We start from the raw sequence: 72,089 nt of genomic DNA, 5'->3' as shown, positions 1-72,089 counted from the left end.
GACGATAGATGAAAAAGAAAATCTTATTTTGTAAATTGAAAGATGTAATAATTTTATCCAATTAATGCATTGTCCTCAGTCCTAGATAAATCTATATTATTATATAAATCTATACCTATTTATTGATAGGTAAAGAAGCTCATAGCTATAGATATAACATTAACGTTAATTTATGTTTTATTTAACATGGGCCAAACAGCAAACGCCCATTGACATCCGAACACGAGGGGTCAAGAAATCCGATGCCGTCGTTTAAGATTATGATTATGCTCAAAGCTTGAAGGATTGATTTACTAAAAAGCCTAATGCGCCAAGAAGCTTCCACGTAAATAAATTAGATCGGATGCTTTTTACACAATATCCATACACACATATACATATCGCTTTTTCGTTTTAAAAGTAATCAATAACTTTTTAATATTATGTAAATTTAAATTGTGTCTTTATTCTTTTATTTTATTTATGTATTTGTATATAATTACGGGCCAACGGGGAAATATTTATTTCCTACTTTTTATTGCGGTTATTTTAGCAGAGCCATAGGATATCCTATATTTATTCCTCCTCTTCTGTGACTATCTCTAACAGTATAAATGTAAGTTGTATGTATATACATAATACATATGTGTGGGTATGTGTGTTTATGTGTGTGTATATTTATCCTATATTATGTTTATTTATAGCTTTATGTCGAGCTATAAATAAATATCCTACACCTTAGGTTACCTGGAAGATATCACTGTAGTGATAAGGTCGCCTAATTGTGCTACCATAACTATAATTACAAAAAATCATTGATTTATTTCATTCATATCGATTTACAGCTAAACCTATCTATGTTTTCAATATTTAAATGATTTCATGCTTTATTTCTTTACCCTTGACCGATCTGAAACATTATTACAATAATAAATCAAAATTAGAAATATGATTCAAATCTATTTCGACACTAGACCTAGGTTCCATTCGGGTGTCGCAACGGATAATCATTTGTCAACATAAATTAACTGTGAAACTAATTATTTAAATTGTAAAACGGATTATGGACGGATTCGAAGATTAGTGCAACTGACCGTTGCTCGATAAATCGATTTTGTTTTATTTGTGAGTGGCGAAAATTTTGTTGCAGACCTTACTTCACTATAAACCCGTACACATATAGTTATGTAATGTAGTTTTATTCAGTATTTTTTTATTGGAAACACGCTGAAATAGTCCCTATAATTAGGAATGTAAATAAACTTACTGCGGTACTTAGTCTGTGGTACTAAAACTAGTGATGACAACCTCAGCAAACATCGATAGATGGTGGGAAAGTATTTACAAAAAAAAAATTGTGTACTTTGGTACGTTGATTCTTGAAGTAGAAATAACACGGAAAACGAACGAAATTAATTCAAAATGCAAAAATACTTCAGAGTATTATACGTTCCTTCGCAGCCATTTGTATTATACGTCTAAATTAGTTCTCTGGACGCTCGCGAGTGGCGCTTCAAATAGGCACAAAAAATTTGCTGTCATATGGAATGGCCTGTCCAGTGGTATTTATAAAGGTCTCAAGCCATTTGAGATGACATTTTTTTTCTTTATTCGATATGCCGACTTTGAACGTCACGGACTCTTTATTGTGATGGTATATACCTCAACTGTATGTTGTTTTTTCTATGTTTGCTACCTGATATATCCACCTCCCTTGATTTTTTTTCCGTTGAAATGGGTATACCATGGGTGGATAGGTAGACTCTCTATGAAAATTTTATTGATGTTAATTGTTATGAATAGGTTTTAGGTTTTGTTTGACGTAGTGTAATACTTAAGAGGTCAGATTAATTATGTTTTTTTCCTGCCTTCAGATAGACAGATACTTTTCAATGTTTTTTTTTTTCAATTAAACTTAATTCTTTTGAACTTAATTGAGTTTTATTAAATGTCGTTATTATTACTTCGTATTTGTTCCATAATAATTATTTTAAGTTGTATTATTTTCATTTCACATTTTTCTTTAGTTTTGTCTTTTGGTAATAGATAAATACTAACTTTACTAATTGACGCACAAAGATTTTTTTGTACCTAATTAGAAAGAGTGTACTTTTGTCATTAATATTTATAACAGGTTTTTTATCTTTAATTTTTGGGGTAAATACTTATTACCTAGCTATCAGTAGTGTGAAATAATTTGTGTTTAATTTAAACCTAATCCATATTATAATTTATGCAACACGTTGATATCTTATATCTTTAAACGAGCAATTCTTGTATATATATATATATATATATATAATCTGAATCTAAGAAACGGCTCCAACGATTTTCATAAAATTAAGTATGCAGGGGATTTCGGGGGTGATAAATCGATCGATCCATTTTTGAATGAGAAACAGCTACAATAACATTAGAATACAAAGGTAAATTTCGCCACTATATACAAGACTATTATAGCTCAGATGGGACATTGGGTGATCCGGAAAGCAGAAGACCCCGGTTCGAATCCAGATGTCATATTAGTTTTTTTTTGTTCAAGTTTTGTACATTCTTAAAGATCCGAGCAAGGCTTGGTCGTCCGGATATTATATATAATATATACTTCAGTTCTACTGACCGCGTGTGATGTATAAAGGTATCTATTATATAGTAGTATATACTATATTCATTTTAAGTCTGTCTGTCTGTATTCGGATTGCACTATATTATTGGAAATTGGTGTGTAGTTTCATCCTATGATTGGCTAATAGATGTGGATATGATGATTGTATTCTATTATATATTTGTTATCTTTATAATACTTGTAATCGCGGATCTTCCAAAAATCTATTTTTTCTCTATTTCTACGAATAACAACCAGTCTACGGTAATTTTAAATTTTTCTTCGTTTCTCCCGATTGCGTTGGTAGCTTTTTCTATTAGTGATTTGTTTTAATTGGTTAGTAAAGCAAAATTAAGGTTAGTTGGTAGATTTTCCCCGCCCGAAAGCTATCACAAAATCTGTTGATATTTCTTAAAAATTTTAATTTCATAAAATAACTGATGTTCTTTAAATAAAATATGACTGAAAACTGAGTAAGGGACACTTTTTGTCATCATAATATGATTTCTTTAAATAAAATATTTACCACTACTTGTATCTTTTCGATTAAGAGATGGGTACCTTCAAAAAAAGCGCGTACACCTTCCTTAAAGGCCGGCAACGCTCTTGTGATTCCTCTGGTGTTGCAAGAGAATGTGGGCGGCGGTGATCACTTAACACCAGGTGACCCGTACGCTCGTTTGTCCCCCTATTCCATAAAAAAACAAAAAGAGACTTTCGTTTATACATAGTTTACCTGCTATCAACACAGCTTCTTACACTTAAACTTAACATCTTTAACTTATAGCATAATACATTTAACGCAATTAAATTGAAAGTCAAGAGTGACAGAGTTCGTGACAGGTCGTGGTACGGTCATTTATCTCATTCCTAAGAATTCATTATTTATTATTATTTAATTTTCTTTATAGTCCAAAGTTCCAAACTCCCCATGATGCGTTCAAGAATCGCACATAAAGACCACCATAAAAATAAGACTGTTTTGTTAGAACAAATTTCATTTTTATAAAAATGTTATTATTTCTAAATAAATATTCTTTCGAACATCTCTAAAAAACAAATTAATTTGTATTGACCTCTATTCTAATGTTAAAATGAAATGGCTCTATCTACTGCATCATTCTGTCATTACATCAACATTCTGTTAATGGATCGATTAAAAAAAATCTATTAAATGATGCAACCCGAGGTGTTATTCTCTGGGGAAACAGCACAAATGCCCAGGATCTCTTTATACTACAAAAAAAGTGCATACGAATACTGGCAAACATAAAAATAACAGACCCATGTGTACCCCATTTCAAAAAATTAAATTTTCTCACCCTACCTATATATTATATCATCGAAATATGCAAATTTGTGAAAAGAAATCTACACAATTATACAAAAAAAAAAGAAAATAAGCCCCGTCGATTTCCCGTAAAATATATAAATAAATTAAACCTCCCACAATCAAATTTCGTACTACATACATCGAGTCCTTACGTAATGTCTATAAAAATATATAATAATCTGCCAACCAAAATTCGAAGCATAGATAACGAAAATGATTTATTAAATTTTATTGAATTTATTAAAATACTAGAAAAACTTTTTATTAGAAAAGTGCTACTATGCCATAAATGATTTCTAAAACGACTCAAACTAAATAAAAATATGGGTCTACCTACTACGGTCTGCTGTTCAAACCAAATTGCGATACCCAAACTGAAATACTGGCATTTCCGCGTTGGGCTATATAGGGATAGCAAGGCTGATCCGTTGACCGAGATAGCTGCCAGCCCTTGGGTTTCCAGTAGCCTTATTGAGGCATGAAGTATTTTGAACATTCTCCGCGCCTCTGGGCCCCACGGGCCAAGTGGCTTGATACCAAAGGGCACAGAGATGTATGACTCACTGAGACCAATATATTTGCGACGCTTGGCGTCTTCGGCAGTCGAAGCGGTTGCCCTAGCACCAACTGACGTAACTTGGACATGAGAAGGAGCCAGAGTGTCGACGCAAGTCGCGTCCCACACCAGCGCCCTTCCTCGTGCCCAAGCCACCAGCGTCATTCCATCAGGACGCTTGCCATCGCGGCGGATAATACCATTTGGCTCTAAAACAGCTGGTATATTAAGAGCGGCAAATGCCCTGCGGATGACTTCATTAATGCTGGCGTGACGACTGATACGTGATACTGATTGCAATAAATTGAAATTGAAACTTAAAATACATTTTTTATATATACCTTTATTAGACAATATGTGCGCGGAATGAAAAGAGCTGCTGCTCCTCTTTTGGATGTTTCTCCAAATTCGTGGCAATGGATTCTAAATCGTAGCCCACAAGTCCGTTGCACCGACCTAATATGTTTAATGAAGACTAAGGGAAATTTGCCCTTATTATTTATTTGGTTACTTATGGTTTACAAGTTATGAAAGAAAGGGGGTTTAAAATGTTGTTTTTTTTTATGGAATAGGAGGACAAACGAGCGTACGGGTCACCTGGTGCTAAGCGATCACCGCTGCCCACATTCTCTTGCAACACCAGAGGAATCACAAGAGCGTTGCCGACCTTTAAGGAAGGTGTACGCGCTTTTTTTGAAGGTACCCATGTCGTATCGTCCCGGAAACACCACACAATGAAGCTCATTCCACAGCGTTGTAGTTCGCGGAAGAAAGCTCCTTGAAAACCGCACTGTGGAGGACCGCCACACATCCAGATGGTGGGGATGATATGGGAATTCGGCGGCAGGGATCAGGTTAAACAGCTCTTCGGAACACTCCCCGTGATAGATGCGGTAGAAGACACACTATGAAGCGACGTCTCTACGCAACGCCAAGTGATCCAGCCGTTCGCAGAGCACTGGGTCCCCGACAATTCGAGCTGCTCTGCGTTGCACGCGGTCAAATGGATCGAGCTGATACTGGGGTGCGCCAGACCAGAGATGACAGCAATACTCCATGTGTGGCCGGATCTGCGCTTTGTAGAGCGCAAGAATGTGGGCCGGCTTGAAGTATTGCCGTACTCTATTGATGACGCCCAGCTTCTTCGAAGCCAATTTGGCTTTGCCCTCCAGATGGCCACGAAATTGGTTTTAATTTATTGAGGTTTTGGCTGGGATATTAGAAATAAGCATTTATTTTACGAGAGATGCAGGTTCAGTTGATGAGACTACTAATCCTATAATATAATGAAAAAGAATGTAAATACTACAGAATAAGAGACGAGACTGCCTAAGCAAAAATAGAAATTTATTTTAGTAAGATACGTGCTGTAAGATTTGGCGTAAGTTTGAAATTGTAATTACAATATGGCAACGAAGTATAATCCGACTTAGTTTAAAAGCGAACAGTAGCTTAAAACGTAGTGAATTTCGACTATCTACCATTTTTTACAAGATTATAGCCGTCATCTGTCAATCTATCAATGACTGCACGTTTCATACAATCCCCTTTTTTTTAGAGAGTTTCGCTAGGCTGTATCATTTCGTCAACAAGAAATATGTAGATATATTATGTTTTAGTTCTTATTCCTTTCATTAGAATTTAGATTTTAGATTTACATGATGGCAAATTAATAAAAATATTTTTATTGTGAACAGATTAAGATTGACTGTCTGGTCAGCTAGTATTTTATTATACTATGAAGTAACAAGATATGACCTACTAATTTGACAACAATACTCAACCTAATCAAAATGTGATAATAGAAATTTCACATAATGACAACTAATAGAGTTTCATAAGAATTAACAACATTTTGACCACAAACGTCTTTTATTTTTATAGATATCTCGATGGGTATTCAATCAATCGATCTGTTGGCGATTAGTGATGCGAAAAAATCGATTCAGTTCAGATTTTGCAATGGCATTGTAGGCATTATTTCGTTAAAATTAATGGATTTCAGTTAAAATAAAAAGACTTCGTTTTGCTATTTGCACAATAACTTAATTATTTCTGGGTATCTCATATTAGGGGGGTATCTCGTATCTCAAATTAGTTAATATCTGTATTTATACTAGGAATCTTCATCCAGGTTATGGAGGGCAGAGGCAAGGAGAATAATCTGTCTATATGAAAAAGTGTCCACCAAAATGCTTTAAATTAGGGTGGCGCTACAGTAGCATCAGGGTAAATCTTAAAAGAAGCCCCACATATATAATAATACTAATCACACTAAATGCATTTTTCCCTGTAATAATTCTGTAAGGTTATATTTATTATATTATTTTCTACAACGTAAGTTGTTGAAATTTCAATAAAACACTACTTTAGTCGACAATTATATTAAAATCTTAACTCCGCACACTTCAGTTCATCTACAATAGCTACATTTATATCATACTCAAGCCATACCCTGTGCTTACACCAGCGCCATTATGGATGGCTTATGAAATGTTATTTACAGCATAAGCTGGACTCTTTTCCAACTTTTCTTCTACATAATATGTATATCTCCTGGCTTCTATCCTCCATAATCCAGATGAATCTTAAGTCCACAATCTATCTATATTTATCTAGGGGAATTCTCTTGTACGTAGGACCAATTAATGAATTTCTTTGGATACTCCGAGGCAACATGACATAATATGTAGTAGTAGACGACCTGTATAGCCGAGTGGTTAGCGATTCTTCCTACTAAGCTAGAGGTCCCGGGTTCGAATCCCGGTAGGTGCAAGTATTTATATGATGAATATGGATGTTTGTTTCTGAGTCATGGATGTTTAAATGTATTTATGTATGTTTATATGAATTTATGTATGTTTAAGTATACTTACTTAACTTTACTTGCGCCCATTTTAATACAATATACGTATTGTATTAAATATATCGTGGTCTTGTAACCCATAACACAGGCTATATATGCTTAACTTGGGGCAAGATAATTTTTGTAAAAAGTTTGTGTCAATAAAAAAAAAAGTGTGTCAATAAAAGTGTGTCAGTATACAGGGTATCAGGTGTTAAGCGAATTTGCTAGAAACTGTCTTAACCATAATGTTAACACTAGGAACTGACATAAACTTATAATGGCTACTAATCAGCTTAGTCGAGTTAGCAAGTCTTTTGTGGGGCGATGTATATGCTTTTACAACAAGATCCCAGAAAAATATTCAAAACAAATGTATTATGAAATTCAAAAGAATTTTTAGCTTTTCATTCAGAAGATTAGAGCGACCGCCGTCAGGCTATTATGTAACCATATTTTTATGAAAAAAAAGGACACTGAGTTTGTTGCGCCCATTCTTCTCTCAGGTCTGAGGCATACCATTTGGAATGAGTGGTAGTTTTTGACTTTCAATAAAAGATATCACATCCTATTTTGGATAAAAATATTTGTATTTGAATACCATGAAAAAAGCTTGTAAATGGCTAATTCTATGAGACTGTAAAATATATACTCCTTATCAAGCTACCTTTAAATAATGAGTTCAAGCTCTAAGGGTTGATGCATCCAATATACGATAATATATATTTATACATTTAATTGTTTATTACTTTTCATGAAATAATTAATATTATTTAAACACGACTCATGTCATGTCATTGGATGTAGCACCTTACAAACTAATTTGTTAGGTAAATTAAAAAATAAACATTTGGAAATACTCTACTTGATTGAAAAGAGTGGCCGTTCTTATATGTTCTTCTCATGAGCTCAACTTTTTACAAACATATGTTAGATTCAGTAATTTAAAAGAAATATTTGTAGTGATGGTTCAAAAGCGCTTAGTTTAAGGCTATTTGAATAAAGTTTATTAATTACTTTGACTTTAAATCATTATTTTTTGTAAGATTAGTTAACTGTTGCACAATTTAAACTACTTACTTAATTATTAAACTTTTTCCACATTGAGTTGATATAACTTGATATTCAGTTCAAGGGTATGTGGACCTACTTAATTGTTTTTGTTTTAAATATTTTTTTTTGTGAAACTGTATGTTAAGGACTCAAGCTAAGTTCTATAGAGCGTACTTAGACTTTGCTCAGTCTTTACTTACGTAAAACTTAGCTGAGTATAAGTTTAGTACAATCTTTGATTTGGTATTTATATTCACAAACAATTTGTTATGCTTTTAAAGTGATAACCATCACTTCTAGGATTAATACACAAATAAAAGTTGATAACAAAATTAGATGAACGATGCGGGACTCGAATCCACGACCTCTCGCGTTCCTTGCGAGCTAACCTAACTCTTCCAACTGAGCTAACCGTTCGACGTATCGTCATAAAATCTTGTATGCTTTGTTCAACTGGTTGTGGTTTCAGTAATTCAATAATATAATATAAATAATTATGATTGTGTATAATTTACTGACCAAAATTAATTTTACTCTGACTGATCATGTGATTCGACTAATGTAAAGTCTACACTTTACATGAACGAGAGTTACAGATCTCATTTTTAAACAATAGCTAACAGTAATATCTACGTTATAGACATAACTATAGCATAGTGTACATATATACCTTTACAGAGTGCTAAGTCGTTGGTACAATTAAAAAACATATCAAGGTAGTAAAGGTCATGGTATGGGAACAATAAAATATTTCAAAACATATTATTATATTCAAAACGGTGTAACTTTTCACTCCAATTAAGCATTGTGCTTTATGTACGTTTGTTGCTATTGTGTTCACGGATGGTTATTTCAAAAGAATTATAAGATCTTGTTAATGACCGTTATTTCCACTTCGAATGAAACGAGACACAAATTAAGTATTATTAGATCTGTGAGTGTGGATTGAGTCTCTAAGGACGCGTACTCAAAACAGAGAGGACTCGAATCGCACCACTACACTGACACCGCTCAAACACATACACGTACTTAAAGATAATTGCAGGAATCAAATGAACTTGATACTTTAGCAAGTTTGAATTTTGTTTTTTTTAATACCTATGTATTTTTTGATAATTGGTTGATGTATTCGTTTAGTAGTTAAATATTAGAACTTTATATGTCAATTCTGTCGCATAACGTGGTGTGCAGTAAACGTAGTTTTTTTTTAAAATCCAAGATGGCTGCCGCGGAAAATTATGATTTCAGCAATATGGGTATCGTATCCGAGGTTATCGAGGGTGCAGAGAGAACTATTTTGGGATCATTTTTTTAATCCAAGATGGCCGCCCCGCAAAATTATGTTTTCGGCAATATGGTATCGTATCCGAGGTTCTCCAGGGTGCAGAGAACGATTTTGGGATCATTTTTGAAATCCAAGATGGCCGCCCCGCAAAATTATGATTTCGGCAATATGGTATCGTATCCGAGGCTCTCCAGAGTGCAGAGAACGATTTTGGGATCATTTTTGAAATCCAAGATGGCCGCCCCGCAAAATTATGATTTCGGCAATATGGTATCGTATCCGAAGTTCTCCAGGGTGCAGAGAACGAATTTGTGATCATTTATGAAATCCAAGATGGCCGCCACGCAAAATTATGATTTCAACAATATGGGTATCGTATCCGAGGTTCTCGAGGGTGCCGAGAACGATTTTGGGATCATTTCTGAAATCCAAGATGGCCGCCGCGCAAAATTGTGATTTCAACAATATGGGTATCGTATCCGAGGTTCTTGAGGGTGCAGAGAACGAATTTGTGATCATTTATGTAATCCAAGATGGCCGCCGCGCAAAATTATGATTTCAACAATATGGGTATCGTATCCGAGGTTCTTGAGGGTGCAGAGAACGATTTTGGGATCATTTTTTAAATCCAAGATGGCCGCCGCGCAAAATTATGATTTCAACAATATGGATACCGAATCCGAGGTTCTCGAGGGTACCGAGAACGAATTTTGAGTCATTTTTTTAAATCCAAGATGGCCGCCGCGTAATATTATGATTTCAACATTATGAAAATCGAATCCGAGGTTCTCGAGGGCGCAGAGAACGAATTTAGGATCACTTTTGAAATACAAGATGGCCGCCGCGCAAAATTATGATTTCAACAATATGGATATCGTATTCTAGGATCTCGAGGGTGCGGAGAACGAATTTGGGATCATTTTTGAAGTGAAACTTCTTTGCCCGCATGAGGGTAAAATTTTTATGGATGAAATGGAATAAAGTGTCACGAAAATGAAGTACGTTTTTATCCAAGAAGAGGGAGGGAGATTGAGTCTGATTGAGATAGAGTGAAAAAATTCGAATGTAGCATGAAGCAGACGGTACCGCTATGAAGTAAAACAACTTCACTACTAGCGTTGTTGATTAGAGAACAGATTAGGATAATTATTAATATAAACGAGATTTAAAAATTGGTTTTCACAAATAAGTTTCACTTCTGACATGTGTACTTTGTACGCACGCCATTTTTTGTGTTGTCTGGTGCTTTGGACGTAGCTTCCCCCCTGAGGAGACCTCCCCTAAAAGTGGAGTTGAAAAAAATACTGGAGACTTACCTTGTGGGGTATCGTTGGATAGGTCTTTGAAAGTTAGATTCAGGTTTGATGCATGACATTTCCTTTGGTCTTTTGAAAATAATGCGGGATTAAGGAAGATATACGTTACATTTATGTAATAGCTTATACCTTATGATTACAATATCTATTGAAATAACTCTTCTTGACATAATATGGTGGTAATAATTGATAAGAAGGGTAGAGCTTCTTGTGGTTAAAAAGGGGATGAAATTTTTTTTTGCGTGTAGGGTATCATTAGATAGGTCTTTCAAAATAAAATTTTGAGATTTCTTAATTAGATTGGTAACGGAAGGTGTTTTGTAAATATTGTGAGTGAAAAGTCGAAACGTAAACTTTTCTATATTTAGGGAATGAAGAATTATTAAGCATGTGGGATATTGTTACACAGGCCTTTTATAATATAAGTTTATGTATGAATTCTAATTTTGACGATGTCAATGACACCCATGAAGAAAATTTTGTAGATTTCATAGGCGCTATCATGGATTTAGATTTTGACCCGATAATCGTTATTGTTGACCCCAAAAACATGAAAATGACACCCATGATGTTGGGTGGTAGGTAGTTTTAATAGGCGCCATCTTGAAAATTGATTTTGACCCGATATTCGTTATTGTTGACCCCGATAACCATGAAAATGACAACCATGAACAGAGGTTGGTAAATTTCATAGGCACCATCTTGGATTTCGATTTTGACCCGATATTCGTTATTGTTGACCCCGAAAACCATGAAAATGACACCCATGAAGAGAAGTTGGTAAATTTCATAGACGCCATCTTGGATTTCGATTTTGACCGGATATTCGTTATTGTTGACCCCGAAAACCATGAAAATGACACCCATGAAGAGAAGTTGGTAGTTTTCATAGACGCCATCTTGGATTTTGATTTTGACCCGATATTCGTTATTGTTGACCCCGAAAACCATGAAACTGACACCCATGAAGAGAAGTTGGTAAAATTCATAGGCACCATCTTGGATTTCGATTTTGACCCGATATTCGTTATTCTTGACCCCGAAAACCATGAAAATGACACCCATGAAGAGAAGTTGGTAAATTTCATAGGCGCCATCTTGGATTTCGATTGAATATAGACCTTATATGTAGAGATGAACTTATAAATCACTAATTCTTCAATAAAATACAGAAACATAATTTTTTGATAATCTGACTGCGTATAAAATATGTAAAGTATCAAAGACAGTATTGTAGAGCTTATAAAAAATATTCATATTCGTACAGCGATCTTTCCGAGTACTGGCTGCTACTTACAACCGAGACAGTATCTACCCACGACGGCGGCCGAGGGCGGACTGACGTTGTTTCGATAGATCTCTCTGTGCAATGCGTACGGAGGGACAAAATAAAATAACCCTTAATACCACACTTTTTTTTAATACCACACGAATTTTAGACGATTCATTTTTATTTTTTTCTGAGATTAGTTATAACATATTCATTAATTATTTCCCGTTTTTTTGAAAATATTATATCTGCTTTCCTTACGTAATTTTTAAGAGACAAAATTATGTAAGTAGTAGCAGAAAACTGATCCTGAATGAAGCCCCATTTCGTCATTTTTGTGTGAAGAGGTAACGGATAATCGTTTTTACGACATAAAATATCAAAATTTCAAAGCAAATATTTTCCGCTATTTGGAGATAAAGAAGTAATCTATTTGAGGTAATTTTAAGTAATTTTAGATTTAGTTTCATTTCATCATAAAGTCTACCGAAAAACATCTTATTTTTGTCGGATTCGTAAACGCGTCCTTAAACATAATTTAAAAATAACGATAATATTATTGTATATCAAATGCAGGAGAGGTGTGAAAAACTATCGCAAACAAATGAAGGCTAGGATCCCTTAATTATATGAGATTTTGACGAGATTTCACAACTAAACGAAATATCCTATGAAAGAGAAATTTTAATATATGAATTTTCAAACCTTTTTCTTTCCGTTGCCTAAACTGAAAACATGATTGGAAGATAGTTTTTTGAATCAAAAACGATGCTTACTTTTAAGAATTTGGTAATTTGCTTGAGAATTCCATGAAAGTGAAAATAATACTATCATATAGAAAATATGTTTAGTAATTAATTCGAGCTCAAAATTAACACGTACAATATAGTTATCATCATCATGTGCCTGAAGACGTCCACCACGGAACATACCCCTCTCCCACCTCCTTTATTTGATTCAAGTTTAGGCACACTTAATTATAATATGATTAATACAGTTTACTGTCTATGTACATATCTTTTGTGGTTAAACAATAGAGTGCTTAGTATGTTGTACACAAACAACAGTACTATGAATTAAAACGAATCTTAATAATAATTATCTGTAAAATATTTTTTAACCCAATACTTTTATTTTGCAAAACTATGACATTGGAATGCGTCCTTAGTGCTCTCTTGTTATGAAAAGCCTAAAAATTAGTCTTTGAATAAAATAAAGCGTTTGTAGGAGTCCTCCAAAGTTAGAATCTAGCTCTTTTTATTAAAAGGCCGGCAACGCCCTTTTGGGATTTCGTTGGTTTTGCAATAGATAGCAGTGGTCTAACCTAAGACTCCATTCTCTGGTCGAAAGCGATTAAATTATTGATTAAAGAGTCTTCATAAATTCCTTACAATTTTCTAATCTATGCTAACTCAAAGGGTAGCTAGTAAAGAGTACTAGGTAACTCAATATACGAGTAGGTATGTTGTAGGAACTAAATATAACAGCTGACAGTTAGACCACTTGGTATGTCGTAAGATTGGCAATGAGTTTCATGTTCCTTTTTTATTTCTTCTCATTAAAACTCGTGTTCAAAAACATGTACATTCACATGTGCCATTTGTTTGTCATACATAAATAAATAACTTTTAAATTTTAATTAAAATGAATGCAGTCATAAAGTTATACCAAACATTTACAATACTTTTGTAACCATTGTTTATTTACTTATTTAATTACTTTGGCAATTTGGAGCTGACTTTACTCGATGGTTTGTTGCACAGCCGAGCGTAACAGAGAAAAAAAGGAGCTGAACGCGCCTAGAGACGTTTTTATTTCAAATACTTGTCTCTCGACATGAATTTGCGTATAATATTATTTTGAGCCTTTATTGTTCAGACTTTTGACAGGAAGTAGGAATATATCATCATTCGCAGCGGTTCATGGAATTTGAGCTCTTTTTGTTATTGCCCCCAAAATGATTATCACTCTAATTAAAAAATCGCTTATTTATTCTTAATAAAAATATAATTTGATTTTATAATTTCCTCTCCCCCTCCCAAATTTAATTTTCACTCATAAGCAATTACTTTTAATATAACTAAAATAAAACAATTTGTCGAAAATTTGCCTTAATTGCATGGATTCTAGTAACAGAAACACGAAACTTTTTCTTAAACTTCGTCTATAACTGACATAACAGATGTCTGTAACACATAAATTTTATCTCAATAATAGCATCATACCATAATATTTCTATCAGTCAGAACTCTAATAACTCTCGCTAATTGTTTTGTGCAACAGTCAGTTAACATCGCACAACGTACAGTAATGTTCAGTGTTTGAAACGATTCTCGTTTGACAATCCTTTCGAAATAAGTAGGAAGATCAGAGTAGGGGTGGTAAAACACCGCGCCGCTCGACGCCGCTTCTACTGTCACCGAATCAGCCGTTGCTCGCGCGCGCCGACTTGCAAAAAAAAAGAAAACCAATTTCAAATTTGATTCTGTTGTAATTTAGTGACGTTTGACAGTTAAAAGGATTAAGTGGCAGGACAAGGTGTCCATGGTTGTGCAGTGTGTGTGATGTATTGATTAGACTCTGCCGCTGAATACCAGGAGATCAGCATGAGGGGCAGTATATGCCAGTTGCTGTTGTTGGCGCGACTTGTCGTAGCTATCACCGGACCTAGGGTTTGTTTTATAAACACGTATTTAGATAATAGATAATTTAAAGGTATTTTGGCACCACTATTAATTAACGGTGAAGTAAAGGATTAGCGCAGGTAAATTATTAACTTGTTCCCAGATAAAATTGACCTGAAAAGTAAATGAATCTTTACAAATATTTTTATTTAAAATTGGATTTATATTCAATTATTGAAAGTCTAAAATTACCACCAGTAGTTTTTAACGTATATCTCTGTAATAATTAAGGTAATAAATATTCCTACTTATAAATTTATGAAAAACAATATCTCTGTTACTGTATCCACGATTATATTCGTTTAAAATTTCAATATAAAATAGTTTTTGTTGCATAATATAAATTGATCTCTGATTTTAGATCGACTTCCTTATTCTCATGTTTGATAGCCTGTATTTTATGCTTTGGAAATAATAAAACATATAAATACTCGTTTTCATCTCATTCGAAATTATGCGCATTTCTTTACCACGCTCATATTTATGGTAAAAAGATACACGTCATAAAAAGAACAGCAATTAAATCTATTGTGTGTAACTTTCTCAATTCGTGTATTATTATATTATATTAAAGACTATATTATTATGTATGGTCGCGGTGTATAATTAATTACTTTCGCTTTCGGAATATTTTTTACGTTCATCCATTTAAGACTTCATCGACAGCTCGGCTATTAAAAGATTTTTTTTTGCTTTTTTTATACTTAGAACCGTTCTGAAATGAAATTGCTCTGATAATGAAGAAACGGCGCAAAAGACTATCCTTATTCGTTTCTTCGCGTTCTTTTATACTTTATTAATTACTATTAACTAAGTTCTCACATATATAGGCAAATATTTAATATAATTTATAGAGTTGAGTTTTTTATGATTAATCACTTCTTCTTCTGTTTTTTATACTACACGTTTGAGTAATTTTGGTGAATCACTTTACATACGTTGTATAAACGGTAATACGCTGAAACTTTAGATATAGATTTAAAAGAGTGGCAATGAGTTTCTTGCCTCTTCTTCTCATTACAGATTAACTTTTCTGTTGTGATGGTTAAATTTTAACATTCATAAGTGTCATTTTGTGAATAAATGCCTTTTCTTTCTTTTCACTTTGAATGATCAGAGATTGTTGACACCACATGACCCATTGGATTACGCAGCAGGTATCGAAGCCTTGTAAACAGGAGAATATTCTAATAATTTGTGTCTTATTTGTAATAATTGTTTTTATGATGATACTTTTATTGGCACCTTAGGGAAAAAATATCGAGTGAGTTTTTACATTGCGCGCGCACATCACGCATAATCGACACCCTGACATTAGGTGGTCAACTAGACCATTTATTCATTTATTCAGTATCATTCAGCTATCAAGCCTCTATAATTTATTATATTAACTCATATTTTGTCTACTGAACCACAACCGATGGACGAAAATTAAATAAATTTCATGTAATCTAAATGTATAAAAATAATTTAGATGCTATTTAATTATACGTTATTTAACTAAATTATGCGGAATAATAATATAATAATAATAATAATAATAATAATAATAACTTTATTTCCCGAATATTACAATATATAATAGTATTACAAGTTAGAAATATGTTTCTAAATTATATTATTAATTATTTATATACAGGCAGCAAAGACAGCTAAACTAGTATGAACTGTGTTTCAGCTGTCATTATATTCATATTGTCATTCTTTGTTACAATATTGTTTTTTCTACTAAGGTAAAATAGCACGAGGAAATATATTTTTTAACGATTTTGATTTGATTGTTTTATTTCGCCAAATAAATACTTCTTGCGTGCGCAGTTCACACACACTTTTATGTGTGCAACTAATTGGTGGGTAATTATCAATACATATAAATAAAATTGGAGTGTCTGTTTGTAATATTGAAATAACCGTTTTGTACTACATGTAAATGAATATATATACTATATACCAAAATATACCGACTAATCTCTGAAATGGCTTGACCCATTTTGACGGGACTTTTATTGGCAGGTAGCTTATGTTATAATAAGTAATAACTTAGGCTACGTTTATTTTCGAAAAAATCTTTTATTTTAGAAAAATAAAGTAATGTTGCAATGTCCAAGAAACGGTTTAACTCCAAAAATAATTCATATGGCAAAACAACCGGGTCAGCTATTATCTATCTATACATATAGAGATGAATTGCTGTTCGTTAGTCTCGCTAAAACTCGAGAACGGCTGGACCGATTTGACAAATTTAGGTCTTGAATTATTTGTGGAATTCCAGAGAAGGTTTAAAAGGTGAATAAATAGGAAAATGCTGCTAAATTAAACAAAAACAACAAATTCGTTTGTCCTTTGGTGTATCCATACATAATTTCTATGAGAGAATTTATTGACGCACTGTTTGACAGTTCTGCTTTTTCAAGCTTTTGCAAACAATTTCATTACGACAGCAGGGTCTATATTTTACGAAGTAATTTTTGATGTTAAGATATATTATTGACAAATTCATATAAAAACATTATTTTATTTATTATATACAGAACAACGTCTGTCGGGTCAGCTAGTATTATTATAAAACTGAATAGCTAGTTAACTCAAAGCAACTACAAGTTTCTTGCATGAAGTTTTATATAAATTGTTAAGTTTATAGTCTGGTAGTTAGTAAAAGTTGTTTTTGAAAGATCTTAGTTGTGTAATAATTCAGTCACCTTAATCGGTTAACAATAAGGCTTTTATGTGGTAATGTTCACTTGCTAATGGGTTATATTTTGTGAGAGGAAATAACTTATATAACAGACACTAATTATGCTTTGTTGACATATTAAAAGCTTGAATATTTTTTTTGTAGTTTCTTCTAAATTATAATACATGGATAAAGATAATAAATATAGTTATTCGTCCGAATAAATGAGCAAAAATTGTAAACATTTTGCATATTCTTAGTATATTCTCAGGTATTATTTTATACCAAGTTTATTTGTAAGGCCTTATATGGTTTAGATACAATCCGTCACTATTGTGTCAAATTTTAGTGTTCATTAGAACACTCAAAGAAAACAAATATAGCGTACCGAATTGAAGGAGAAAAGAGGATAGAGATATAACAATTAATGTTTCGAAAGTGAAAATATTAAATTAAACCTGTTATTATTACATCAATACAGAAAACATCAGGTACAAATTTAATTTAATTCAACATTCCAGGCACCTTCCAGATTTGGTGATCCCTTGACCCAAGGGATACCTCAGTAAGACGACGAGTTTGGCATCTTTTTGGTACAAATGAAAATTGTTTATAATTGTATAATTAATTAGTTTTGATTATTTAAGTTTGATTCTATTTAAAAAGTGTTATCATATTATTGGCTGATTCTATTAACTGGACAACTAATTTATTATTATTTAAATTTGTTTTTGGGACCTACTAATGAACAAGGGCCGATTCTGGCATTTGCCGGCCGCTGCTGCGGCACGCTACGCTCGGCGCTTCTGTTGTCATTAACAGTGTCAATTTGTTTTTGGGACCTACTAGTGAACAAGGGCCGATTCTATCACTCGCTGGCCGCTGCCGCGGCAGGCTACGCTCGACGCGTCTGTAGTAAATAATAGTGTTAAATTGTATTTGGGACCTACTAGTGAACAAGGGCCAATACGGTTCTGGTACTCAGCACCACTGGTGCGTTGTGGTCAACAGTCAAAATATGTTTTTGAGACCTACTAGTGAACAAAGGGCGATTCAATTCGATAACAATTATTTGATTACACTAATGCATTACTAAAAAATAATGACTATAGAATAAATACAAGAAAAGGACCAATCAGCGACGGCCTCATAAACTAACCAGTAAAATTGTCAAAATATCATTGTATTACAATATCACTATAATGTACCCGTGAATTTAAAATGTCACTAAAACCAGGCCATTAAATTGTGACAAATTAAGTCGAGTCACAAACTACCTATTAATAATTACAATATCACTAGTAAAATTACAATATCACGGCTTTGACAATATACATAAGCAATAAAAAAAAATACTTGTACGAATAAATATAATTTATTCGTCCAGTACCCGTACAAACAGGCACTTCGTACATTATTTAGTTATGTGTAAATAAAGTCATATACATTCAACAATTCCTCTGAAGAATATTTTAATTTTTAGTAATAAATATACAATTTTATTTGCGAGCAAAACGCTCATCTTTTAATTGATTAGATCGGAGCCAGCCGACCGTGAACATAAGCGGGGCTCAACCACGCGTTGTACTAGAAGCACTCGTTTCTGATTCTCGTGGCGTGCCTACGACTCAAGATAACATTGTGTATGATATGATTTATTGAGCAGGAAACTGAAGAAATTAATATCCATTATATGTTCATTTCCAATAAGCATTGACAATCTAGAGTACCTTTATGATTCATGATCAGTGACAAGGATTAGATACCGCCCTACCTAAGAATAATAGCTTTTTTGTTACGGCAACTATTAGATGCTTGTGTGCGTGGCATCTTGACACTCAATGGCATCTTTCAAATTTTTTTGACATTGATATTAATAAAATACAAAATAATTACTGATGATATGTGATCCCAGTGTCTTTTTTATTTCTTGTAGTATTATTTTTACAAACTGTTACTACGCAACCCGACATTATAGTTTAAATTATTAGCAAAGTTTAACGGAACATGTGGCACGTCAAAGTCACACATTGTTCGAGACTGGCTCGAGTATGTAATCCTTAATCTAAAGTGTAATGATATAATATTTGTGATGTTGCTTATATTTTATTAACACCACGTTACGTTGCTTTCATTTGGAAATCTGTTGACATATCTCAAGAAAAGTACAAAAAAAAACAGCTTTTAATATAAAATTTATTTTTTGTATAATTATTATTATCTAATTATGTCTTAGCTGTTGCTGAAAGGGTGGTTTTTAATAGAAGAGAAAAGAAAACTTAACAAAACATTCGTAAGGGCGAGTTCATTCCAATTAGTTCTACAATTAAGTGACACTCTTTTTTTTGAACATAATGTACCATGACTAAATGACTTTGGCATAGTAAAATACTTATTTTAATGTAAGCTAAGTACGTACCGTAAAATACTTAGGTATTAAAAACTATAACAAAAATGGGATAAAGGACATTGGATATTACCTCCAACTCCATCCTGAAAACTATACCTAAGCCGTACGATTCTGTGATTTTAAATTACATAATTCAAACACGGACGAGCAAATAAAGAAGCACTCCATGTCACTTTACATAACAGTGAGGCACTAAAAAAAGCCGGTAAACGTGTAAATATAACATAGCCCCACGCATACACTTACACTAATACAAGCCGTTCGGCCGCCATTATGAGATCGTCTGTTACAGATCAGTTTGCGTCGCAATAAAATATTTCAAAAATGGAGTCGTGCGTTGTGAAAAAGGGTAAAAACAATACTATAAAAGTATTTGTGGATATATGATTATTTAAGGGAGAAAAAAATATGTAACTGGTATACCCCGTAACCGCACTCACACTAGCATAAAGGTGCATCACTTGCTACTATCACGGCGCGGAGTCCTTCTTTTTTTACGCGTCCGTGAATTCAAAGGTGTATTTATGGAAACGAGGACAGCCTTGTTTCCATAGAGACAACTCTAAGCACTAGAGTTGACTAACATAGATAAAAGATCTATTGGCTGAATGTATATACTGTGCAGTGCCACAGACTAAAAAAAAACATCTCGGGTTTCTACTCGGATGTTTACTAATATGAATTAAACTTTTTTTTAAATTTTCGATTGAATTTCGTCAACGATCATCCTAATCTTGTATGTGAAATATTGCCGTAAAGTTATAACCTTAAATAATTGAAGATGATTGTGTTGACGCAACACACAGAGTACGCGGAGTTATAATACAATTGTAAACTTTCACCTTTGTGTTTGAGACTATGCGTGACGTAACAACTAACAACTATTAATTATGCCCGATTTGGGAATTTATTTATTCATTGTATAAATTACTGATAGAATTCCGAATGCGGTAATACGAGCGCGCTGTGGTTTGAAAGAGGATGTTGTGACAAGGACTGAAAAAGGAATGCTGAAATGGTTTGGACACGTGGAGCGAATGAGTGAAGAAAGAATGACGCATCAAATATATAAGGCAAGTGTGTATGGGCAAGTCGGTTGCGGGAGACCTCGTAGAACATTCGTCGACCAAATTGGGGACGTTTTGAGAAAAGGAGAGGTCCGAAGCACCCGCAACCGGCGAGCATGTATGTAAAGAGTAATGAATGTAGAGGAAGCGCGTGAGGTTTGTAAGGATAGAAGCAAATGGCATTCTGCTCTGTCTCTGCCTACCCCGACGGGAACAAGGCGTGAGTGTGTATGTATGTATGTATAAATTACTAAATAAGAGTAAGAGAGAATTGAGCAAGACTGTATGCAATATTTAACAGCAATTATTATTGCTTGGATATGAGGATTTAAATATATGTTCATTCCATTTTTTTTTGTATCCGAGCACAATCATTCTTTTGAAGAATCAAATTATTGAAATCACATCATATTATTGAATACATATTATTGAATCACAAATAATCAAAATACGCTAGAGAAATTATTGTGTAAGGCGCAGAACATCTCTTTAAACTGTACTGTGCCTGATGTAAGGGATAGGATTTAGGAATTTAAAAATGAAATATTGAGATAAAGACCACATATAAAGATGTCGTTGGGCGACGATATAGTACGGGACGGCTTCCCTTTCCACTCAATTTTCATACAAAACGCATGGGAATAAAGCGCAATTTTCTGGCGGCATACAGGCTTGGGCGCCGAAATAGTCATAACCAAAGTTCCAGCATCGACATCCTGTATATTCTAAATTGAGCTTCTTTCCTATTTTGTATGAAATTGTTGTATGAAAATGTCAAAGTTAAAGAAGAGTTATACATAGAATAGCGATTGAAAACAAAATGATGGTGTGGCTTAGTCATGTAGAGTGGATGGGTGAAAGTGGATTGACTGCTGTGTTAGAAAAGGTCCAGCTGGCGAACATTCCAGGATCAAATCGGAGGTGTATGGAGAAGGTCAGGAGCACCAAGAATAGTACAGCTGGCACCTAGACCTGCCCATACCAAGCTGGTATGAAAGGTTATGGCAGTCATTATGGCAAGTACGTGAGGATCATGGCTTATAGAAGTCCGTAGTCTTTGTCTTCCGCTGTGGAAGGCAATCGTAATGTATGTTACTCTAGGAATGAGTTTATAGCCACTTTTTGTCAAAACTTTTAATAACGATAAATAATTTCAAGATAAATTGAAATCTAAGTACCTATTGGGCATTATTTTAAGGTTGCTATTTAAGTTTATAAACTATGTAAGCATTACTCTTCTCCACTTTGAGAGACTTTAAGACTTAAGTTCGATCTGACATAAGAACCATCAATTAAAACAATTCAGTGTCTGTGGGGAAATGAATTGCTAGTTTGTCAAGTGATATTTTTTATTTAAACACGTTTCCCAACATTTTTAGCTTTCAACCGACTTCCAAAGTAGGAGATGATCAATTCGTTTATTTCTAATACATGAGTACGTTTAAAGACCGATTTTATGTTTATTTAAAATTGTATTCTTCCATTTTAGTCTCAAAGTAAAATCAAATGAAATCTGATATTGGAATACTTTTGTTACTTATTAATTAATTATTTTGTTAATTATTTAAAAAAAATTATTTTTTTGGTGGTAAAAAAAAAAGATTTTGGCCGATTCTCAGACCTACCCTATATGGACACAAAATGTCATACAAATCAATTCAGCCGTTTCGGAAGAGATATGTAACAAACACCGCGACACAAGAATTTTATATATTAACTATAACCTAACTTATAATATAAAGTAAGTGCAGCTCCTCTTCGCTCATGGCCCTTTAGTTTCATCCAATACAAATTCAAATACATATATTTGTATTCGAAATAGAATATGATATCACTTATTGAAAGTCAAAAACTACCACTCATTCGAAAAAGTATGCTTCAGACTTAAGAAGAACGGGCGCAAAAACTCAGCGGGCTTCTTTATTTTTCCTAAAAATATGGTTACTATAATATCGTACATTAAAATCTATATATATATGAGAGATTTACACGTATATAGTCACTCATCACGATATCTCTGGAACCATTAGAGCTAAAGATTTCAAATTTGGTATGAATATTCTTTTCACCGAGTAGAGGTCAGCTAAGATTTTCGGATTTACCAAAATTCCATCCGCAAGAGTTTTTTTTATTATGAACAGAACAACTTCTGTCAGGTCAGCTAGTTTATTATTGACACACTTTTAACACAAATTATCTTGCCCCAAGTTAAGCATATATAGCCTGTGTTATGGGTTACAAGACAACGATATATTTAATACAATATACTTACTTAAACATACATAAATTCATATAAACATACATAAATACATTTAATCATCCATATTCATCATATAAATGCTTGCACCTACCGGGATTCGAACCCGGGACCTCTAGCTTTGTAGGTAGGATCGCTAACCACTCGGCTATACAGGTTGTCAGGTATTATATAATAGCCTTAGGGCGGTCACTCTATTCCTAATCTGTTATTAATTACTAAAGCAACTTCAAGACCGATAATATGTTTAAGAGCATGTCAATACATCCGTAAGCATCTGTAACAGGTTACGTATAAGGTGACACTCTACAGCGAGTTACGCAACCCCAACGATTCCGTGTTACAAACTCTTCCGCAGGTACACTGTGTGTTACAAGAGTCCTTATCTGTACATTTCTGCGCTGAAAACAGAAGACCATAATGAAATCACATAAAAAAAATCCTTCTTAAAGGTTAAAGGAAATATTTATGTTGTTTACCCTCTCTCTCTTTCTCTCTTGTTTGCATTAAAAAGTACGGGAGAGTAGTAGTAGTAAAATACTTTTTAAAGTATTAAAACTCGTGTAATAATAAATGAATGTTATAATTTTTTTGGCTTACTAAATATAATTAATAGATGCTGGTGGTCCTCTAATTAATTTATTTTGATAGTACGAGTACTTTTTTAATGGAAGAAGAGAACAAACGATCGTACGGGTTACCTGATATTAAGTAGTTACCGCCGCTCAAATTCTCTTGCCATACCACAGCAATCACAGGAGTACGCGCTTATTAGGGTTCCGTAGCCAAATGGCAAAAAACGGAACCCTTCATGTCAATGTCATAAGAACTATACTGTTGTAACTTGGTAAGTAGATGTAATCTGTGATGAAATGATTTTTACATAAAAATAGAAAAAAAACAAAAAAAAATCGAGGAGTATGGGGAGCCATACTTAGAACTGAAACTCATTTTTTTTTTCATCAAACCCATACGTGTGGGATATCTATGGATAGGTCTTCAAAAATTATATTGATGTTTTTATATAATTTTTTTCCAAACTGAATAGTTTGTGCGAGAGACACTTCCAAAGTGGTAAAATGTGTGCCCCCTCCTGTAAGTTCTAAAATAAGAGAATGATAAAACTAAAAAAATATATGATGTAAATTAACATGCAAACTTCCACCAAACATTGTTTGAACGAGATATAGTAAGTAGTTTTTTTTCGTATCGTATTATCTATAATTTAATTGAAAAAAAAAATAGGCTATTATTTACACATCGATTAAAGTTACAGCGAAGCTCATTCCATAGTTAGCCAAACTATGGAATGAGCTTGTGTTTTACGTAGAAAAAATTCCTTGAAAACTGCACTGTACCGTGCTAAACCTATTTCCGCTATTTTCTGTTCCTAGAATCTAAAGTTTTGTGAAATTTCATAGCCTGTAATAATCGTAATACTACATCAAAACATATATCAACAGCGATGAAATTGTCAGTTGTGTGTTAGAGAAACATTAATCGAACACAGCAAAATGACCACGCGTGCCTGAACAATTACTGTCGTTTGATTGTAAGAAAATAGTCGGTGATAGTGGAGATTCGTACGAGCAGAGACGGGGCATTGTGTATTGTAATGATATGTATGTAGAACATATCACGGTGCCGTTGTGCATACATTGAAATATTTTAACTTGCGATGTTGGTTCCATGTCGGGGATGTTGAGAGTTTTACTACTGGTCTCTTTTAGAAAGAAGCAATCGTGTTTATAATCAGCAATGGATATATTAATGAGACTGAAGCATTGAATTGATTTTCTGTATGTAAATTTTAGTGTTGGTTTGATTTTTGTGACTCCTGACTACCGCCTATAGAACCCATATGTATTGTGTTTATCCCAATTGGTGGTTCACTTACTTCAAATTAGCTCTGGCCTATTTTTGTTTTCTTTAAACTATAAGTATATACGATATTAAGATTACATTGAATTAAAACTGGCTGAAAATTTTACTTGCAGAATTTCCGCGTTGGATAGCTAGGCTGATCCGATGACCAAAATAGCTGCCAGTGCTTGGGTTGCCAATAGCCCTATTGAGGAGAGTAGATAGTACTTTTACATTCTTCGCGCCTCTGGGCCCTACCCGCCATGGCGCACACATGTGTCTCGACATCAAACGGCACAAAGATGAAAGTCTAATGATCATAATAAAATTAATATCAAAAATAACAATGATTTAGTATCACCTCGAACCATTTGACCGCGTGCTACGCAGAGCTGCTCGGATTATCAGGGATTCAGTGCCTGTAAACGGCTAGCGGCCATTCCCAATATTCAGTCTATCTCCGGTTGTGGCCTACTTGAGATAAAAATCGTAACTATCGTTGAAATTTCTGTCGCAATGATCTTAACGGCGGTAACTCACCTTATCCATACACGCTGTCTGTCAATGTGAGGACGTATTATAGCTACACGTAGCAGTAAGTTTACTAGCAATAGAAGCTTGTTTGGAAATTGCAAATTTACGCGTTGCAATATAAGGCGATAAGAATGACTTAACGGGAATATTGGAACAGCTTCAGTTTATTGACAGCTAATTACTGACAGTAGATCACCTGGCGTTGCGCAGAGAAATCACTTCATTGTGTGTCTTCTACCGCATTTTAATTCAAATATTTTTATTATATTCTACTCGTTATAACATCCATGTTATTAAAATAATAATCCTTATAAGTATTACAGAATACTGATGCAGGTTTCATCCACGAAACGCATTGAAATCAACGTCAAAATAATAGCAATAGTTGTACTTGTTGTTGCACTTGTCTTGAAGTGTTTTTTACTATATCTTTAACTTTTATGTGTGCGCGCAATGTATTTTATAAAGTTTTATTAACACTAAATTGTAACAAGTATTTACAACATGGCGGCAATTACCTATAACCTTTTAAGCTATTCAATATGTAGAAAACGTCAATACTTTCACCGTTTCGTTAAACATTATGGATCTTGAGAGTATAGTATATATGTATTATGAGTCACATCACGTACAGAGACGTGTTTTGCTGGAACTGAGTAAAACTGAGGAAAGGTAGAGGTCATTAGAAACTGAACGCTGCTAGAAATTGATACAAGGAGCTATTGTGAACGCCCGCGCAGTGAAGTAAGCTGTTTTGACTAGATGTCACAATCCAGGTTCGAACCCACACCACTTAAAGAGAAACTTCATCGTTCTTTTATGTGACAAAGAAATTACTTCTTTAAGAAACATCAAATGATCGATATGTTCACAGAGCTCCAGACCATCAAAAATTCGAACAGCTCTGTGTCGTACGCGGTCAATTAATGTGTCGAGCCGTTACTTGATCAATATTATTTTTGATGTTTGGGCATAAAAAGGCATAAAAGGCATTTATTTTCTCAAAATTGATTCGTTTAGAATTCTTTTTGATGTCATTTCTAATATACTAGATACTACTACCGCTTCGGAAACAAATGGCACTATGAGAAAGAAGAAGCGGCGAAAGTAGCTCACCCAGCATTCTTTTATAAATTTTATTATGAGCAAATTCTTTTTTTAATTTGGATTTATACAAGATTTTAAAAAAGAGACTTTAGATAACCACCAATTGGGTTAAACGCAATACAATCAAATCAAAATCACTTAATTCATGTAGGTCACGGAAATGACACTTATGCATTTAAAAGTATACTTTTCTTTTTACATTTACCGCTGCTTCGTAAAAGTTTGAGGTTTAACGAGAAGAAATGGAAAGAAACCCATTGCCACTCTTAAGATCGACATTTATACCTTCATCGTTTTACAAATCATTTCAATTACAATATATCTTCCCAATAGAATGTGAGGTCACAAGTCGCGACATTGATAAATTCTCAGCTTCTAATTTTTTCAACGACAACTCACACCATGGCATATAGAAGAAAAAACAATCATGTGTTATTCACCTTAGAGATGTAGGCATACATATATATACCCATACCATAATACAGCTTGCTAGTACTAATAATCTCAGAGCAAAGTATGGATACACTGACGGACATAGCGATACTTAAGCGCTCATAATAAATGATCACAATATCGAAACTGCGGTTAGCAATGCGGCTTCATAATCTGTGGTACACTTGTCTCATGTTCTGCCGCGACCTTTGCCAAAAGCATACGCCTCGAGTGGAATCGAAATGGAAAGCGTGCGTGAAAGTGGTCGGGTCGGTTCACGGAGTCGTCATCCCGCACATTCCGCAGGCCAGTTGTGAGAGCGAGGTTATGCAAGGAGATGTAATCACATGAAATGTCACTGACAAAACTCAACTAACTTGATCTGCTCTGTTAGGTAGGCCTGGATATTACGTGTTAATACAGTAAACATCAGTATTTATGTTTACGATCTTGTTATTACATGATCAGTGATACACCTGTGTCAACAAATACTCTGTACTTGCAACCTCCTAGCAAACAATAGCAAAATACACAACTAGCTTAAACAATTCTTTGATATTCACGAAAATATATCAGTCGTTGAGAGATACCTCGCGTATTTACCGCCCACTTATTGGGTGGAAGACTTTTCTCAGCTCTTTTCCAACAGAATTTGGTGTCCTAAATCGATATTAGAAGTTATTTAGTCAACAACCTTATCAGAAAACTTTGGTAAGAAGTTGTAAAAGTACAAATACAATAAGTAGTACAAAAACATAAGCAAACGAGTAAGTATCTTTTGATGCACTGCCATGTACCACTCTAAAATAGTAACCGCACTGGTATTTTGATAAAATTCAAACTAATGGGTAATTTTGCTATGAGAGGTTGACGCAGTCTTTAGAATATTTTTATCCCTATATTTGTAGCAAAATGGATTTAGTTTAAATAAGCGTCTCAGAAGATTATCTAGAAATAAAATTAGTAGTAATAGTAATTAAAAAAAAGTAGATAAATTGAAAATATGCTGATATGAGAGTATTTCACAGTGGCACAGCTACATAAACATATTCGGAATTGCACACACTAAGCCTTCACTTAACTTTAGTTATAAAACAGGGCTTCGTTCTCGACAATTTCTACCTCCAAAAACCTCCGCAACGAAATTTTGGAAACTGAATAGGTAGGAAATATTCTGTGTCGAACAGACTTATTGTTGTTGGATTTGTGTTCAAGATTTATAGACTTCTGATATTGGCCTATGATTAAGAAGTTTTAAGTACTATTTGATATTTGTATTTATTACATTGATATTGTATAGTTAAAAATGTATAGTAGAAAACTATGTTTCCACAATTTGAAATTTTTCTTGTGGGAGCAGAGGACGAATGTGAGCTTATTTATGAAATCCGAGATGGCCGCCGCGAAAACTTATCATCCCACACGATATTTGATGATGATAAATATTACTGTTTTATTTTTATACCATTTTTTTTTAAATTTCAGATTGAGAACGACTTCGATAGAAGAAGCCAAGGACCAATTGGGCAACAAGGCTTCAACGAACATCAGACTAGATTTGGAGTAAACTCACCGCTACAAAACTTTCAACAAAATCCTTCACTCATAAACAATGCACAGCAACTGCAGTTCCCTCAGCCTCTTTTGAACCAGCAGCCATACGTGCCACAGTTCAATAATCTATTGCCATCGCAGAATATTCCAAACAATCCACTACCAGTTCAAAATAATAATGGATTTCAATATCAACAGTCCAATATAAACCCTTCTATCAACAACTTTCCTCAACAAGGCTTAGGACAAATCGTTACACAAAACCATAATATCCCTCAACCAGTGCCAACTCTGGCAACCTTCCAGGGTAGCCCGCAAATACCTCAAAATACTCCTATTTTTAATCAAAATCCCAACCTACCAGCGCCACTCTCTCTTGCTCAACAGAGACCTACACAATCTGCTTTCCTACCAACATTAAGTTCCGCTCAAAGTCAGCAAAATTATAATATCCCAAATCCAATAACTATTCAAGCTGCACCTAATCTAGGCCCGCAAAATATAAATCAGAATAGTCAGATATCATTTCCAGCAGCTTTAAGTCAGGGACCTATTTTTGCAAATAACCAACCTTCTAACATCCAAGATTATATAGAACAGCAATCTAAAGAAAACTTGGAAAAACTGAAAGAACTTCAAGAAAGACAGAGGATTATACAAAAACACCAGGAATTTGTACAGAAACAACAACAAAAACAGCAGGAAAAAGTAGAAAAACTACATGAAGAATTCCTTAACAGACAAGCAACCAAAGCCTTGCCTGTCTATACTACGACGGAGACCTACGAAGATTTATATCGAAAGAATCAAGAAAAACGCAGACCTATTTTACCTCATGAAACAGATTTATTTAAAAAAGCTTTAGAAATCTACGAAAAACAACACCCTACATCTACTACTACAACTTCGACTACAACCACCACGACAACAACAACAAGACCTCCGAGATATCGAACAAGAGGGACAATCAAACCAAGAACTCCACCCCAAGATCGGAATAAACAAAAACTCTATAATGAAATCAAGAATATATTAGAAGAGAGTGAAACAAATGGCTTCGATGACAATCTCAGAGCTAAAAGTGTGGCTCTGTTACAAAAACCTGATATTTTGAAACAACTCAAAGTAGCACTTGCTGAAAATCCTGAGGATTTCAGCGAAAAAAACTTTACATCCCGTGAAATTTCTTTGAATGGTCAAAAGTATGAAGTGATTAGAACAACCAACCCTAATTTGATTCCTAAGGGCGCTATCTCAGCAGACAGTTCTGATTTGAGTAAGTATGTTGAGTCTCCTCATGATTCACAAAAAGAGAGTCGTGTTTCTTTTGATGATTTTACAAAGGGCGTATTGCCACCAGGAGCGGATTATGAATTAGTAAAACAAGGTGATAATGGAAAATTAGAAGAAGTTTCAGTTTTACCGACCTCGTTGCCAAACCGAAAGAAAGTTACATTCGTCTTTCTAGAGGAACAAGACGATGGTTCGTATAAAGTAAAGGGAGTGAAAGCAAATGGCCAACAAACGGAGGAAGGCCCTGAAGTTGAAGAAATTCTGAACAGAATAAAGAAAGGTGAAATTCAACTTCCCGGACCTACTAAAATTTCTAATAGTCTTTACAGTACGACGACTGCCAGTCCATCGACAGAATCTACTGATTACATAGCGGAGTCATCACATCATCCTTCTAGCTACTCAACCTTTGTCACAACATCAAATTATGGTTCTTCAGGACTAAAGAATTCTGAACAAACTACGCCGGCCTCAACACACAGAAATTCAATACTATCATCAGCAAGACCTACTCAGCAATATCACAGAGAAACGAATTCACCTAGAGAAACATACAGAGAAACCCACTCGACAAGAGCTTCCCAAACAGATTCCTACACACCTAAAGAATCGCAAAGTGAAGTTTTATATACTCCAAAAGAATCGCAAAGAGAGACATACAAACAACGGGATAATTATGAACCAAAAGAATCAAATAGCGAGTCATATACACCAAAAGAAGTATACAGAGAATCATTTACTTCAAGAGATGCACACCGAGAGACCCAAGCATATCAACCTACAACAAGACAAACATCAACAGAACGATATGTTATTAGGTCTTCGACACCTAGCTATAGCAATACTAGACACAATCAAACACCAAGAAGCTATTCTAGTTCAACATCCGTAAAAACGACTTCATCCTATCGATCAACACCTTCATCATCTGATCAAATTGTTATAGGATCTTCTACACCCACCCCAAGCTTTGAAGATCCAACGTCTCAATCTTTTGTTGCAGTTGGTCCCAATCCAAGTCTAGTTGATATACTGAAAGAAAATGGTTTGTTTGCTACTGCAAAATATCTTAAGCAATCTGGTTTAGATGCTATACTGAATGAGACTGGGCCGTACACAATCTTTGCACCGACAGATAAGGCTTTTAGAACGCTTTTGGTACAGTTAGGAGGTCCTGATCGTGCAGAAGAGAAATTCAAGGATAACCCGAGGTTGCTAAGTGGAGTGAGTAGCATTTTTAATAAATATTAGTTATATATTTGCAGCTAGTTTATTGCAATTAGTATGTCTTACTGTTTTCTGACCTAACCTGAAAAACTACAAAATTTCAGCTACTCCTGCACCATGTGATACCTGGAGCGTTCGACATTGGCTCCTTACAAGACGAGATGACAGGAGTTTCCTTAGCTGGCACTCAGCTAAGGGTCAACCAATACGACATGCACGACGTCGAATGGAACGAAGTCAGAGTAACCACTATTAATGGTGCTCGAATACTCGAAGATAAAAAGGACATACATATACCCCAGGTATCAGATAGTTAAATATTTGTTTATTCCAATTCAAATATTTTTATTCCAAATTGAATTTAATAATAAATTTTTGAACGTGAAAATTTATCACCTATTCGGAATAGTATGCCTCCGACTTTAGAAGAACGAGAAAAGAACTTTTTTTGCCCTGTGCTTTTCCGGGGCATAAAAAGATTAAAGAAGTCCCAGGCCCAAGGATGTAAGAGGCTTCATTAAATAGCTAGGGGGCTGTAGCTCCATTCCCAGCAAGAAGGTCTTATCCAGGACAGGACACGTAAACGCATTTCAACAATTCTTTTCGTAACACATTTTTTTTTGTTATAATGTACCTGGGATCATATGCTTTTACAATATAAAAGCATAAGGTGATCGACCGAGCGGATTATTTTAGAATATTATATTGAGAATATAAGCAACTTTATTTACTATTTTATTTTTAAATTTTCTCTCAATGATTCTATAGTACCCAATAAATAGCACGAATAGCTGTAGCATAAAGATGATTTTAAAATCAGCTGCATTATCCTGTAGGCCAAATTAGTATTAGTAGTAGTCGTAGTAGTAATAGTATCAGTATAATATATTATGTACCTATCTATAATATATGATACTAGCTGACCCAGCAAACGGTGTTTTGCCACATAAATTATTTTAATTAACGCCCCCGCAACCCCTCTTAGGGGTGGAATTTTAGTAAAATCCGTTCTTAGCTGATCTCTACTCGGTGAAAAGAATATTCCTACAAAATTTCAAGTCTTTAGCTCTAATGGTTCCAGAGATATCGTGATGAGTGACTATATACGTGGAAATCTCTTATATATATATAGATTCTGGTGTCACATGTTAGTTGGCTACATATTTGTATAAATTAACGATATTTGTTGGAGTTGTTGGAAAAAAATAAGCCGTCTGGGAGCTTCCAAAAAAACTGTCTTGTAAACGCTGTCTAAACCCTTTGAGATATAACAAATCAGTGTATAGTGGAATTGAGTATCATATATAGCTCTACAGAAAAATCCGCGATGGCATATGTCTATCTATTAAGGATAACATACTATATCCATTCTAATACTTTAAAAAAAATTGGCTATTATAAAGCGGTAATGCACACAAATACATTTTATTACAATCGAACAGCGGGTCAGCTAGTGTTACATAAATTTGAAATCAAACCTTCAAAATTAAGGCTCCTATTATGTTTACGCTTAACTGCAGCTGTGTTCGGTAGGGTATAGCTCATGCAGTGGACCGAGTGATGTTCCCTCTGCCAGTGGGCGATCTGGTGCAGACACTACAGGCGGACAGGGACCGTCGGTTCACCATTTTCCTGAAGGCAATCTTCGCCAGTGGCTTCGCTGAAACACTAGCAGGTAATTTACCACTAAGAGTGTATATAATAGTTCTTTTTCCTTGGCAAACTTGTCGATATTTATACGCACATTTAAACCATGGGGCTGGTTTGATTTAGAAAGGATGAATTGGTACCGTTAATCCGCAGCTTAACACATAAAAAAAATGGGAAGGAGCAGGAAGTATAAACATCGAGTATGTTTGTTGCATAGATTTTACTTAATATTTTGTGAACTGTTGCAGATGTTTTATGAAAGACGAGGACAAACGAGCATACGGGTCACCTAATGGTATGAGATCACCCCAGCCTATACTCTCTAACACCAAAGGAATAACAAGATCGTTGCCAATCTTATAAAGCGTCCAATAAATTATGAATTTGAAAAGTGATAACCCTATGGTACAGGGCGCACGAGGAGTTTTACCAGTGGGAGGCTCCCATATTGACATCCTATAGGATGGGGTACCCATATTTCTGCCGTGAAGCAGTAATGTGTAAATATTATTGTGTTTCGGTCTGAAGGGTGCCGTTGCTAGTGAAATTACTGAGCATACGAGACTTAACATCTTATATCTCAACGTGACGAACGTATTGCCGCTCAGAATTTTTGGATCTTTCAAGAATCCTGACCGGCACTGCAAAGTAATGGGCAGGGAGTTACCATTACCATCAGCGTAATGTCCTGCTCGTCTCGTCCCTTATTTTCATAAAAAAGAGGATCAAACCGTGAGTGACAGTCAACGGTTCAACCTATTGCGCCACCGACGTTAGTTAGTGAATTTTAGACTAGTTGAATAAATAATTCGGTAAGTTTAGCTTTAACGAGAAGAAATGGCAAGGAACTCATTAGCACTCTTTTTAATATATTAAATATATTTTATATAAAGTAGGTATGTAAAGTGATGCGCCAAAATTACTCTAACGTTTTGACTTATTTGATAGAGTTGTAAGCAGAGGTAGGACAGACGCCTTAAAGTGACGTTTTCAGAAAACTGTTGTGCCATCTGTTAGTTGGCCCGAAAATGAAAGCTCTGTTAGCTGTCACTCGCATTGAAACCTTTCAACTTTTCTTTGTGTCACTTCCCACTGGTCATAAAATGGCGGCTGCTTCTAGCGTTTATGCATATTGTATGTAGCTCTCGTGTTCTATTTTGCATATGTGCACTACTAAATCTATACTTTATCTTCTAAATTTCAACATGGTGAAAAATTTCACTACCTACATTAAAAAGTTGAGTTAAAAATGAATTTTATAATTTGGAGCTTATTTATTGTTATTTTCGGGGCCAATCTCCAGATGGCGCTAGTTTTCAAATAGACAGCTCATAATGCGTAGAGAGGGCTCTCTTTTCCTTATATCTTATTATACTCTTTGGTTATAAGTTAAAGAAAAGAAGTGGTTAATCTTTTAAAGAAAAACTCTAAAGAATAACGAGTGCCGTAGATGCATCAATTGGAATAAACTGTAAACAAATAAAAGTATTATGCGATAAATTATATATTGAAACAAATAACTTAAAATGGTTGTTTTGTTTTTATATTTCTAACTTTGGCTCTGACTTTGACAACGAACGTTTCCAGAAAGCAAGACATACACAGTGTTCGCGCCGACGGACGCGGCGTTCGCGCGATTGGCGGCGGGCGAACTGGCACGACTGTCCGAGCGGGGTGCGGCACGCGCGCTAGTGGCGAGGCACGTGCTACCCGGGACTCTGTATAGCGCCGGCATGCGCTACTACCAGCTACGAAACTCCATGGAGGACGCCAAGCCGTTGACGCTCCAGAAGAATTCTGGTAGGAACCCGTTTTTCAACCTCAAATTTTCATGTCTCAAGCCTGAGTAGGTATGCAACTTAGCGGAATTTACACTCAATAAAAGTCACAACATTTGGATGATTATGGATCAAAATAGCGCCTAATTCAATCATTTTTTTTTAATTCGCATTCAAATATTTTTGTTTAAAATAGGATTTAGTTATTTCGATTTAGGACCCATAATTATTCTTAATTCCATTATTTATTTTGTATGGACATCTTTTCTATGAGAGAATTTATTGAAGCACGGTTTGATAGTTAGAGAGCATATTTTACCAAATAATTCTTGATCTTATGAAATATTATTGACAAATTCATAAAAAACAGTATTTTATTTATTATGTATAGAACAACGTCTGTCGAGTCAGCTATTGTACAATAAAATTTATAATTATCGTATATTGGATGCATCAACCTTAAGAGCTTGATTCATTGTTTGTGTAAGGATGCTTCTCAGCAGATAAGAAGATAATTAAATAGAAATATTGTATAAACTGTAGACACAAAACATGTTCCTACCGTCTCAAACTGACGCTACTGTAGGAAAATAACGCTTTCGGTAATTAAAAGTCACAATAATATTGTACTTATGGATTTTAATAATAAGCCACATGTCAAGTATTTATTTGTTTTCAACCTCCCCATTTTATCTACGTCAAATATTACCTACGCTATTTTTTCATGTCACCTAGACCTGAAACATTTCTGAAGTATTAGTCCTGGTAAACTTTATTTATAGGTAAATTTATCCATCATATTAAAAGAGACAATTCACAAAAAGTGGGTGCGTGTAATCTTTACGCGTGATTGAAAAACTTAAACTTTTCGTAAAATTTAGCTATAATTAACTTTAGGAATAATTAACAGATACTTATATATACATTTTGTGCTTATCTCAAAGCTCATAGACAAAATATTTTTTTTTCGTTTGCCCTTGTTTGTCCCACCTATTCCAAGACATCCAGTATATAACAAATATTCTTAAAAAGTTGAAAGACAAGAAGATTTAATTTATACCATTAAATATATACTTACATTAATTAAAGCCAACACGGCTTTAATTAATAAATAATTGAATAAAAATAATTAAATTATTAATATCACACATATCAATATAAAGTTGTTGAATATTAACGAATATGGCTCTATGGGCTCGGACCTTTTGCCTGTCCGATGGACGAAGAAAAATTAACGAATGTCGCAAACGTCATACTGAGAACTTTTATTATTTTTTAGAAAGTAGTCATAAATGAACAAGTAGGTACACTTCGAGATTTTCAGAAAATATTACTGATCAATTTGAAACATTTTTTAAACCTTTTTTTACTTTTACTTACCGGAAGTACTAACGTAAATATATTCTGAGTTACCCCCAAGTCACGCCTAAAGAAGTTTAACTTCAAAAATATTATATTTTTAATTTATATATGTGTATTTTACAGGTCGAATAAAGGTTAACAACGCGCAGGTGATCACTCACAATATCCCGGCAACAAATGGCGTTATCCACGCGGTCGACACCTTACTATGAAATCACCCGCCAAATTAGTTTAAGCATAAAATTCGTTAACACTTAGATAAAAGTACATACCATAGATATTAATTTGAAATACTTACGGCTGGATTAAAGAATAAATTGCATACAATTCCCGCCATAATGTTATAAACTATTAAAATTCCGATTTAAGTTTTAATTCTTCCGATTGTACGATTTTATAAGTATTAAGAACTACATATAAAAAAATCCCTGTTAAATATTATAAAAATTTTAATTTTAAGACTGTAAATATTTTATAAAACTAAGCCAATAATTTATATATTTAGCATTGTGTAAATATAATTTGATTTAACTTACTATGTTTTTTTTCACTACCTAAGTACAGCCAACAAATTACGAACAAAGTCACGGAATAGTAAAAAAAAGAAAGACTCCGCGCCGTGATATTAACAAGTGAAGCACCTTTATGCTAGTGTGTGTGTTAAATTAACATAAAAAAACAGTAACACCTTGAAAGTAAGGATTGGGGGTAGATCCCGATACAGTTCCATTATATTTTATATCATAATGTTATGTTAATTGATGAACCAAAATTACTCTAACGATTTCAATTATTAATGAACTTTGAAAGAGTTATAAGTTAAAGAAAACTCTAAAGAGTAACGAGTGCCGTTACAGACATTCCATCTGCATCAATTGGAATAAACTGTAAACAAATAAATGACAGAAAGTTCCTTTAAAATTGCATCGCAAGATCCAGATTCAGATGGAGGATGACATCCAAGTTTGTCGCTTGTCGTGCGAAGGTGGAATTTGACCGCAGAAATCAGGTCAAACAGCTCTTCGGAGCACTCCCCGTGATAGATGCGCCAGAAGACACACAATGAAGCGACGTCTCTACGCAACGCCAAGTGATCTAGCCATACACAGAGCACTAGTCCCCGTCAATTCTAGTACGCTATTCGCCACGCGGTGCGGGCTGATATTTGTATGAGGAAGACCTGAGATGAGAGGAATCCTCCATATATGGCCATACCTGTGATTTTTAGAGCACTAGAATGTGGACAGACTTCAAGTAGGTACGAGATAATAGATACCCCCTTGTGCGAAATTGGCACGACGAAAACTTTTTTGTTATGAGGAGACGAGCACGGCTCAAAGCTTTTTCTTATTATTTCTATTCATGATTGAACAAAAACAAGTGCCAGTGCAATAATTTCACTAGCCACGGCGCCTTTCAAACCGAAACATAATAATGCTTGCATTTTACTGTTTCGCGGCAAAAATAATGCGCTGCAGAGGTACTTACCCTAGCTGGCATCCTGTGCAAAAATGCCTCCACTAGTAACTTCCAAACATCTCTTGCTTTCAATTGCTGCCACAGATTTACATGGATCGGGGCAGATGTAAAGTATAATCGAAGAATCCTAGCTGATCGACCATGGCGAAATCTATACATTTTAGTCATTGATCAACTGATGATCTCGAGATCTCTCTAGAGCTGGCAATTTATGATGCTCTCGATAATTTTTGAGAACGCGAAGGTTAAGGCAATATGCCTGTAGTTAGCCAGATCCAGCTTTTAGGGGCATCAGATGGACTAGGGCTGGGTTCCATGAGTGGGTGGGTTCGCGATGCCTGTTGAGTATCTATAAATGGCGGAATAAACGCGTGAACACGGTAGTCAACTCTGGGCATACATCGTGAAGATGATCGTATAAAAGCCATTAGGCCTGTTCGACATCTTAACCTCAAAAGAAAGCAGGGTGACTAACTGACTTCAGTGTTTTGCAGAAATAAATAGTCATGTTTATATTGTTTATTTAACACATTTGCACAATTTAAAATGCTAGGAATCAAACACATACAGCATTCATACAATTTAAGTAAGTACATAATATTATTAACTACAATAACTTTTACACTAATCATAACACACTCCATTATTTATTATAGCAGACAGTCAGACACACAGATCTGTTCAATACTAAGTAATAATGACGCCAAGTATTATTTAATTTGTGTATTGAACGGAAATCTGAATAAAATTATGTACTTATAAGAATAGTACTTCTAGTTGATTATCTGTTTAAGTTTGTTCAATTATTGTACTAGACTTCGAAAATAATAAAGGCTTTGTAATAATCATGACGGGTACTCACGATATATATATTAACTGCAGCTTCATTGCTGCAGTACAAATGCAACAAAAAAACCCGAAAGAATGGACGTCGTCAGTAGTGTGGGTCGTGAATTAGCGAATCAAAGACCAAAACGAATTACGCGCCACGTGGACAGATTGATGTACTATTAGTGTCAAATGTAAATGTGTCAAGAGTTCTCGCGGCCTCCGCAGTTCCGCTGCGACCAAGATTCATGCAATTGGATCGAAATATCAGCAATTAATAAAATAAATATCGTGAGTACCCGTCAAAATTATTACAAAGTAAAAGTCCGGCGATGATAAAAGTTTAAAAACATTTAAGGGCTTCTTTATTTTACTTTTATAAGTTTAGTACTTGTAATTTATGTATTACAATAATTCATTAAAATCTCATTAATATTCATTATGCATCTAAACATGTCAATCAAATATAGTCACAACAATATTATTGTATATTACAGGATGGACATTTTCATCGCAGCCTAAGTCTCTTAATACTGAAGGCACTCACAAAAAACTTAAACTTTGATTACGTTTTTACAGTCAATTGACATCTGAAATTACGCTGAGCTTAAGCTAAGACAGCATAATGCAAAAAGCCAAGTTCGCGTTTAATCACACTCAGTTTTTAGTGAGTAAAGTCGGAGCAAAGTCTAAGTATGTTCTATAGATCTCAGCCTAAGTAATGGCAATGTGTAAATTACAGTGTATAAAGTACTTTCTCTGGATGTGGCGTTGAAAATGACCACCGGTATATTACTATGTATCAATTTTGTACCCAACACATTTTGATCTATAGTGAATGAAGTAGAACAGGTATTAACAGAATATAAAATATTGAAAGATTCTGTAAACCGCTTCCTACTACTCAAATAATATTATTATTAGTCAAACTATTATTCGGTTTAATAAGTGTATGGTACTTAATTGTCGTACATACCTTAAGTAAAATATTTAAGTAAGGATTGTGAATTTCAAAAGAGAAAAAAAAATAGAATACCCGTGTATGCCTACTTATAATTCAACTTAGCAAGAATCATTTTTAATTTAGCTATTTCATCATCCTTGGCAGCGAGTTCCTCCCTCAATGATTGGATTGTAGCATCTTTGTTCTCTTTGACATTTCTTAATTCTTCTAACAATTGATTAGTGTCTAATCTCTTGCTTGGTCTTCGCTGAACTAGTTTTCCAATGATGTGTGCTACTTTAGGATAGTTTGCAGTAAGATGTGCTGGTATTTGTCCTTTCCGTAAGTCAGTTATAGTTTTAACACGCTCCATATCTGTGTTGAACGGTTCCACTAACTCGAGGAGGATAATTCCGAGTGAGTACATGTCACTCTGGAATTGATAAAAATTACTTTTATTAATGTTGTTAATATTATGAATTATTTTTTTGTAAATTAAGTACATTGAAATGATTCCAAAATTTATAGGAACAGCATTAGAAAAAAAATCTTTCTACATCATTAATATAGTAAACTAAACCATATCTTTACTTGGGACAAAAACTATCTACAGAGATACATATTAATGTTGAAGTAAATTTATTATTCAGTATATTCAAGAAAACATATCAATTTGGGGCTATATACAAAGTATTTTAAAACACCAAATGTAATTAATATGATATTCTAATTACCTTAGGATTACATTGGCCATCCAACTGTTCCGGTGCAGCGTACAAATGTGTGCCCAAAGCCAATCCGCTGTGTGACTGTTGTAAGGGACAGGCCAGACCAAAATCACCCAGTTGCACTAGAGGAGTGTTATGATCACTCAGACCCACAAATACATTACTTGGCTTCACATCATGATGAATTATCCCTTTGGAATGAATGTAATGCAGACCATGGACTAATTGCGTAAACATATCTATAAGTATATCAATATGTGTCCATGCTACCGGAAATATTGATTCTGGCGATATATGAGACTCAAATGAACTCGATTCGTGAGTTTCACTCTGCTGAAGAGTTATATCATCTGAACCTTTACGCGATAATGACATGCGGCTATTTCTATCATCCAGCCATTGCTTCAAGGTTTGCTGGCAGTATGTCATTTGAATATAAAGTGTTGCCCATTTTAAGTTTACCCGAGAGCAGTTTTCATATTCTTTACTTGTCAAAAATTTACAGATAGCATTCTGTTCTGGTGTGGTTGACTCATCTTCACTCTCAGTTTCCACTTCAAGTGAATTCTCATTATCAAAACTATTAGAATTTTTAAATGAAATCACAAAATCGGACTGACTGTGTTTCTTTGTTAAATCCTTAGAATTGTAAGTTTTAAATGACCTCATGATATTTGAGTAGACTGTAGAAACTTTGTTTGTGCCCAGAGACAATTCATCAGTATTGATGTCCATGTGGAATTTACGTTTTTTCTTTACAGTAGATTCTATTAATGGCTCTAGCCATGCAGCCTTATAATTAACAATATTTGGATGATTTAAACTTGCTATTGTCTTAACTTCTGCCAGGTGAGTCATTATAGAATTCACATCAGATGATTTAATGTGTACTTTTTTGATGGCATATTCCACACCATCAAGTCTGTGCCGCGCTTTGAAAACACTTCCAAAACCACCTCCAGCAATGAAGTACAGTTCCTCAAACTCTTTATGATACCTTGACCACTCTAGGCCAGATGAAGTCAAGGGCCATGTAGCTGGCAGGGTGATGGGTATCTCGGAGCCACTGGCTACTGTAACTAGTTGATATAATGCCCTTTGGTATTGGCTTCTCATAACTTCAAATTCACCCATAGCATATGAATCATCTATGAGGTTCATGCTGTGTAGTTTTTCACATATTGTATTGTACAGTTGGTTGGCTTTTGAGTAATCTTTTTCTAAGAGAGAGCATAGTTGCTTGACAAGAGATTGGACAAGTAGACTAATAGGTGTAGTTGCAGTAGAGTTGACCAAATCTATTTGTTGAACACTATGGCGTAGAACAGATTCATGTTGACTGTTATGGGGTATGCCTGAAATAAGAACAAAATCTAGATTAACATCAAAGATATGATATAAGTATATACAGCCAAAGAATAAAGACATATTAAGTCTTCCATAGAATCTTCTGTTTAACAAAGTGCTTAAACAAAATGTTGAAATCTTATATTAATGGGTTTGAGTATGTTCAGGTATCAAATTAGCAAGCTAATGGTAGGAAGCTTGTGTGATTAAGGTTTTAACACCACTTCTTGACATTAAGAATCCAAGAAAATTTATTAATGTACTTGAAATATACTTTGTACTATACACAACATTGATAATTTACTTCCATTATTTTATTTATATTAGTAAAAAGCAATTGCATCTGAATGCTCTTCAGAACTTTATAAGACCATAAAGATTGGTAAAATATTGGGTTTAAAACTTTGCAAAGAAATATAGTTATTATATAGACTTCAGTCACTTAGTAATGTGCAAGGTATTCAACTAATGTATTTTTCACATGAAAGAACATGATTTTTAGATGTGGACTCTCAAGCGGTTATAAAGATAGCTAAAGAAGCAGCATGCTAATTCAAAAGTATGCAAAGAAGTATCCTGTCTTAGAAAAAACAGTAATAAAGTTCAGAGACAAATAATATGGTAATGGACTAGTTAAATGAGAGAGAGTTGAACTGACCAAGTTAGGATGTATAAGGTGTTGTTGAAAATCTATGTGACTAAACGCATCTCGAATATAAACAATACACGTAATAATAGGAAATTCAAGGTGAGCATACCAGAGTTGTGAAATTATGGCTTAGTATCTTAGTATATTAATTACTAAACCTACTTACCTAAATCAAATGACTTAACCGTAGCTAATACATCCCATTTATCTTTTTTATTCTCCATAGCATTTAAGAGATAACATGAAATACCAAGACATACATTCAGTTATATTAAACATAATAGAGGTACTATTCAATTTTCCCTCGTCATAATAAAATATTTAGCAAAAACGGAATCATTCTAAATTGATGACTATTATTAATAAAGAATTTATCAGAATCGAGTAATCTGTAAACAAAATAAAAGTTACACAAGCTTATTGCTTAACACAGGACTGGACCCTAAAATTTACAAAATAGAACAAGTCAAGTTGATATTTTTGATTGACAGCTCACACAGATGACAGTCCACAGCCTATGAACAGCTGCAAATGCACTACAACGCTAGGTCATTTGAGTCGTGCAGTTCTAGTTGATTACTTAAGTAGTTTTATAATTACAGCACTAAAGCGCATTATGTGGCATAATGCTCAACATTGAATATTCCAACTACAGCAAAGCTTCACACAATCGATCACCCTCAAAAGTACTGCTTTAGTGCTTTCGCGTGATGCGTGTTATCGATACCAACTCAGTGGCAGAAAATAAACAAGTCTTTTATCTTTAAGTTGGCATTGATCATTTTATTTTATACATTATCGTTAGAGTCTAGCTAATGAAAGCTGAACCCAGCCGTTAAAAGGAATAAAATATATGCGCCAGGCTGCTAAAATAGTAGTTGTTATAAATAATTATTGTCGTCACTGAACGTAGTGCTTAAATTCTCTTTGGTCGTTACTAAAAAACTTGTTCCAAAATACTAGTTGTACAAAATACAATACATAACAGTTACAAGGCCGTAAAATCCAAAAAAAAAAAACAATACATAAAACTGTTAATTTTGATATCTTGTCACAGTGACAACCGGTGATTTACCTGTGACGAATGACGATAAATAGGTACGTCCTAAGTCCTAACTCTCATCTCTCATCCCTAGGTTATTATAAATAGTTATTGTTTTGTCGCCAATAAAAATGACAGTGATGGTATTATATCTAAAGAAACATTAACTATTTGGATCCATTCTGCAACTACCGGTTAATATACCTAAGGACTATATTTTATCATATATTACTTATTACCTACCACTGCTTCTGAAAAGTTTAAGTTAAGCTTAATGAATTAATACTGTAGCTATAGGCTCTAAATATATTCTTGATAATGAAATAATATAGTTATTTACATCGGCATTACAAATTTTCTAGTAACAAACAGACACTAGGAACAAACTTGTTATGCATAAACAAATTTGTGGTAAACTGCCCGTATCTTAGAATAGCCAGGAAGTTTGTTTCAACATGTGTTGTAATAAAATTTAATAAAAAAGAAGCCTAGTAAGGTTCTTGCATAGATATATTTTTCCAAATAGATAAATTAAAAAAAAAGCAGGTTTCTAGATGTCAGGTTAAGCCAGCCACCACAAGTAGCGCCTGTTTATGAGTGTAACACAAGAATTACTTCCTGCAACAATATTCTAGGGAAGGTAATGACCCACCCCACGACACCGCCACAAACATAACATTTTAAGCCAGCAGTTTTGGGCTATGTGACTACAACATGCCAAAGTAGCACTTTATTTACCAAACATGTACCTAGTTACTACTATCTCTTATCTGAACACAGGATATGTAATAATAAAATATATAGATACACTATCAATTGCTGTTGAATGAGTGAGTTCATTAGAGTGTAATTATTACAATGCACACATTTTTTTATGCTAAATATAGTTGATAATAATTTTGTTTTATTGAGTATTGATTTTAATTGTATTTCCTTACTTTTTGTTATATTATAATATTATACTATAAATTAAATATATATAATATACAACTGTTTCTGTCTATTTTTATGGGTTACTAGAACAAAGAAATATACAGGACACCGGATGGTATGTGATAATCACCACAGATTCTCTCTTGCAAAAGAATAGGAATTTACAAATATGGTGAGGCCTTTTAGATATGTGTAGACACATTGAAGCTATCAATGTCTCATTGAGATGGGGACACCTCTCAGAGGAAGAATTTCATTGTAGAGATTATTTGCCATTTCTGTTCTATATGCAATTCTTAAAAAGTGTTAAATCTATGCACTTGCTTAAGAAATTGAACAATATGATTTATATGCTATTGGATTATAATATCCGGACACATAGAGCATAATCCCACATTATTTATAAATTTTGGTACAAATAAAAATAGATATTTGATCCTAGAAGAGGGGGAAAAGATCTAAGAATATTTCTATTTTTGTTAGGAACATTATTTTGGATTCATTTTAAATATTATTATATTTCCGCACAGGTATTGTAATATTATAAACAATGGGTCTAATTGGTGAAGTCAATGATGTGAAGGTTCATGTTGAGAATGAAGTGAACAGCTCGGAATATGATGCTGTACTTGTGTTGAGTGGAGAGGGAGTGGTACTGCCACAAGTGTTGGAGGACTTCATAATTGCTGCTCAAGAGTTTGATGCAGCTCTGGACAAGGCGAGTATACACAATAGGAACATAAAATGATACAAGAACACAAGATGTTGGAGACTAAGTTTGAGGAGGTGTTTCAGGGTTGAGAGGTAGCTTTATAAGTAATGAATTCCTAAATTTGTTATAATATCAGACTGAAGAGTGCCATAGATTTTTATTCAGTTTCAAATTCAAATATTTTTATCTAAATAGGATGTGACATCACTTACTGAAAGTCAAATAACTACCACCCATTCCAAAATGAATGCCTCAGGCCTGAGAAGGATGGGTGCAGCAAAGTATTGTTGTTATTAATGGTTTCAGTCTTTGTGCATTTAAAAGATGTAAACTCTCTGTATTTGCAGCACCACAGTTTTCCATGATATTATTCACTATGCCACCACTTGCTATAAAGTGACTAAGTATGAATTATTTTCTAGCTCAAGAAACATGCAACAGATATAGATCCCATGTAAATAATTCAAGAGACACACATGAATCGTTGATCACTGATACACACTGTCCACTAGTTTGTCTCAGCAACAAGAGCTATCAAGCATGTGATGCTTGCTTTGTGAACAAAAGCCTTGTCTAGTGACACACAGCAGTCATACTTGAGTTTGCCTGGACTATTAATGCATTAAGCCTCTTTTATTTTTTATAAATGTAAGAGGGGGCAAATGTGCAAGAAGCCCATGTGATGGGAGGTGGTGAGGCCACCCATGGACATCTGTAACACCAGAGTAATGAAATGTGTTGTAAACATATATTTATAGTACACAAATTATGTATGTAGCATGGATTTATGCACATTAATCTGCCTAGCTACAGCACTCTCTAAGTATGTGTTGTAGCATTTCTGCTACACCACCTGCATAAAGGTCTATCTGTCACAACTATACTCTATATCTAGAAGATTGTTTAATAAAAGGGATGCGCCTTAAATACAGTGATGGACTTTAAAGGGGATACAAAATAAAGTGTATAAAACAGAATATTTAGGCGAAATTAGAGTTTTTTAATTTGGTTTTTACTTATTATTTGTTTATTTTAATTACAAAGGTCGAAAATGAAGTAAGTTACTGAAAAATTAAAAAAATCAACCAGAACAGGGTTAACTATAAATTAACAGGAAACAGACAATTTATTCTGTATTTTCCATTAAGTAGGAAAGGTCCTAACATGGTCTGTGAGTAATCAAAACTCTTCAAACTGTTTCCAATCACTTTGGCATACCTACTCTTAGCAAATCACTAATAAGGATTAAGGAATTGAATTCCATTCTTCCTGTTCTCCTCTCATACTAGTAGATACGGGCGCAGGATTTTTTTACTTAATTTGTGTCCCAGCCTTGTCTCAGATATGCTCTATGGGGTAAGAGTTGTACTGGCTACCTCATAACATTGATATCCACATCTGAAAGGTATTCAACAAATACGGAGTGCATTATCACGCATAAAACAAAACCATCTCCCATAAATTTTTTTTTGCACCAGTAGCACTATTTCGTCCTCGTAACTGATGTTATTGTTGTTAATCACGCCATCTGTATAACAACCTATCTAATACTACTAAGCACCTCTGTAATCATCATCGTCATCACCGGGAAGACCACTCGGACCAGCCTGATATTTTATTTTATTTATTTTCTAAATATGTGATTTAATAAGTTACTGACACCATTTTGTAAGTTTGCAAATTGTACTAACAAATATGGATGTAATCTCATGAATGAATGCGAAATAAATGATTATTAGTATTATTAGTATAAGGATGTTCACATAAAGATTGAGAAGCGTTGGGAACCTAATCCACCTGACTCCCTGCTTTCCAATCCATAAGACTTCCATAATGATATACGACTCGACGATGATTACGCACTGCTTTTGTCACCCGGACTCACGTCACAGTTAGTTGCACATAATATTGTTAAAAACGTATACAGTGTGGTAAAGGTTACTATAACATAAATGACTTTCTTAATGATACCACAGATTGGGAATGGAGCGACCGCCCTCAGGCTATTAATTAATAATAAGTTTAATTGTACAATGTTACTTTGTGAATGTTACTTTAATTGTAAAACATATTTTTGATGAAAAAAAAAAGGCCGCTGAGTTTGTTGCGCCCATTCTTCTCAGGCCTGAGGCATTCATTTTGGAATGGGTGGTAGTTTTTGACTTTCAATAAGTGATTTCAAATCCTATTTTCAATAAAAACATTTGAATTTGAATTGGTAATATGAATTAGCGTACCCGTTCCCGCAGGAGGTGGGCGTGCTGCGGTGCCCACGAGTGTCGGGTGCGCGATTGGTGGTGTCTCCGCTGGTCCCCGCCCTCTTGCAGTACGCGGATGTGCGCACCGCACGCGAGGCGAGCGTGGCGGGCGTGAAGCGTGCGGGCCGGGCGGGCGTGCGACGCCTGCTCCTCGCACTCACGCCGCTGTGTGCCGCCCGATGGCCGAGAGCGTCCTACGCCGCACTGCTGGCCGCGCTAGAGGCACTGTACGTGGTGAGTGGACACTTTTAGCCAAATTTTAACTATCAGACTGATACAGGTTGTAACTCCGACCGAGTATAGTCGTACAAGCTAGACAGTAATAGACTAATATAGGAGTACCAGGGGCGTGCATACCATATATGCCAATAGGCAGAGTCTACCTACGACTCCAAAAATTACAACAATCGTAACTAGAATAAGATTAATTAATTAGATTGTATAAAAATACGCAATTATTTTTATACTTTTTGATTTTTAATGAATTTGAAGTACACTAACAATTTGTCTAAATATGTGTAAATATACTAAATTTTTCAGTGCAGCAATGAACGTAAGAACTTTGCAATTTGATAACAGACAGTGTTCCGTTACTTTGTCATGGATTCCGTAATCAAAACCTAACCAAACTCTCACCAAACTATCTTTGAAGCATATGCTTTCCAATAAAAAAAGAATCATCGAAATCGGTTGGCGCGATATTGAGTTATTCCTAAATTTATCATTCACTTTGCTATACATACATAGCAAAATTTAAGACTGGTTTTATCATGGATTCCTTAGTCAGATCTGGACCAAATTACAATGGACCACCGGGGAAGCACCAGCTTTCAAATAAAAAAAGAATTATCAAAATCGGTTCATCCAGTCGAAAGTTTTGAGGTAACAAACATAAAAAAAATACCGACGAATTGAGAACCTCCTCCTTTTTTGAAGTCGGTTAAAAATAGAGTGCTACCCTCCTTGTCATGTTGACACTATAAGCATTGCAGAATCCGAGTTCACTTTGATCACGTGTCTGCACTTTATCTAGTACCTCGCGTAAGCAAGGTACCTATTCGCGGAACGTGTGCATTTGTGGGGTAGATAGTGTAGGAATGCACTCGGTAATGGGTCATGTGACGCTATTTTTCTTTCATAAATTAAAGAGCCAACACGTGTTTTAATACCAAACCTAATTGAAATAATTTTAAATGTCGTATTACATTTCAGCCACTGCAGATTCGCGAGTGGTCGCCGAAGAAGCGTCTGCACCCAATAGAGAGATTGGGCGTGTACTGCGAGGGGTTGTGGACGGGAGAGGGTGAAGTGGACCGGGTGGTCCGGGAGGCCGTAGCCGTGGAGGCCGGATTGGGGCTGGCGCGGGACTTGGGCGGCGCGGACCCTGAGAGGATGGCTCCCGCGAGGTTCGCAGAGTTTGTGGAGAAGGCTTTCGCTGGCAGCGCAGTACGGGTGCGTGTCGACAGAGACTCCTGGAGGGAGCGCTACCCGCTTATGGCAGCCGTGTCCAGGGCGGCAGACCACATCGATGAGCACAGAGGTAGGCTATTTATAGGTATACTCGAACCGCCGATAATGCTTGTCTGACTACCTAAAGTGTGCGTATAGTTTCAATTGTCTATAAGTAGTTTTCTTTTCTTTCATTCTGTGAGTCTACCGTGTGCCTATTCTGCGCGAAAACCCCCTGGCCGTCCCTTTTAACACCACTGCGACGTGGCCCGGTCGAATTCTATACATACCCTTTTTATATCTTCGCAGGTATGTGTAGATTTTCTGACGATGTTTTCGGTCACAATAAAGTAACCTGCAGAAACAATAGTTATGAAAATATTGTATCGTCATCGGTTCTTCATACGTGCGCAATTTTTATCAGTTAAGTAAATTGGACGTTCTGCAGTTGTTGAATAGTTTTACGTTTAAAAAATTAATTACATTTAAAGATGACATGATAGCATAAAGATACAGCATATGTCAGGGTATCATTCTGGGTCCAACTTTATTTAATATGTTCTTCAATTTAAACTGTGATAATATGTAAAGAAGCATGAAACACCATACAACTATAATTATATTGACGAGAGCTGTTGCATTACTTACACTACTCTTACTATCACAGGTTGTGTCGTGTACTTGGAATACGAGCCGGAGACATATGAAGAGACATTAATGTTTGTCGGCAAGGTGAGGCACGTCACATTATATCATTTAGTAATACTTCCGGTAGGAAATATTTATGGTCTTACTAAGTAAGCATCTGGAAGCAGAAAATGCTATGTACGGTAGTATTAAAATATGGTAAATTAGTTTTATCCATATTTGTTTATTGAAACCAAAAATTGTCCCAGGCAATATATAAGGGTTCCTTGAACTTACAAGTTGGCGAAGTTCGATTGAAACCCGTTGATGAATATTCCGCTGTACAAAAGCTATCATTGGAAATAGTACATTGCACAGCAAGTGTGATAATCAAGAGTGCAGGATACAGGCACGAGACGAAGTCGGGGGCTAAGGGTCTCAAAAAGCGCTGATATACTTACACTCGAGTAGTGGAATCGCTCTTTCCTCCAAGTGATAAATACTGCTAACGACATAATTTAACAAGCGTTCTCAAGAGAAAATAAAGCCAAAATCTATATAATATATAAGAGATTTCCACCTATGTATTGACTGATCACGATATCTCTGGAACCATAAAGCGTAGAGACTCGCCGAGAAGAGGTCAGCTAAGAACGAATTTCATGGAAACACACCTACATCCGCTCATGCTAAGTAATCGTTGTCATGGCGGAACAACGTCTGGCGTGTCAGCTAGTATTATTATTAAAATTTGAGAATAAGTGGTAGGCCGGTATGCTCCCCAGTATATTAGGCTGTAAAATCTGAATGATATTTTTAGCGTGAATACTACTCCGACAGTCTCTCAACACACTAGTTAGTGCCATTTACAACTCGACTAGAAGCCCCGATATCAATCCCGCTATATATTATACGTATATTTAAGTTAGTATATTGTATTAGATATATCGTTGGCTATCCAGATCAGGCTAGATAGATCAGTAATGAGTGTGTTCGTGTACACAGGGCGTGACGTACGACACGGGCGGGGCGGACGTGAAGACAGGCGGCGCTATGAGCGGCATGTCGCGTGACAAGTGCGGCGCAGCTAACATCGCCGGACTGTTCAAGGTATGTGTGAACAGGCCCTCGCATACTACTACAGGGTACACATAGATCAGTACGAATCACTAGTAGGTATAAATGTTTATTTATTTTCAACACACTTGCTCGTAAAGTGAGCCTTATTATATCGTCTTTAAGGCCATAAACAAACTATAACACACGCGTGCATAATAATACTGCACACTAGTATATAGCATAATAGATTTATCTGTACAAAGTTAAGTTAGTACCTAACTACAAATTATATATTTCATACGTGACTGTAAATTACTGTGCATAAATAAAGAAATTTTGAATTCTGAAATATGAGAGTTCACAGAGCATTTTCATTTTTAATTTTTAATAAGAATAAACTGAAATCAAAATTTTATGAACGATGCGAGACTCGAACCCACGACCTCTCGCGTTCCGTGCGAGTGCCCTTCCAACTGAGCTAACCGTTCGAGTGACGTATCATCATAAAATCTTGTGTGCTTTCTTCAAATCTCACGGCTAATATAGTTTTTTTTTGTAACAACAACGTGTATGCAGGTGTGCGCGGGACTGCGGCCCGCTGTGAAGCTGGTGGGTGTACTCGGCGTGGTGCGAAACTCCGTGGGGTCGCGCGGGTACGTGTCTGACGAGCTCCTGGTTTCCCGTGGGCGACTGGCCGTGCGCGTGGGGAACACCGACGCAGAAGGTAAAACTCCGCTACCACTTTGTTTTCCACCAGTTTTGGTAATATTGGAGCTAGGACAATCAACTAAGTATTAAGTATGTCAATCTACTTTCAGCTATACTGTGGCTTGACCATTCCAATCCAACGTGCAATTAAATCAATTAAGCTTAACTTTAATTAATTTAACATATTTGTATTTTCTGATTTAGCGAATGTTGATATGTAGGTACAAGATGATTGTCTTGAAACTATACAGACAACCTATACCTCTGGTTGCCCGATAGTTTTTGTAAATCGAGCATCAACTTCTACATGAGAGTGCAAGCATACAGGTTTTTGTCGATTTCTACATTTCAATGTGATGTTAAGATACCTCCAACATCGTTATATTTGCATTGCCTGTGTAATATTGGTTCAAATAACCAATATTACTGTGTAATGGTTATAAATGATTCAAATGTTTTAAAAAACGATTGACGATAGTATCAAAACTACAGTGGACATAAGCAAACATCTCGAGAGAGCCCGTACCACTATTTTCTTTGGTGATGTTTTCTGCCAGTTCACACTTCTTTAAGTCTCGTAAACAAGCATCACTTCAATTGTTATTTACTACGCAAATTTAGCATTACTTGCATGAATAAAAATGTAGAGCGGAATAGAGATTTTGAAATTGACAATATTAGATATAGCTTTTGTAAAAGACAAGTACAACTTTCAAGACAGAGGAATTCAATTTTATGTAGTTAATTTGTACACGCCCTGGTATCTTATCGTTAAACCTTTGAGATACTTTGTATACCAGGAAAAGGAAGGGTCCAAGAATCTATTCTGGGAAAGCCTTAGGCTACCCGTACATTAAGCCTCATAATTAAAACCCCAGGCCATGCCCTTAGTTAACTCTCTGAACTTTTTAATTTAAATATAAAGTCATGTGATCGGACAGTCACTTCTAGGCCATAATGACTTAGCTACTTGAACGGTGTTGCATGTTGAACACATTCAAAAGCCTTGGATAAATTGCACAATAAATATTTAAAGTACATTATGGAGTGCAAAACTGACAGTAAATTGGCGGTGCATCATTAATAATATTATGCGTTGTTAAGACTTCCTAGTCTCAGTGAGTCCTCTCACTGTGCATAAATTCAAGCCATATAGCGTCTTTGACAAAGAAAGCTTACTATTGTATAGTAGATTATATAGAGGATAATGATGCATGGGTTTTGTCTCATTCTGCGAGGCCGTTTAACACTGTATGTATTGTATTAAGTAAGCTAACCATTTTTGTTAGTATGATTTAAAAGATGGGCTGGGAGTTCCTTATCAGTTCTTCTCTTACATTACGAACTGATGTAGTTTCAAGACTTTGACGTAGTGGTGTTACAATATGTTATGCTATTGTCTATGGTAATCTATGTCCCTTTGGTAAATAAATATGTATTTGTATCCTATTCTAATATGATGAGTAGGGCGCATGGTGATGGCCGACCTCCTGCATGAGATGGCGGAGCGCGCAGCCCTGGAGCGTGCACCGCACGTGTTCACGGTGGCCACGCTGACGGGGCACGCGGCCCGCGCTATGGGGCCGTACACCGCCGCCATGGACAATCACGTGGCGCGGCACTCGGGCTACGCTCACAAGCTGGCTGCTGCCGGCGAGGACCTCGGCGATATGGTGCGTACTGTGTTTATGTTATAGTTATTTTTTGTTCTACATTAAATTTTTCATAACTATTAAAACGTGAATTGCTACATTTTTGTTATTTTTTTTTATGGAATAGGAGGACAAACGAGCGTACGGGTCACCTGTTGTTAAGTGATCCCCGCCGCCCATACTCTCTTGCAACACCAGAGGAATCACAGGAGCGTTGCTGGCCTTTAAGGAAGGTGTACGCGCTTTTTTTGAAGGTACCCATGTCGTATCGTCCCGGAAACACCGCACAAGGAAGTTCATTCCACAGCTTTGTAGTATGTGGAAGAAAGCTCCTTGTAAACCGCACTGTGGAGGACCGCCACACATCCAGATGGTGAGGATGATATCCTAACTTGTGGCGTGTCGTGCGAAGGTGGAATTCGGCGGCAGGAATTAGGTAAAACAGCTCTTCGGAACACTCCCCGTGATAAATGCGGTAGAAGACACACAATGAAGCGACGTCTCTACGCAACGCCAAGTGATCCAGCCGTTCACAGAGTACTGGGTCCCCGACAATTCACGCTGCTCTGCGTTGCACGCGGTCAAATGGATCGAGCTGATACTGGGGTGCGCCAGACCAGAGATGACAGCAATACTCCATGTGTGGCCGGACCTGCGCTTTGTACAGCGCTAGAATGTGGGCCGGCTTGAAGTATTGCCGTGCTCTATTAATGACGCCCAGTTTCTTTGAAGCCAATTTGGCTTTGCCCTCCAGATGGCCACGGAATTGGCAATCGCTCGAGATTTCGAGACCCAGTATTCCGATACTAGGCGAGGCTTTTAGGGAAGTGTTGTCGAAGAGCGGTGATGCGACAAATGGGGTTTTTTTAGTGGTAAACGCGCAAACTTGAGTCTTCTGGGGGTTAAATTGGACAAGGTTCAATTTACCCCATTCCGCGACCTTCTCAAGAGAGGACTCGGTAGAAGACACAAGTTTCTCCCAGCACTGGTCGACGATTTCCCGAGAGAGACCTGCATGGCCCGTGTATACGGCATCACCAGTCAGCTGTCGTCTGCATAGCAATCAATGTTGGAGGTGTCCAACATAACATTGATATGCGTGGGAGACAGCACACAGCCTTGGGGCACACCAGCATTCACGGGCTTCGGGTTCGAGCAATATCCGTCGACAACGACCTGTATGCTGCGCCCAGTGAAGAAGCTGGAGGTCCACTTGCACAAGCTCTCGGGAAGCCCAAATGATGGAAGTTTGGAGAGGAGCGCCTTGTGCCATACACGATCAAAGGCCTTCGCTATATCCAGGCTAACTGTCAGGCCTTCCCCCTTGCTTTCAATATCCGCAGCCCATCTATGTGTCAGGTATACCAGATGATCACCTGCCGACCGACCATGGCGAAACCCGTATTGTCGGTCGTTGATCAACTGGTGACCCTCTAGGTATACCAAGAGCTGATGGCTAATTATGCTCTCCATGATTTTGGAGAGCAGGGAGGTAATAGCAATAGGCCTGTAGTTTGCCGGATCCGAACTGTCTCCTTTTTTTTGGATCGGATGGGCAAGGGCAGACTTCCATGAGTCAGGGACTACGCCTTTAGAATAAGAGTGCCGGAATAAACGCGTTAGCACCGGCGTCAACTCAGGGGCACACGTTCTAAGCACGATTGGAGAAATGCCATCCGGCCCGCTCGACTTCCTGACGTCCAACGAAAACAGAGCTCGCCTAACAGTTTTCTGTCTGAACTGTACTTCAGGCATAGAGCTCTGACACCGCGGGATGGTCGGCGGTGTTTTTCCGTTGTCGTCAAGAGTCGAGTTGGAGGCGAAAAGAGCGCACAGGAGATTGGCTTTCTCTTTTGCCGTATGGGCCAGGGTGTCATTCCTCATGTGCAACGGCGGCATGGACGGCTGGCTGAAGTTACCAAGAGCAGCTTTCGACAACGACCAGAACTTGCGTGTTCCGGTCGGGTAACTGGAAAGCTGCTCGCCGTGTTTGACGACGTGTTTTGACTTTGCACGGGCGATTTGCCGCTTAAAAAATCTGGAAGCACGGTTGTATTTCCTCTTTAGAACTATGCAGTTCGGATCCTTTGTGCCCAGCGCCGCAACCCAAGTTCGATACGCCTGTTTTTTGCAGTCAGATACTGCTTTAACTGACGCATCGAACCAGGGCTGTGATCTGCCACCGATCGGTACTACAGAGCTTGGTATAAAAATATCCATGCCCTGTAGTATCACATCGGCTACTGCAACGGCGCAGGCACTAGGATCATCCGCAGGGGAAACAAACCCTGCTCCAAGGGTAGGATGCAAAAAAGGAACGCATCCTATCCCAATCTGCTAACTTGTAGTGCCAAACGCGGCGGGTCGCTGGTGGTCTGCGACGTGGGCGTCGTATAGGCACTACACTCCTGACCAGGCAATGGTCGGACGTTCCGAGAGGGGCGTCGACAATGACCTGGTAACCATCGGGATGTGTAGTCAGCAGAAGATCTAATAAGGACGGCATGTGGCTATCCACATCCGGGAGCCGCGTTGGCGACTCAACCAATTGGGACAGATCGTACGCCAATGCAAAATTATGCACAGATCGCCCTGCGTAGTCTGTGGTACGTGATCCAAGCCATTCGGCATTGTGCCCGTTGAAATCACCCAAGACTACGATTTCAGCGGAGGGGATCTGTGCAAGCACGTCGTCAATTGCCGCTTGAACACAGCCCATGAGATGATCGGTTTCTGCGTTACCACTATGGGACCTGTAGACACACGCATAGATGCGGACGCGGTCCTCTAAATCTACGCGGAGCCAGAGAGTGGACAGGTCCCTACCCTCAAAATTGCCGAGACGGCGACAGCAGATATCCTCCCTAACGTAAACACATACCCCGGCATGAGGCAAAAAATTGTGCTCAATTTTGTACCCGGGGTACGTTAAATATGACGTATCGCTAGGTCGAGATATCTGCGTCTCCGTAAGGAAACACAAGGCCGGCTTCGCCGTCTCAAGGTGGTGGTGGACGGCGTTTAAGTTGGAGTGAATCCCCCTGATATTGCAAAAGTCCACGTTGAGTGTGGAGCGGGGTTCCGTGGTGTTACTGCCTCGTTTGTCCTTGGTCATGCGCGGTACTGTGCCCTCCCCAGAATACGAAGGGCAGTCCGAGCTAGAGTGCTCGGGGAGGGATTCTCCGACTCTGGTAGAGCCGGTACCCTCCTGGGGTACTATCTCTTTAGGGACCGCTTTCATAATCTTTGTTGGGGATGGGGGGGACACTAACCTATGCGAAACATAGCGGCACTAGGCCGCTACTTCACGCCGGTATTCTGTGCGAGTGTGGTAATTAACCCGGGCGAGTCTGGCCCGATTGTGCTGACGTCATAAGACGGCTGCGTGACTCTCCCACTTCTAATATTATGTTTCGTTATATTTGTATATTGTAATTGTAGTGTATTGACATCTAGTCTGAACTGAGTATAAATAACAATCATTGTCACTGTCATGACATCGACAGTGGCATTAACAGTGTGATGTTGAGTGCTATATAAGGAATGCACAGTACAGACTACAGCGGAAGGCCAGTTCTAATCGGCTATCGGTAGCATGCGAATGTCTCCGGGTGTATTTACCTAATAACAAAGTGTGCGCCGACCAGATCGAGGTGTCGGTGGTGCGGCGCGAGGACCTGGCGGCTCACCGCGGACGAGGGCCGGGCGACGACCTGCTGCAGGCGGCGCCCGCGCCCTCCACGGCCGTGCCGCGCGGCCACCAGGGACCCGCCGCCTTCCTGCTGCTGGCCAGCGAGCTGCACCGCCTGCCCGTACCCTACACGCACCTGGACATCGCGGGCAGCGCCGCCGACCTACCCGCCGACCCCGTGCCCGCGACCGTGCTGGCTCTCGCCTCTGTACACCACATTCTGAAACATTATCTGCTGCCTTAAAACAGGAAATTAAAATAAAATTGGACGTAATTCCAGAAAAACCTTCCAAACCACAATCATGTCGAAATTGAGTTCAGAACACAAAACTGGTCACGTGATTCACATTAACGGAATGACAAAAAATGGCAGCCCTACTGTCTCACTCTTTAAATGACATCATGACTAAGTAGCCCAACCCACAAGTACGGAATACACTAACATTTAGTAAACTTTAAACACGAATTCCTAAAAAATGTGATGTTTGTGGCTTGGAACGTTTTTCAGGAACTACATCCAATTATATTTCACTAAAAAAAGTTATATTTTACTGTAATATATGTCCACAAATTGTGATAATAACTCATAGCCATATGTGCCTCGCCTAATAACGTTTTTGATATTTGTTTATTTACTCCATCGCAAAAGTTTGATAAAATATAAGTAACAAAATTCTTGTTTTGAGGGTACAACAACTTAACAGGATGCAATAAATTAATTATTGCAGAATTATATCCATGTACACAGTACACACCTACAAAGCATATATTATTAGGATCTTATTATTTTCTATATAAGAATAGCAAGTATACCTAAATGTACATTCAGCATAATAAATCTTGATCGGACATAATAATTTTTTTATAAGTAATAAATGTTTAAATATACTTACACATGTTAACATTGTATTATTTTCATTTTTAAATTTACATGAATTATAAAAGAGCTATAAAAATGATTCTTTTATTATATACCTTACATTATATTTATAATTGGTTTGAGATTCCATTTCAATGCCATACCAACGTGGGAGTGAATTAAAAATATTATCTGGGCATGACGCTTGAGACAAAGCTCCGCTGAAAGGTACTGTACTGGTTTCAAAGACACAACAAATATCAGTACAAATTATGTTTTTATCCGAAACAGGGATCTCCATCAGGACCTTAACATCGATGTGTGTCGAAGCAATCAAGATCCTTGACAAAACTGATATAGAAGACGTCTAAAACGAATTATACCATTTAAGTTAATGTAGTGCTAGTGAATTGTAAAATAGTATAAAAATATTGATATTATAAAAGACACATAAACAAATTGACTCCCTCTCAATCGAGACATTTAAGAAAGGTGTTAATGGACTCATTCTTAGTTGAGTCTTTCTATAAAGCAGTTTAAGTATATTTAATTATTAGCATAACTTATGGCTAGACTGTAATGCAAGTGGGGCAACATTATAATCTTCTTAAGCCTTCTATGGTCTTCGGTTTTGAATATTCAGTGATGGCTTTATTTTTTTCTGGTGGTCGTATACCGTTTTTAGATACAATATATCCGAGAAATTGGACTTCCGTCTCGCCTAAGTTACAATTGGCGGAGTTAAAAGTCCATTTTCTTCCAATCTTAGAAGACTAAGGACTGTTCTTAAGTGATCGCGATGCTCAGTCTCCTTTGATGAGGCTAAAAAAAATCCTCGATGAATGTGAAAACGTAGTTTTTTTTTAAATGAATCAAATATTTGAAATGTTTGTCCTGCATTCTTTGGACCAAGGCACATGCGAGGAAATTTGAAAAACCCCATTGGTGTGATGATAGCTGTTCCCTTGTCCTCATTTGTCGGACACATTTGAGATCGATGGTGCAGAATATTGTTTTGCCACACTGATCTTGCCTTGTGTTTCCATATAATGTACCACGTTATTCTTAGGCGATAATTGCATGGTAGTTATTCCCGTGGTACCGAGGAATTCGGCGAGTATCGTGGAGTACAGGTCCTGTAAATCGATACTTTGTACTGTGGGTAGGGTTGTTGACATTACTGGTGCGTCGATTTTAAGATTTTTTGACTTTCGACGTTACATGGTGAATGTAGTGCTTCAATTCTATTTGTTACATGGGAGAGATGCAAGACTTAAAGGTCATGTTTACCAGGTCATAAAATTAAAAAAAAACTGGATATATAAATCTGTGATATACTGTAGGTACCTACTTGGAAGCTATTTTTAATTTATATAGTTATTTGTAAATAAATGGTTAAAATAATATTTTGTCGTGGTAAAATATCAGTGTTTTTTCTTTCATTCGATTTTCATATTTACCTAGATATATTTTGATGATAGCTGCTGTAGGATCCAAGAAGGGTTACTTCAAACGAAATGATAACAAATCACAGCGTTCGTTCAAATTATCGTCAGCGGCTATTTTAATAACTGAGTCACGTATTAACACTATCGGTTTTGTGTGATAAATTGTTATACATGTCAAGGATGCCTGAGAGTCCTGCCTTATCAACATTTGGAACCACCTCTCAGTGCTGCTTAATCAATAGAGGTCTATCATAATATAAAATACAGGTTTTTATTAAACATAAGTAATAAAGAGACATGGCAGTTCAATCAAATAACAGAGTGAATCAACAGATGGGATCATCAAATACTATATTTAATACACAAACTAGATATGACTCCAGTTACATCAAAACTCCTGCAGGGATAATGAAATTTGCTGCTACTGTAAGTTCTGCAGTGATAAACTTATAAGTTATTCAAAGTATTATGTGAATTTACCTGTAATGTAATTTTGATTATTTAATCATGTTGAGAGTGTTATTTTATTACTAGGCATTGAGTTAGTTTTTAAAGTTAAATGTACTTACACAGCTACCATTTAACAGTCCATTTGTGATATAACTTGATAATTGTTAAAATTACAGCATTATTAATGTATATGATTATAGCAATGTGCAAATCCAAGTACCACATAGTATTTATAATTTCAGGTGCTAAACCTGCTTGGTTTCATCTGTGTACAATCGTCAGTATTCTGGTCGAATTGGCGTGGAGTGTACTTCAATATCACTGCACAGCTGGCTCTGTGGTTTACACTCATTCTGCTCCTGCTTTACATTTTCCATGTGATAGAGAAGTATCACAATGTGAAGTGGCTTCACATAGAAATGATTGGGTGTGGAGTTTTAACATTCATGTATCTGATTGCGTCTACAATTGTTGTGGCTTTTGGATCTGCAGCATATTCTGCTGGTGGGGTGAGTAAGAGTAGATGTACTATAAGAATATTGACCTGAGATGTTACTTGTCGGTTTCAGATAAATGTAATTATAGTTGAATTCGTCAAAAATTCTTAATTTGTAATAATCTGTTTTGAAAAGAGCAACCTTAGAGCTCATTCTTCATAAAAAATGAAATATTTCTTGTGTTTTACCAATTTGTAATGTGATACAATTCTATAGTAGACCTATGTACATTACTACATTGTTAATGTGCATATCTGCAACCTTATCTGTGTGGTTGTTTATAACTGGGTTCACAGTGATGAAAGTTATGCAAATTAGTGTCATATTCATATAACATTTTGTGCTGTATAGAACAGAACTCTGCATTTTTTTTACAATAGCTCTAAATTGGAGACATTAGTTTGTTGTTGTGGATAAAGTTTTTTCACATTTTATATACCTTAAAAACTTCAACATTTAAAAAAAAAATTATTTACTATGACTTTTAGAGCCAGTTTAGAGATCTTGACATGATCCTGTTCCTTAAGAAATTTTGGAACTCCTGATCATGTCTTGGCAGTCCTATTTTGATGTCCGCTTAAATAATTCTGAAGAGATCAAAATCTGAAGGTCAAGGCTACTATGGTGGACTCGATTAACATCTCACAGCCATCTCTTAATTTTTGCTGAGTGGCTAAAAATGAGTAGGTGGTAGTAGTAGTACATGTTTAGTAGGCTTTCAATGAGGTTATGTGGCACCCTAATATTGAGTTTTTTTTTGGGTACCTAGACGTTGCTTTCAGTGAGGTTATATGGCACCCTAGTATTGAGCTTTTTTGGGTACCTAGCGTTTTTCAAAGGGGTTTTATTATATATATTTATTAGCTATGCCAATATTTTGGCTGTGTTAATATATCCATGTTGGTTAATCAGTTAAACCGAATTTATAAAAATCTCTCATTCTGAAACAACTTTACATATGAATAATATGGGAGGACTGTTGCTATTCAGTTCAACTAATCCAGCTTGTAAGCTTTATTATGAGTCCATGAAAAAAACCTGAACTTCATGTGTATTCTTTTCCAGTTCTTTGGTTACCTGGCAATGGTGCTGTACGGGTTTGAAGCATTCTTCAAGTTACAGTGCATCCAGCGTGGGGAACTGGCACAGGGCAGTCGCGTCATCACTAAGCAGACTCATGTGGTGACTCCGCCAGCTCTACCCTAGCATCCCACCAATAACTCATGGGACACAGAACACATTAGGACATGAACAATTTCACACTGTCCTCTGTGAACATTCTCCTAGGTAAAATTATGAGAATTATTCATAATCTACAGCCACAAGAATAAGTTGCCTCAATCATCAGGGTTCACCAGAAATCCACAGATTATAGTGTAAGCTCTTTAGGACTTTTATTAAATAGTAGTAGTAATAGGTTATACACAATTATTTCACATATTATGTACTTGTATTTGGTTACTTGCAAGGTTCAGCCTAACTGGTGAAATGATTGTATACCTTCTAGATATTTGCTGACACACCATATAGTACCTGCTGTACAGTGTACCTTAATATTTGTTAAGTTATGAAAGTCTAAAAGTGTTTTTATTCTTATAGATAGTTAATGGGCATTAAGTTGGTTTTTATAGCAGAAGAATTGAGTCTTAAATTTAGGTGATTGATACCATTTTGAAACTGTATTTATTTTCTCAAGTTTGTGTGTGTGTTTGTGTGTAATGGAGGCGTAAAACTGCTTCACATTATGTAATTTTATATAACTGTACATAGTAATATTTTGTATTAAAGTTATTGCTTTGTGATATTATTCAAGAAGTTCTGCTTCTTTCGTATGGTTAGTATGATGTTTTTTTAACTGGGACAGTATGAGATAATCCGAGACAATGGAATAAGTACACAGGGAAATTGTCCCGAAGGAACCTTTTTTGTAAAAACAAATTACGAACAACTCACGTTTTTACAACAAACATTTACGCAATAATCGACTTGGCCAAGATTTTTTTTGCCAATAAACATTCTAATACAAATTAAACTTGAAAACGCGTTCGGAGCGCTCTTTCAACTGAGCCAACCATTCGAGTGACATATAGTTGATTTATCTTGTATTCTTTGTTCAACTCTCAGGTTGTATATTGTTCATAAATTTTGTTTTCAAATTTTATTTGTGAAATTAATATCAGAAGTGAGGGTTATCACTTTAAAACAACAAATTGTTAACATTTTTATAGTTATTATGACAGTTTTCCTATAGATGTATCATGTATCTCATGGTTACAGTGGTCTTCATACCCTCTCAGTTAAAAAAAAGTGAGTATTATCTGTAATTTATTATAAATACCTACAATAAGACTTGAAAGTATGTGAAACAATTTAAGGTAGATCCGCTATGGTTGAGAGGATATCTCTCATAAGTAGAAGTATACTAGGTGAAATATAATTTCACAAGTACGAAACGCTTATAATTCGAATACATGTACCTAAACGCAATGTAACTATAATTTGAATAGGTACCTACTCTAGGAAATATTGACGAGAATTTTCCATTAATTGAAGTTTAAGAGTTTTACACGTCACGCGGTGATTAACAATTATTGTTATGTTGGTATGAAAATGAAATTGCCAAAACATTATATTTATCGTAGTTTTGAATATATTTTTAACCGACTTCAAAAAGAAGAAGGTTCTCTATTCGATCGGTATTTTCCGATGTTATTAATATTAAAGGCAAAGTTGGTCACACTATCTACATAATACGTGGGGCACTCAGAAAGTTTTGAGAAACTAAAAGATGGTATTTTTACTCGTAAATAATCATATATTTTTAAATACTTAGCCATGGCTTCATACATAAAACTTATACTTAATCGCAAAAGTTTACTGAGTGACCTTGTATGGAGTAGCTTGAGTGATATTAAAATCCTATTCTGAATAAAAGTAATTCAGTTTGAGCTGTTAGAATCTTTCATAGCTTACCTATCTCTTTATATCATTGGCAGCGTGTTCTTATTGGCTACATCTGAAAATTCGATCACGTGATCACGATATCAACGTAGTTCCCTTATACATTTCTTTTGTCTGTTATCTCAAGCGCTAACGATTATAGATAGGTAGTAAACTTGGATAACAGCGGTTTTATAACCTATATAGTTTTAGTTTAACTTATTAGAGGTAGACAAATCTATCCTTTTACGCTTACTTCCATTTCAATAACATATCGACATAAAGCATTTGACTATAAGTATATTCGACATAACTATGGATAGTTAAGATCTTGTCACTAACGGCCGTTCCCAATATTCAGTCTATCTCTTACTTGAGATAAAAATAGTAACTATCGTTGACTTTCCTGTCCCAATATACTTATCGACGGTAACTCACCTTATCCGTACACGCTATCTGTTAATGGGACGACGTTTAGCAGCGATAGTAGTTTGTATGAAAATTTCAATCCACGCGTCGCAATATAAGGCGATAAGAATGACTTATCGGGTATATTGGGACAGCTTCAGATATTATGTGACAGTATTATATGACAGTAGAAGGTAGTAATTTATCTGTAGATAGTATATTGGGAACGGCCGTAAGCGGAGTCAGCAATGTATCCGTAATTAGAGATACGTTATTCAAGACGGCCGTAAGCCTTCTGAAGTTATGACGTCACGTTATACCAACAAATCTGCATTTCTCGCGTTATGTAGGTACCTCATAAAATATACCTATTCCGCCTTCTTTTATCAACTTTTACTGTATTATTATGTTTAATTCGCGGTCACAAGTTTAGCTATTAATTTGGTGGTGGACCAACACTGGTGGTTTAAACTGGAGTATCGTTTACTCTCCACGGAATCATTTCAACTTATTTATAATGGTGGTGGTGTTTTCGCTGTGTAGGAAGACGTTCATTTTGATATTGCCACAGATATCGTATGCAAGTTCTTGATGATTTGTTCGTCTCCCTAGCATCGTATCACACGTGGTGACCTATATATATTAAGTACTATGATATGTCCGTCCGCTCTTGCTCACGCTTGTGTCAAATATTTTGTAGCACATAACTTTAAGCGAATATATTATAATATTATAAACACAAAAAATATTCTATACTTGGTAGTTTTTGTATGGCTACAAACTGAAGTCTCATCTTTGTTAAGAAAATCTTGTCTTTGGTAAGGTTTGCTCCATAAGATTACCAAAATATATTTCTTAGTTTTAAGTAGAATGGATTGTTAATAATGTTATAAAGTGACACGATTTATACTACTACTACCTACTGTTAGTAATTTACGAATAGAAATTATACTGACGCAACTTCGAGTTCTCTATCAAACAGCAATTTATGCTTATACCTACCCCTATAACAATAACAAAACAGTGAATTTGTGCAAGAAAAAAATAGTTATAAAAAGCTAAAGTAGACAAGCATCTACTCGCTTTTATAAATTTTTATATAACATTTACAATGCTCCCAAATTAATAATGCGCATACAGATCTTCGCCACTTTTCGGCAACGGTCGTATTTCCCGACTGTCGGGAGACGATATCTATATAGAGTGGTAAAATGCATTACTTTTGCATAATTTAGTAGAATTATATTACAACAATATTAACAAAAGGGGTGTGTTATAGGAGCTCTATATAATTCCACATAGACTGAACACGTGCAGTCGACACCAATACTTAAAGACGACTGACTGACCGGCTACCACAGCCGACCGCCCGATTTGTTTTCGTATTGTGAACACATGATTTGACTCCCTATATCTTTCGCACAAGGTGCAAAATGCAACAGCACTGTTTAGGGCTCTTACGATTGAATGATTCGGGTGTTTACGGGAATACGCCCATTAGCGAAGATCTGTATGCGCATTATTAATTTGGGAGCACTGTAGAACATTTTTGATATTACATTAATAATTTAAATTGACAGAATAATAATCAATGAATAATATAAATGTCAAGTTATACATTTTTACCATTTACCACTACTAAATGCTTAGATCATTTTTACGTCTAGATAGACTGTGACCACGTCGAAAAAATTGCGACCTACTATTAACCTTTATTTTTAGCAACGCTCACACACTAAACAAAGTGACATACCTACGTATGGCGAGTGTAAGCCGTAGCTTGACATGCACACGAAAGTAATAAATCTGGCTTGTTTTCTAGACGTATAAATTATGTAAGACTAACGGCCTTATAAATAATATTGGCATAAAGTTATATATAATCATAAACCAAGAAAATGTAAAATGTTTACAAAAAGACATTTTGCTTGCGATTGGTCTAATGACTAATCGGACGTATAACGTTTCCCGCGTTTATTTACAAGGCTGCCTGTCATTCGGAAAACTTCAGAATTATCATTGTATTGACAGTGTTGTCAACGATAATATTGTAAACATTTTGCATATTCTTTGTTTATGCTTAGTTATAACTTTATACCAAGTTTATTTGTAAGGCTGTAAATGTTTTATAATTATCCTATGACAAAATAAATGATATATGGTAAAATAAATAATTCGTTTTCTTTCATTATTTTTATTAACATAACAAAATAACTATACTGCAATAAGGTTCATAGAAAATTCTTATAAAAATAAAATAGGTTAAGGTTATATAAAACAAATTTTAAAAAATACAATAGGGAATATGCATATATTTTTGAAATTATACAAAAAAACCTATAAACAGATAAAAGAATCTAAATATCTTTAAATGATTGGAGCCATCCATGGATAGTGGAGAGTAGAGTAAAAGTCGATTCAAAATATATTTTGCATCAATTGATGAAGATATCGGGGCCATTTTAATTTTGCCTGTTAAACTCACTACTGATGCACTAATAAATGCCATCTTCCTTCGCTGTGTGAGTATCTATTTTCTTATGAATCTGCTCACGTGCGTCGTTCATTACGAGGGCACAAAGATATTAATTTATAGATTTAGAAACTATACATCAATGTGTAAACTACATTTGTTTCAACTTTTCTCTCTGATTTCTCAATGCACTTTTATCTTACTTATTTTCTCCGTCAAATTCACTCTGACCAATGGTGTCACTTTACAAATATCAGAATTTTAATACATTTATCCTTAAATACTCTTAATAAAATTATCATCAATAACATTGTAAGCACGATTTTAAAGTACTTATTAAAGTTAAAAAAATATTTCATTTTTATTTTAAACTAGCTGACCTGGCAAACATTGTTTTGCCATATAAATTATATATGTAAACCGTCCTTGAGCTTCAACGAATCTATTACAAAAAATTCATTGAGATCGGTCAAATAGTTTAAAGAGTTATTATGGAACATACAAAAATACATTCTCTTTTTTATATATAAAGATAGATATATGCATATTACAATAGTTTGTTACATAATTATATAATTAGAGTTCTCGACACAACATTGGCACTTATTATACTTGGCAATCTTATAACCTAATCAGACCTTGCAGCTTACAATTATGTCACCACTAAACCAATGAAGCCTCTGATTCTTAAATAATGTGTGTGAGACCGAAATGGCAATAAGTTCCTCCTTAAAATACGTATGAGGACATTTACCTATGTATTCTATGCATTGAAGAATTACTCATAGGTTTGGAAAAGGTTTTGTAGGGAAAAAAGACGGGTAAATAAAAAATACTTGAAACAATTCTTAGGCTAATCTTTACCTGTGATACAAAATACATTAACCAATACTTTCGGTTGAACAGCATGTAAGGGAATGTGTATTTTTATATAAAAATAAATATCAATGAACCTTACTAAAATTATGATTTAGTAAAGCTCTCAAAAACAGCCCTTTAATGCATTTCCAATATTATGATATATCTGCAGTACCATTATTCAAGTAATGTGTCTATACAAATGCAATTGTAATTAAGAAATTAGTGCCAGACATTTTACTTACACATGAGCATCATTTCACAATATTACAATGATCTAGAAACTTTCAGAAATAATATAGTCCTCATTCATAACTTAATTATAATTAATTAACCAAGCAACCAAATATAAAACAATATTCGAAAATATTAGACGAAAAGAACAGAAAAAATTTAGTATAATCTGATCTTTGTGAAATAACATTTAGATAACAATAAATAATATGATATCAAATACTGATAAGAAAACATCAATCAATCATATTGATTTTACTAAACAATATTATTGTCAAGTGTCAACAAAAAACTATCAACAGTAAGTGTGAGACAAAGTTATCATATTATATTGTTTTATAATAAATTGATGTGTCACTTACAGATATCATTAAAAATAACTAACAAACTAAAACCACTAACCCAATTAACCACTAACTAATCATTATTAACAGGTGATATGCCCCGACAGCATGATAAAAAATGTCTAATTATAATACATTAAGTAGATTGTTTAACAAGTTTATTTTTGTCTTCTGGATTTATCCATAATATACCTGGATAGTAGCATATACAAAATATAGATTGTTAATTAGATTAATTAAGCATTTTTTATAATAATACATTTAAGTACATAATCAAAACAATAATACTTTATATAATAGACTTTGCTTACATCAATAATAATACAGTACTCAAAACAACTTAAAAGTTTATTGAGGTGGGAGCCCAGTTTTCCACTTGTTAAACTTCAAATAACTATCCAACCCATATGCAATGATGGCACATAATCCAAAAAACTGTAAAAAACAAAATATTTCTTAAGGACTAGAAGAAACATGTTTAAATAAAACACTTTTAAAGGATTAAAACGAGTAAAATTCTATATGTGTTTTTATATATTATTATTTGCGTAAAAGTAACATTTTTATTATTATTTTAGTTAACCCGATGTTTCGAGACCTTTCCAGATCTTGTAATCAGGTTTTATTTAAATGAGTAACACTCAATTACACTCAAAACATTAATTAAAGAAAATACTAAGAAGAAATATGGATGTAAGTTACCCAACGGCAAGTAATCATTTCAGCCCATGCTCTCTTGCAACACCAGAGAAGGCAAACAAAATGATATAATCTTATGAAATTTAATTTAACAGGAGCAGTGAAAAACTTCTTCTTTCCTTTTTTTTAAAGTTTATTGTTTACATACAATTTTATTGTGTATTTAAAAGATCCTATCCACAAAGTTTAGTTGCAATTTTAACACTATTTTAGACTGTTTTGATTGTAAATAAAAACAAATATGAATTGCATTCTGTTGACCGAACACTTCCATATACAAATAATATAATGTCCAACTTACCCCAATAGCATATCCAACACTTTCCCCAATGGTTGTGGCAAATATTGATGTAACTATGTATGCCAGACTCATGGCAGCACAGAAGAAGAATTCACACTTGAGCCATGGCAGGTGGTCGTACTTCTCAACAAAGTGAAATAGGTACATACATAATATGAACCCAGTTATTATATTCCCCACCCAGTACAGTATGTTGAAGAATACTGCCGATACCCACAAACTCCATGATGCCTTGATGCAAATGAACCCCACTAAGTTGCATACCTGTCCAAAAATTAGAAGTTTATGTAGTGGTTTAACATTTTTATAATTATTATTATATTTCCTACTTATTTATATATTATTACTGCTCCATTAAGTAAATAAATAAATGTTACCTTTGAAGATTTTTTTACAGTCCTGGATAAAAATAATTTTAAAAATTGTTTCTTGTACCCATAATTATAAAAAAATAAAGTGCCAACCTTCCAACTCAGTCATAAGAGAGTAATATGCAGTAAAGCTAATGTGGATGGATCTGTTAGAAATGTTTGACCTAGCAGGACATTCTATGATTTCATCATTTGATGCTAGTAGAAGCCAGGCAAGTATGGAAATCAGGACTGTGGCAAATAGAAGTCTGTTAACTTAAGTATCTACATACTTTGGGAGACAAGTGTGGTTGTTAGGTAATATTAAGTACAAATATGACTGACTGAGGTCACTTATAAACAATAATATATTGTATCTATACATTACAAGAGATGTCTATATGATTATGTACATATTTCTAAGTGATTAATAATATTTATTAAAGATATATATAAAATGCTTATTAATATAAATTTATTTTAAATTGAAATTTGAATAATTCACTTAAATTAATCCAATCACAGTTATTTATGCTTCAGCACTTAACTCATGAATACAGCAAACAGAGTGTGACATTTTTGTTCAGTCATGTATTGCATGATTGGATATACAATTTTCAAAGTACTACTTTGAACTTTCTAACAGAATTATTCCTATACTTTAATTAATTTAATGTTACTTACTTCATAAAATAATATCCTTGTGATGCTATGATAAAAAAACATTACCATTTGTTTGAAATGTTTAAAAAAAATATTAAAATACATCATTATAGCAAATTGATTTTGTACTTACAAGTTGCACTATTTTAAGTATTCCAGGAAACGTTTTTATATAGCCGTGGTCAAATCTTATAACCTTTTGCTGACTAGACGCGGGTTCCGAATTGTTTTCCGGGTAAGTGTTATACATTGTAATAGGAGTAAGGATTTTACTGTAGTCACACTAAAAAAGTCCTATAATCAGTAATTTTAAAAGTTATAAATTTTAAATTCTTAAATACAAAAATCCAATCACTGAGCCAGAGAATTTATTTACGATTTACTGTAAATACGACGGTCAAAGAGTATAATAATATATAGGGAAACGACGGTTATCAACTAAAGATTATAGAATATATTATAATTCTTTTTAATTTATTTTGTGGCACGGTATGCATATCCATAGGCAGAGTTAAGAGTAACGACTGACAATAATTGCTGACAGCAGACAGCAAAGACTTTATTTACTCTAACGCCGACAAAGTGAAAGTCTCGGAGCAATAATATAAAGCCTGGATGGCGCGCATTTTAAATTGAACTTTTTTTAAGTAGTGGCACTCTTTCATCCAATTCACCTAGTAGTGCAATAGATAGAGATATCAATTGAAATCCATAACCATTTTTATTCCGGTATGGTAGTGCTTGCCACAGTAATATCGATAAAAAAAGGATGAATTTAAGTAATAAAGAAACATGCTGTAAGGTTAAATTAATGTAGCTTTTGGGTATATTTAGGTATTATTAAGTCTTACATATACTACAAAAATTACATTTAAACTATACACAAAGTTCAACAATCCCTCAAAAATAAACAATATGTATATACAGATTATTATACCTATAGAATTGTAGCTGTACCTACAACCAATAATATCAATTAATACAAATGTCTAATACCTAACTTGTAACGTAGCAGTATAGATCGTAGAAATAGTAATCGTGCATAGTAACTGTAATAAGCGTATGCTGAAAGATTCGTTCTGACAAGAACATTTTATTTTATATAACGTAATATTAGCTCTGACAAGAACATTTTATTTTATATAACGTAATAGTAGCTCTGATAAGAACCATTTCATAATGCTGTACAACAACTCATAGAATCTCAGTGAAGTTTCAAGCATCGTACTTTCTCTCGACGATCGCAGACATACTCACGTGATCAGTCATATGCTCCGCGTTACACAACCGCACAGCAAGGCCGAGCGTCCTTGAATGACGCGTCGGGACTCGGGCGTCGATCGCTATTCATGCAATTTTAATTTATGAGCAATAGCGTAGGTGCGGAATGCTCATTGACATCGTATGATCGAGGTTCGACGCGAGTTTACACAAACTGCGATAGCATTCGTTTTAGAGCGTGATAGAACACATAATATTATTCTCAAATCTTATTGAATGAAACGTTTTCCTATTGGTTAAAATGTAAGCTTTAGTATTGGTGTGTATTTTCTGAACTTGTAAATATTTTTTAAGTAACGATTGTAATTGGGTAACTAGTTTTAAGAATTTTGTATATATATTGTGTAACTTTCAAATAAATATATCTTCCATATATCTTCCACATATTCCTCACAGTCAAGCAGTTGTTTTATTTAATCGCCGAACGCTCAGTCTCTAAAGAATAAAATAATTGAAGAAGGATTATTGCCAAAGAGAAGATTCCGGCTCAACGCCAGCTAACATTGTAGTTGAATGAGAAAAAAAAATAATGTTTTCGAATAATAACGTTTATTCAACGCTTTATAAGATTGGCAACTTTTTTTTAACTTGTGAAAGTTTTTGGATTTTAAGTAACTTATAATACATTTTTGCATTTTTGCTAATTCGCGGCTCAGTAAACGATTTAGGAGTTACAGGCAGAGCACACGAATCTCTTGATGATGGTTAACCTACATGCATCTGCATATTGAAGGTTTCTAGGGATAGGTCGAAGGTTTCTTTGTGAGTCTATTATTTTATTTCTGGCTAACTTTGGAGATTCCTGCAATTTTAAAATAGACAAAAGGTATTAATTTATTAATACTTTCGTGACACATTATAAACTTATTTATTAAAACGGCTTTACTCACGGTTTATCGGTGTCGAGGGTACCAGCCAGTTTCAGTGACACCGTGCTCGTCATCACCACCGGCGCACACCGCACTCCACTCTCCCTGATAAAGGACGGAGGTCCAAAATTAGTTGGTACCCACACCGATAGATCGTGAGTAAAGCCGTATTAATAAATAACGTAACAATGTCTCACGAAAGTAGATTTTCTTATTTTATATTTTGTGTATGAATCAGCCAACCAACCCGAACGAGACGTTTCCCCGGCGGATAATTTTATTAAATCATCATTTTATTTGAGAAATGAAGACGTATAGTTTGTAATTAATATAATAGAAAAATAGTCATAAGCCGTTTGGACAGGGTATACGAAAGCGATTTATTGGAACATTGAGATTTTCGGTATTTTTATTGTAAAACCAGATGTTTTGGGTCCACTACTTGTAATATAAATCTTAAAAAAATATATACCTAATTATATCATTTTTCATTCTTACAATATTTTATAATAGTTACAGGATTATTGTGACATCTTTTGATATGCCTTTAAACCATAATAATTATTTCAACGGGCTTCTGTTCAGAGTATAACATCTATTGTCCATCCTTTTTTTTTTTGTCCTTCTTTTGGCAATAGCGTTTACTTTTTGCCAATAACGTAAATTATAAGATTGGGAAACTAAGTTAAAAAAGGATACGGAACACGGGAAAGGATCAGATAAGTAAAAGAGGATTGAAACGGATATTAAAAATTTCATAAATATACATATATACTTGCTACTTACACAACATTACAAATATTTAAACTTTGATATGATTCTGAAGAAAAAAAATAAAATTTACATGGATACATAATTAGACAGGATATACAGGTAGGAAAAGGAACATTAAGAGATATTAGATCATTCAGGAATGAGGAGCGGTCGTATAGAGAACATGAAAAGAAAATGTGATCTAGATCACATTTATCGGATTCACATTCACACATGTCAGTAGATACAATGCCTAATCTATTAAGATGAACAGGAGTGCAAACATGACCCAAACGCATTCTTATGATAGAAGAACATACTAACTTATTGCATTTGGCACGGAAAAACCATGGTTTAAATGAAATAAGTGGCTGAAGGTTAAAATATTTCCTGCCTTTTGATTGACCAGTTTCAGTCCAAAGT

General features: G+C 35.3%; 4 protein-coding genes across 6 annotated transcripts; 3 read left to right on the top strand and 1 right to left on the bottom strand.

Annotated features, from left to right (window-relative positions):
* Nucleotides 1-14,670: 14,670 nt before the first annotated feature.
* LOC126979696 (uncharacterized) lies at nt 14,671-36,669 on the top strand. The gene is made up of 6 exons (XM_050829152.1): nt 14,671-14,914; nt 28,756-31,341; nt 31,449-31,646; nt 32,878-33,019; nt 34,582-34,794; nt 36,258-36,669. The coding sequence occupies exons 1-6, from the start codon at nt 14,849-14,851 to the stop codon at nt 36,344-36,346; spliced, it is 3,294 nt and encodes a 1,097-aa protein (XP_050685109.1). The 5' UTR covers nt 14,671-14,848; the 3' UTR covers nt 36,347-36,669.
* A 1,448-nt stretch (nt 36,670-38,117) lies between these two features.
* LOC126979721 (eukaryotic translation initiation factor 2-alpha kinase 1-like) lies at nt 38,118-42,564 on the bottom strand. Its single transcript, XM_050829212.1, has 3 exons — nt 42,275-42,564; nt 40,119-41,467; nt 38,118-39,817 (listed from the first exon to the last, which is right to left on the bottom strand). Exons 1-3 carry the CDS (start codon nt 42,330-42,332, stop codon nt 39,488-39,490), a joined length of 1,737 nt encoding a protein of 578 aa, XP_050685169.1. The 5' UTR covers nt 42,333-42,564; the 3' UTR covers nt 38,118-39,487.
* A 520-nt stretch (nt 42,565-43,084) lies between these two features.
* Nucleotides 43,085-57,195, top strand: LOC126979729 (putative aminopeptidase W07G4.4). 3 transcript variants are annotated; one of them, XM_050829228.1, is made up of 9 exons: nt 43,085-43,206; nt 44,614-44,801; nt 47,045-47,287; nt 48,266-48,593; nt 49,170-49,234; nt 50,135-50,239; nt 50,765-50,912; nt 52,364-52,569; nt 56,196-57,195. In XM_050829228.1, the coding sequence occupies exons 2-9, from the start codon at nt 44,634-44,636 to the stop codon at nt 56,481-56,483; spliced, it is 1,551 nt and encodes a 516-aa protein (XP_050685185.1). In that variant the 5' UTR covers nt 43,085-43,206; nt 44,614-44,633; the 3' UTR covers nt 56,484-57,195. The 3 variants fall into 3 exon arrangements, with proteins under 3 accessions (XP_050685185.1, XP_050685184.1, XP_050685186.1); XM_050829227.1 differs by lacking the exon at nt 43,085-43,206 and adding an exon at nt 43,213-43,344; XM_050829229.1 differs by lacking the exon at nt 43,085-43,206 and adding an exon at nt 43,396-43,790.
* Nucleotides 57,196-58,423: 1,228 nt separating this feature from the next.
* Nucleotides 58,424-63,471, top strand: LOC126979831 (uncharacterized). The gene is made up of 3 exons (XM_050829392.1): nt 58,424-58,972; nt 59,239-59,505; nt 60,559-63,471. Exons 1-3 carry the CDS (start codon nt 58,844-58,846, stop codon nt 60,697-60,699), a joined length of 537 nt encoding a protein of 178 aa, XP_050685349.1. The 5' UTR covers nt 58,424-58,843; the 3' UTR covers nt 60,700-63,471.
* Nucleotides 63,472-72,089: the final 8,618 nt, after the last annotated feature.

The sequence above is a fragment of the Leptidea sinapis genome, chromosome 4 (genome assembly GCF_905404315.1).
Source record: "Leptidea sinapis chromosome 4, ilLepSina1.1, whole genome shotgun sequence".
NCBI classification, from domain to species: Eukaryota; Metazoa; Arthropoda; class Insecta; order Lepidoptera; family Pieridae; genus Leptidea; species Leptidea sinapis.
This window is presented reverse-complemented; position numbering and strand designations above follow the sequence as displayed.

What these genes read in the sequence shown, in the direction of transcription:
- LOC126979696 (XM_050829152.1), top strand. Translation starts at nt 14,849, where the DNA reads ATGAGGGGCAGTATATGCCAGTTGCTGTTGTTGGCGCGACTTGTCGTA. An exon ending in TAGCTATCACCGGACCTAGG is followed by an intron (nt 14,915 to 28,755) that starts GTTTGTTTTATA and finishes TTTAAATTTCAG; the next exon opens with ATTGAGAACGACTTCGATAG. An exon ending in CTTCGCTGAAACACTAGCAG is followed by an intron (nt 33,020 to 34,581) that starts GTAATTTACCAC and finishes GAACGTTTCCAG; the next exon opens with AAAGCAAGACATACACAGTG.
- LOC126979729 (XM_050829228.1), top strand. Translation starts at nt 44,634, where the DNA reads ATGGGTCTAATTGGTGAAGTCAATGATGTGAAGGTTCATGTTGAGAAT. An exon ending in TTGATGCAGCTCTGGACAAG is followed by an intron (nt 44,802 to 47,044) that starts GCGAGTATACAC and finishes CCGTTCCCGCAG; the next exon opens with GAGGTGGGCGTGCTGCGGTG. An exon ending in CATTAATGTTTGTCGGCAAG is followed by an intron (nt 49,235 to 50,134) that starts GTGAGGCACGTC and finishes TCGTGTACACAG; the next exon opens with GGCGTGACGTACGACACGGG.
- LOC126979831 (XM_050829392.1), top strand. Translation starts at nt 58,844, where the DNA reads ATGGCAGTTCAATCAAATAACAGAGTGAATCAACAGATGGGATCATCA. An exon ending in TAATGAAATTTGCTGCTACT is followed by an intron (nt 58,973 to 59,238) that starts GTAAGTTCTGCA and finishes TTATAATTTCAG; the next exon opens with GTGCTAAACCTGCTTGGTTT. An exon ending in CAGCATATTCTGCTGGTGGG is followed by an intron (nt 59,506 to 60,558) that starts GTGAGTAAGAGT and finishes ATTCTTTTCCAG; the next exon opens with TTCTTTGGTTACCTGGCAAT.
- LOC126979721 (XM_050829212.1), bottom strand. Translation starts at nt 42,332, where the DNA reads ATGGAGAATAAAAAAGATAAATGGGATGTATTAGCTACGGTTAAGTCA. An exon ending in GGTTAAGTCATTTGATTTAG is followed by an intron (nt 41,468 to 42,274) that starts GTAAGTAGGTTT and finishes TTCTTATTTCAG; the next exon opens with GCATACCCCATAACAGTCAA. An exon ending in ATGGCCAATGTAATCCTAAG is followed by an intron (nt 39,818 to 40,118) that starts GTAATTAGAATA and finishes TATCAATTCCAG; the next exon opens with AGTGACATGTACTCACTCGG.